Source organism: Rhinopithecus roxellana, chromosome 2 (assembly GCF_007565055.1).
Source record: "Rhinopithecus roxellana isolate Shanxi Qingling chromosome 2, ASM756505v1, whole genome shotgun sequence".
NCBI lineage: Eukaryota > Metazoa > Chordata > Mammalia > Primates > Cercopithecidae > Rhinopithecus > Rhinopithecus roxellana.
The window spans coordinates 181295416-181367399 of NC_044550.1; the positions used below are offsets into that span (position 1 = coordinate 181295416).

Below are 71984 nucleotides of genomic sequence, written 5' to 3' on the forward strand. Positions count from 1 at the left end.
CTGGCATTAGTGAGGTCCTTCAGACTTGCTGAGTCAATAGTTTTATCAGTGTGCTGAACCTGAAGGAATATCTCAGAAGGAAAGTTGATAATTGCATAATGTTTAAGTTATTATCTAGAGAAGATATAAGAGGAACTACAATCTCGTAACAAGGTCTGCATAATTCTAGGACAATAGCCAAATAACTATGAGGAAGTGAGTCAGAGAACAAGTTAACCTAATGATTAATGCTGAATGTACTACAAGCTTGATTTACCTTTCTCCTTTTCTCTCTTTATCTTTGATTACTTTCACAAAGTTTATAAAGATAGTGTCATCTTCACACTCTCAATATCTTACATGATGGTTGTAAGAATCAACATGTATATGCTATATCATAAGTGAACATTTAAAATATTATGTTACATAACAGAAGCCAGTCACAAAATACCACATATTGTATGATTGCATGTATTAAAAATCATCCAGAATAGGTAAATCTATAGAGATAGAAATTCAATTAGCAATTACCCAGTACAGTGGAAATGCAGAAACTAGAGGTGGAGAGGAAAAGGCTAAAGGCCAAAGGACTTATTTTGGGGAGATAAAAGTGCTGTCAAATAGATTGTTGTGGTAGATGCACAATTCTGTGAATATACTATGAAACAGTAAATTTTACACAATAATTGATAAATTGTATGATATTTAAATTATACAACAACAAAGGGTACAAAAATATATGTATCATATTTTGTCATTGTATCTTTAGTTTTGTGTCAAATGGGCTGGAGAAACGTGACCTTTCACTGCTACTATTCTGGACACTCTTCTAAAATACATTGCATAAGACAAATGGCATGTCCATACAACATCCTTGATATTAGCTGAAGGATAGCACTCAGAAACATAAACGGGAAATTAATCATATCTGTGTAAACAGGTCATTTACCTTCATTTGTCTCCTTGCCATCCACATGTTCGGAATGTTGATTTAATGATATTGCATGTACTTTGAAGTATAAGGGTTACATTTTAACTTCTTGGCTAATTTATCTTTGGATATAACCATGAGAAATGACAGAAAGGAACAGCAACTGGAAAACAAGCATTGCTTTGCAACAGGATGTCTGTGAAATGGACTTCAGTAATTCTGCTAATACAACTGAGCTTTTACTTTAGATCTGGGAGTTGTGGAAAGGTGCTGGTGTGGGCGGCAGAATATAGCCATTGGATGAATATGAAGACAATCCTGGAAGAGCTTGTCCAGAGAGGTCATGAGGTGACTGTACTGGCATCTTCAGCTTCCATTCTTTTTGATCCCAACAACTCATCCGCTCTTAAAATTGAAGTTTTTCCTACATCTTTGACTAAAACTGAGTTCGAGAATTTCTCCATGGAAGACGTTAAGAGATGGTCAGAACTTCCAAAAGATACATTTTGGTTATATTTTTCACAAATGCAAGAAATGATGTGGATGTTTGGTGACATAATTAGAAATTTCTGTAAAGATATGGTTTCAAATAAGAAATTAATGAAGAAATTACAAGAGTCAAGATTTGACGTCGTTTTTGCAGATCCTCTTTTTCCCGGTAGTGAGCTGCTGGCTGAGCTATTTAACATACCCCTTGTGTACAGTCTCCGCTTCACTCCTGGCTACATTTTTGAAAAGCATTGTGTAGGATTTATTTTCCCTCCCTCCTACGTACCTGTTGTTATGTCAGAATTAAGTGATCAAATGACTTTCATGGAGAGGGTAAAAAATATGATCTATATGCTTTCTTTTGACTTTTGTTTCCAAATGTATGACTTGAAGAAGTGGGATCAGTTTTATAGTGAAGTTCTAGGTAAGTATTTTTTTTCAATCTGTAACTTATTTGTGTCTTTGAGGCAGAGTTTATATAAAGCTATAAAGTCAGGTAAGTGAATTTATAAAACAAAAATACAAGATGATCTATCAATCTCACAAATATTATAGAAAAGCTTAAATTATAGGGTCAGTTAAAACCCTGTGGCTATCATTCACACAGAACACCCCAGGAAATCATAAACCTATGTATTAGTGCATCTAAGACTTTAAGCAATTACACATCTTTTTTTGGTATATTGTTTTTCATCTTAAATACAGTAAAACCCATCAAATAACATCTTACTGAATGCATAGATTTAGAATGAGTAGTTACACATTTTTCTACAACTATCTATATAACTGCAGAAATTATTTTTTCTGTAAAGCTTAGTTTTCTTACATAGAAATCAAAAGATATTCCCATGTTAACCGAAGGTTTCCTTCACAGTGGAGAGAGAGAATGTCTATATCTCCGATGCAAAAATCATTAAAGATAATTTGAAATTTGTAATGTTTCTATACTCTTTCATTAAAGAATTGGAAACCATTCATTTAAATTCCAATCACCTTATTGGAATGTGAAGGTTGTTATACCTACATAGTTGTTTTTCAAACTATGTCTCTTTATTAAAAAATATAAAAGACAGATTAAGGTTGAGTACAAATCTTTGTTTCAATAATTTCTCAAACATTTCTAGCTATAATTTACAAATATATTTACTTAAAGATAATATTATTAAGATCTTAGCTTGAATCTAAAAGAGTACAAAGTTTTCAGCCATACTCTCCACATAGTCCACAGTTCACTTGAAGAACCAAAGATAAAAGAATTAACTTAATGAGTTGTATAAACTAGACTATTTCTTAGAAAATTATTTTTATGGGTGAAGTAAAATTAATTGACTATGGAGCTCAAAGAGTTGTTTAAATGTCCATAGGATACTATTGAAGCTTTAAAAAGAAAAGAAATTGATGTTTAATTCTCTGTGGCTTATTTTAATAATTATTTATGATTGTGAGTATACTGATGTGACATTGGAGATGTAGCTTAACCTCATAATTCTCCTACTACTTTGCCTTTCTTATAAATATACATGGGCAAAATAAATAATACATAAAATTAAATTATGTCTATAAATGAACATATGTATATATTTTTCAAAGCACAGACACTTTGCCTATAGTTTTGCCTTCATTATTCTAACCCCTTTCAGAAAATTACTTAATGTAATTATCTTATGTCATCCACCTTTTCTTTTTTTTATTCTTGTCAGGAAGACCCACTACATTAACTGAGACAATGGGGAAAGCTGACATATGGCTTATTCGAAACTCCTGGAATTTTCAGTTTCCACATCCACTGTTACCAAATGTTGATTTTGTTGGAGGACTCCACTGCAAACCTGCCAAACCCCTACCTAAGGTAAACATACTGTCATTGGTTTTATTTTGTTGGCTTTGAATTTTCAGTAGAAATGATTCTACAATCTTCATTCAGAGTGTTTGACTTACACGGAAAGAAAAATGGGAGGTGGGTGGGGTAAAGCAGATACCACTTAGAATTCATGTACATAGTGATACTATCACACGTTATGTGAGTTTTATGAGTGCTACTAATAGAGAGGAATACTAAGGAGACTTCAAAAATAGAGTTGGTTAAATTAAAGTCTTCATTATTTAACACCTAAGAAGGTATTGATCATTCGTTCAAATAATATTTACAAAGGGATTAGCACAAAACACAGGTAAGTGAGGAATTTTCAGTGAAAAAAATGGACACAGTTTCTGTGCCCACATACCTTACATTCTACTTCAAAAGATAGAATATGTGCAAGTAATAAAAATTATATGAAATCTATTATCTCAAGGAAAAACCCAATGACAAGAAAGCATCAGTGGAGATAATAGAAAGTATCCTGGAGTCACTGATTACTAAGATGAGAGCTGAACAATAAACAGGAATAAGTAAAAGAATGACGAGGAGAGATAGACAAAAGAAGGAAAGCAGGTAAAGTCGTCAGGTTAGTTCTCAAGTCCTCAGGTTTAATTTGCAGGGAGAGATTAAGAATCAGATGATGCTGAGAGGCAAATTAGAACCAGATACATATTAGGAGTTGAAATATTTATAAAGCACATTAAAAAACTATGAAAAAGAGTTAAGACAGAAAGATATATGAAAATATTCTCTTCTTTAAGAAGAGCTTTCAAGATATTCAATGATTAAATTGCAGGAGGGTCAAAATAAAGAGTCAACCATTCAGGAAATTTTGCATGGATTCAGGTAACAGATGATGGAAAAGTGGACTAGTATGTTGATAGAAATAATGATACCTACATTTACAAAAATAGTGACAACTTTATGTTGTGTTGTGTGGAAAAATATTAACACAGACAAAACACTTGAAGTGTCTCTAGCCTGTAGTCAGTTACTCAGAAATATTATTTATTTTGCAGTTATTGTTATTTTGTTATTATTACTAATACTACTAATTACTTAACATGTGCAGGTCACTTGAGATATCATTCTTCATTTAATAGAGCCAGATTTTTCAGCACATCAAAATTATATTATCTTGCAAAGTCGTAGTTGACAGACACCCTATGGACTTGATTAAAAGTAGACTTATCAGTTTTGACAGTAAGATGAGCTATCAGGAGAACCTGCTTCTGATGGTTAACGTGGGTTCTTTTCTATTTCCTAAGTGTCTGGCTGGGTTGAGAAATAAAGAGAAAGAGCACAAGAGAGAGAAATTTAAAGCTGGGTGTCCGGGGGAGACATCACATGCCGTCAGGATCCGTGAAGTCCCCCGAGCTGTAAAACCAGCAAGTTTTTATTAGCAATTTTCAAAAGGGGAGTGAGTGTATGAATAGGGTGTGGGTCACATAGATCACATGCTTCACAAGGTAATAAAATATCACAAAGCAAATGGAGGCAAGGTGAGATCACAGGACCACAAATGAGGTAAAATTAAAATTCCTAATGAAGTTTCAGGCATTGTCATTGATAACATCTTATCAGGAAACAGGGTTTGAGAGCAGATAACCTGTCTGACCACAGTTTATTAGGTGGGAATTTTCCTCCACCTAATAAGTCTGGGAGCACTATAGGAGACTGGAGCTTATTTCATCCCTTAGGCTTCGACCATAAAACATGGGATGCCTTAAAAAGGGGCTGTCTATAGGCCTACCTTCAGGGCACATTCGTTTCTCAGGGATGTTCCTTGCTGAGAAAAAGAATTCAGTGATATTTCTCCTATTTGCTTATGAAAGAGGAGAAATATAGCTCTGTTCCGTCCGACTCACTGGTGGCCAGTTCAAAGTTACCTCTCTTGTTCCCTGAACATCACTGTTATCCTGTTCTTTTTTTAAGATGCCCAGATTTCATACTGTTCAAACACATAGGCTCTACAAACAATTTGTGCAGTTGACACAATCACAGGGTCCTAAGGCGACATTCATCCTCCTCAGTTTACAAAGAAGATGATGGGATTAAGAGATTAAAGTAAAGACAGGCATAGGAAATCACAAGGATATTCATTGGGGAAGTAATAAGTGTCCATGAAATCTTCACAATTTATGTTCAGAGATTACAGTAAAGACAGACATAAGAAATTATGAAAGTATTAATTTGGGGAACTAAAAAATGTCCGTGAAATCTTCACAATTTATGTTCTTCTGCCATAGCTTCAGCCGGTGCCTCCGTCTGGGGTCCCTGACTTCCCACAGCAATGAGCTAGTTGAAATTCTAAAATTCTCCCATAGGTAATGAGGATCTTCACCAGTATCACAGCTTAAAACACTTCCTCAATAAAATAAATGTGTTCCTTTAATATTTGCAGACAAACTCAGTTTCACTTGATCTTACTAAAGCATTTAAATCATTCTTCATTGAGACCCCAGGGGTTTACATATTACAGCATAAACATACCCTATGAAAGCAGATGATTTTTGACATATGACAAGCAACTCATTAAAACTCCCTGTGTCAACTTGTCTTAACATCATAGCTGCCTGACAGAGAAGCACAGAGATAATGAACAATGCATGTATAATAAAGACCAAATAATTTATACCTATTGTATCTGAATAGTGCCCTTAGTTTCAATACCAAAAAAATTCTGTCAGCATATAAGATTATATTCTTTATGAAATAACAAAATAAACCTGCATATTGTAAATTAATATCACACTTTTAAAACGTGTACAAAGCAAGCATTCTTTATCACATTATTAAGTAATCTCTTAAAAGATAATTTTTGTCCACATAAAACTGAGATTTTATTTCATTGTTAAAACTCAATATCTATGTTGAATGCAAATTGCATGGGCTTTATATGATAACTTTCTCAAGAGGCAAAAGCTGAGGTAAGACTAATGAAAAATCTATGCCACCCTGCCCTACTCTTGAAAGATTTCCCCACTCACACTAAGGGAAACCGATGGTGTCAGTAGGAAGGGGAACAGAGTAGGACTTGTAAAGAAGGACAAGAAAAAGGAGGGGTAGTAGTACAATAGTGATAATTACTACTATTAGCTGTTGTTACTAATTTGCAGAAAGATTTGAATGCAAGTCAGTGGTTGTGAAACCAGTTCTTTGTTTATTATGTAAAATAATTGCTAACCCAGGTTGCTTTCATTTCAATTAAATATTAGATTCTCAGATAATTTCTGTATAAGAGAATAAGACACGACAAAATGTATCAGGTGTTTAGAAATGAATATTGCTGTAAGTTTTATACTATATTCACATGAAATCATGCAGAGAAAAAAATTAATCAAGGTATACCTGTTCGACATTATGGAAATATGCATGAAATTAACATTGGAAGTAGTCCAACATCTTAAATGAAGGAATGATTAAAAACTTATACTATGTGCATACAATAGCATTACAATAATTTTATCAATGAAATATTCAATTACACTGTCAGCCGTAACACAAACAAAGGGAGTTAGAAAATGATAAATGTAACAAGATGACAAGTTTTTGCAGGAGGAAAATGCATACACAATAAGATTTACATTTTCTAAATAAGTGTCACATGCGTACATTGAGCTATATAAATAGGACAACAGCCATGATGAAAAAATATATTTTACATAAATAATATCACAACATAAAAATTTTAGAAAAATTTTACTTAAAAAAAATTTTCATGCTTTTATAAAATTTCTTACATTAATCTTATATTATTTTTATTACATTATCACAGAAGAAGAAACAACGAGTCCATATCAGTGATGAATCTGTAAGCAAAGGTTAGGTTCCTTCAACACTGCATGGGTAAACATGGCTCTTGGCGTCAAGCTAGTGAGGTGAAACACTGAACATCAGTTACAGGAAACGTGGCTAACAGTCAACTGCAGTCACGCACAATACCTACATGCCCCAAGTATTACCTAGAATAGCAGTACAATGACTCTTACATCAAGATTAAAATCACATTTTAAAAATGCTCTGTAATATGTGGTCTGCACAGTTAACATTTGGACATTTTTTCTTTGTTTTGTTAAGAACCAAAAGGAAAAGTTTTTCCACAGTGATTAAATCTGAAAGTATTTAAGTTTAAATATTGGCATACATTGGAGAACGCAAGTCAGAATAATTCGCAATCGATTGCAGCCAAGCACATCTTCACCAGGAGTGTAATGTGGTGTGAGTGAGCTGCTCAAAAGAGAGACAAGATCTCCCCTGCAAAAAGGTCTGGTGGCCTCTTCTATCCTGATGCAAGTGCTGCCTCTGAGACACAACAAAGTGATGATGAGAGTTCCTCACATGCAGTTATAAATAGCACATCAGTTTAACAGTGTGATTTCAGGTCAATAGGTGTTCCACCTAAACAATAACCTGAACACATGATCATTCAACTATGTAACTACATACTGTACAATTTTGTATTATAAATAAGACTCCTGGACTAATTCACAGAAATTCCAAATTACAATACCAAACTCCAGAATGTCAGTGGTTCTAACCATCAGATTTTATTTTTGTTTAGTTTTTCAAAAACTACCGGAAAACTCTGACAAACTTTAAGTGAAGTATAAAGCACTGTAGAGAAACATAAATGTAGATATAAAATTATCCCAACAGTGAGCAGCTTATCCTCAGAGCTCATAGTGAGGGAAGAAAACACTAATGGCTTCCTACTAAAAGAATCCTACAGAAAACCTGCCTGAAATAAACACAAGTGACTTAGTAGAACAACAGTATAGAATTAAAGCTGAGTGGTGCCACTTTCCAAGAACTTATATTAGTAATTTTAGTATTATAAGAGAAGAGTGTGTGTGTAATATTTTTAACATTATCTCCCTGACTACAGTGTAATAGCTCCATTTCTTTTCTCCCTTACACACATGCACACAAATACATACGCATACACACATAGTTACACAAATATCCTTAGCACCGTCCACCTATCTCACATTATGTATCTAATTGCAAAAAACCTGAGTGATTGAGTCAGTTAAAAAATATTATTTACTCCAATGATTACTCAAAATACCTGATTTTCTCTCTTTAGTAATTTGTCCCAATTCTTTCAGTAGTGCCTGCTGTACTGTTACCCTTTTGTGATGAAACAAATCCTTTTTTCACAGGAAATGGAAGAGTTTGTACAGAGCTCTGGAGAACACGGTGTTGTGGTGTTTTCTCTGGGGTCCATGGTCACTAACATGAAAGAAGAAAGGGCCAACGTAATTGCATCAGCCCTTGCCCAGATCCCACAAAAGGTAAGATGAAGTGTCTTACTGGTGTGGAAAACTACTGAAAGAGGCTGTTAAAGCTTGTAAGTAATCCAGTTGTAGAAACTTCTGACAAATGTGAAGTTGGCCAAAAGGTGAAAAATCAGAACAAGGATATTCCTGTAGAAACAGTGATAAGTTTGAAAATTGTGGTTGCATTTAAAAAAAAAAATTGTTGTTAAGTATGAACATTCCCCTATGTAAATATGCGGACATTAAATTGTGTGGAGAAAGGTACTTAAAAAGTGTTTGGAGACTTTTCACCTCCTGTCCCTCACCTCCTGTCCCATAAAATTTTGAATTGTGTATGTGATCTACATGGAAAGAATATTAAAGAGTAGATTGAACTCTTTATAGCCGAACATAGCCTTAAATATGCTTGTATAGCATTCACTGACAGAAGTCATAGTTGTGCCTCAGACTTAGAGGTTGCATGTGGCCCTGGGGGAGTTTCTACCCTTGGTATGCATGAGTGGTTCCCATTAGCATCAGTGGGAACTCACTACTCCATATGTATCCACCAAAGGCAATTGAGACCCAGAGTTATTTTTAATTTCTGATATTAACACTCGTACATATTGCTGAATTTAACTCAATATATTTCAGGTAAGTGAAAATGGTGCTTAATGTAGTCTTTAGAATGACTTTCAGGTGTTTTCATAAAAAATGTGTATCCAGAACTGCATCCTTGTAGAAATACAAGTAAGACTTATGATCATTTTTTTCAGAACAGTTTTCCTAATCTCAGCAGTATCCAATGAGTGAAGAACACTTGACTGATTTTTGGGCCACCTCTATTACTTATTGTACTCTGGAAACTCTTGGTGAATGTTTACAATTATGGAATGTAATATTTCTATTTGCACTTTAAGTCAGATGCTTATATAAAATACCTGACAAGAAATGGAGAAGATTGGCTCTGTTAGTAATTATGCGGTATATACTTTATTTAAAGATCTGTGGTAGTATAACATGATTGAATGTCGTTAATTTAGGAATAATAACTGCCACATGTGGGGAGCAGGGGAGTAAGGAAAATGAATTCCAATCCTGTGATTAAAAGTGTAAACTATAGGCCAGACATGGCACCTCACGCCAGTAATCCCAGCACTTTGGGAGACCAAGACAGGTGGATCACAAGGTCAGGAGTTCGAGACCAACTTGTCCAACATGGTGTAGCCCTATCTCTTCTAAAGATACAAAAAATTACCCAGGCATGTTGGCATGCACCTGTGATCGCAGTTACTTGGGAAGTTGGGGCAGGAGAATCACCTGAAGCCAGGAAGCAGAGGTTGCAGTGAGCCGAGATTACACCATTGCACTCCAGCCTGGTCAACAGGGTGAGACTCCATCTCAAAAAAAAAAAAAAAAAAAAAAAATTGTAAACTATAGACTCCACTGTAGTATGTTTCAGGATCTAGAAGTTTTATTTTTATAAAAATGGAGTTTGGAAGATATTGCTAATGTATTTTACTTCAACTTATGGAACAAACTTTTTAAGTGTATTAATAAATATCCTCATATAGTTACTTTTTTACATTTTTAAAATAAACTTTATGGATATGAAAAATTAAAAAAAGAAACATCCTGACTAAAAATTTAGCTGTTGAGTAAGCACTAATTATCTCAAGATATTAGTTCAAAATCAAAAATATACACGAACAATGTTAAAATAATACAGAAGGTGTTGTTCATTGATAATAAATTTGGCATTAATAGCATAATCAGGAATAAATTTATTCAAGAAATGTAGGTGAAGTTTTGGTATTACCATGATATTGGGGTCAGGTAAGAGATACCACCAAATTCTCCCCCTGTCATTTGACCCTTTTGTTTAAGAATTCCTGAGGACACTGTACACACTACTGGTGTTATCAGAAAAAGTTACATTTTAATGGGTAACTTCACTAGCACAATAACAATAGCAGATATTTCAAAAAGTCTGACATACATCATGCAGTTTAGGCTTGTCGTGTAATCCAGCCTCTTGTACTTCCTGTACATTTTTGAAGAGGTGTATCTGAGTAATGCTCAGGGTACTATTCAGAGAAAGAACAGCCTAGGCTGACAGACAACTTGTCCAAGTACCCACACAGCTTCAAAATTCGTAACTTAAACATAAAATGTCTTGGCTATAGCAGAACATATTAATCACTGCTGTCAAAGCTTTGTAGCACGTTTTCTCGGTGTTAATAATTAGTTGACCAAATTCAGCAAAATACAATTTTGAGTTTATTCAACAGCTGTATTTTTATTCATAATACCAACAGGTTCCTCATTTCTATGCCAAAAAGTATCCAAAGTTAGAAATACTGATAATACTCTGAATTTGTGTCAAAAATGGTCACTTGAAATTTATTTTGGAAGTAGAGCTTGATAATTTATAATTCCAATGAAGTTATACATACTACCTTTGCAGCATTAATCTCTTTCTTATAAGTAGCTAATTTATGTTCTTGCTATTTTGTCAATCAAGGGACAATGGGCTCTAACATTATAATCTACAGACAAGTAAGTACATGTGAACTACTTGTCAAATTACTCAAAAAGAAATGAATACATTCAAATTAAATTTGGAAGATGAAAACTAATATAAAATACATAAAAGAAAAGAAGCACGCAGGCCATTATGAAATTATTAGCTTTTTACACTAGAATTATAATGAATAGTTAAAAATTTTATACATTTCTTAGAATATTTTTATTTTTAAAAATTAATTTAACTTTTATTTTTAGCTTTTATTTTAAGTTCAAGGGTATGTGTACAGTTTTTCTACATAGGTAAACTTTGTAATGGGGGTTTATTGTACTGATCATTTCGTCACCCAGATACTCAGACTAATATCAGTTAATTATTTTTCCTGATCCTCGTTCCCCTCCCACCCTCCAACCTCCAATACACAGCAGTGTATGTTGTTCCTGTCTATGTGTCCACATGTTGTCATCTTTCACCTTCCACTTATAAGTGAGGATATGCCATATTTTTATTTCCATCCCTTTGCTAGTTTGCTAAGGATAATGGTCTCCAGCTCCATCTATATCCCTGCAAAATACAAAATTTTGTTCTTTTTTTATGGCTGCATAATACTCAGTAGTGTATATGTACCATATTTTCTTTATTCAGCCCATAATCAATGGGCATTTAGGGTGATTCCATGTCCTTGCTATTGTGAATGGTACTACAATTAATATATCTGTGCATGGGTCATTATAAAAGAACAATTTACGGTCCTTTTGTTACATATCCAGTAATGGGATTGCTGGGTTTCATGGTATTTTCCCCTCTTGGTTTTTGCAGAATTGCCACTGTCTTCCACAATGGATGAACTAACTTACATTCCAACCAACAGAGTATAAGCAAGCCTTTTCTGTACAACCTTACCCACATCATGATATTCTGACTGGTGTGAGATGCTATCTCATCATAGTTTTGATTCAAATTTCTCTAATGATCTCTGATGTTAGGCTTTTTTTTTTTTTTTTTTTCATATGATGGCTGGCCGCACGTAGGTTTTCTTTTAAAAAGTGTAACAATTTTTTAAATACTTGAACTTTTCATTGATAATCCAATTTTTTTCTAAGGTACTATTTTGGAAAATCATGATTTCCTTATGTGCCTAACTAATTATAAAAGTTGAGAAAATTAAATATGAGTATTCTATTTACATCAGTCTTTGAGTAGTTCTGATTTACTAACATCCCTTGATCTCATTCCTATCTTTTTACAGTTCTAACATTCTATAACTTTTGAATTCCACTCATGGAATAAGATATTTTCTTTACTGTAACAGGTTCTGTGGAGATTTGATGGGAAAAAACCGGATACCTTAGGCCTCAATACTCGACTCTATAAGTGGATACCCCAGAATGACCTTCTAGGTAAGACTCTGGTGAATAAATATTGGATATATTAGTAACAGCACATTAGAGTGTTAATAGTTAATCATGAAACAAGCTTTTTGAATATTTGTTAAGGAAAAAGAAAATGTAACTTCTTTATATTTATTTACCAGTCCTAGAGAAAAAAAAATACGCTATAATTATTGGCATTTTATGATATACACTCACATTCTTTATGGTCAGAATCAGCAAGAATCTTTATTTCAGGTGTTACTACATCTCACAGAACTTTTCAATAACTTCCTGAGCTACCTCTCTGTCTCCTATTTCTACAACTTTACACCTGTTGTTTCCTCTCCTGCAGGGTTATTTCAAGTGCCACCAAAAATAATAGCTCTTCTATCACCAGTGACTCTGTATTTTCTGAAGGATTAAATTGCTAATCTTAATCATAAAGTGATGACAGGTCATGATGAAGTGTGACCTGTCCTTCCTCAATCCTAGCACCACCACCAACCCACTGCCTGCTGCCTTGCACACCCCACCTATCACACTCTGTGACTGCACTTAAAACAGCAATTCACTTCATGCCCATCTCTTTGCTGTCTTCTTTATTGCACATTTTAAAACTCTAGATCACACTTTTTCATTAGTCCAACTGGAAATCTTGTATTATTTTGCAGTCTGAAGTCACACACACCATGCAGCCTTCACTTGCATACCCAGCACAAGTACGTGTTTTTTTCCTCTGAAGTCTGAAAAGCAATAGCAAATTAGTTCAATGTGTTATCTAGAAAACATTGACACTTTCAGAGCCTTTCATTGTGCATCTCATTTTATTTCTATGAATATTTTTTCTAAAATTCATGCAATCCTAGGTCATCCAAAAACCAGAGCTTTTTTAACTCACGGTGGAGCCAATGGCATCTACGAGGCAATCTACCATGGGGTCCCTATGGTGGGCATTCCATTGTTTGCCGATCAACCTGATAACATTGTTCACATGGAGACCAAAGGAGCAGCTGTTAGATTGGACTTCGACACAATGTCGAGTACAGACTTGGCGAATGCACTGAAGACAGTAATTAATGATCCTTTGTGAGTAGAACAATATTTTTCACTAGGTGGTATTTATAGATAGCTTCTCTTGTCAATAGTGAGTGTGAGTTTCATCCTTTTTATAAGAGAGTAATTCTGAAAGAATTGAAGTGATTTAACCAATCTGAAATCTGCTTTTATTTTTTATCAGTTATTTAAAAATTGTGTTTGAAACCCGTATGTCTAATGAATAGCCAGTTAGTGAAACAATTTTCTACACAAAAATACTTTTAAAATGATATAGATAATATAAAAAATACATTTCTTAAGATTTTAACATAATGAATCCATAATAGAAAGGAAGAACAAATGAAATAATATAATAAATATTCTAATTAAATATCTAAAATGCCTCAGAACATGATGATTTTCCTGCTGAAAAATTAACTTTTATTATCATTATTGTAATGGACTTGAAAATGAGATTTAATTTTGATACTGTAAAATCCTCCTCTTTGTGGTATAAACTCCAAATATATTTACTATGTTTACAAAGCCATGAAGCCATCATTATCCCGTAATTTTAGAACATTTTTACCAGCACAAAAGAAACTACAATGACACAGAAGTCACTTCCTATGACCACTCTGCCTTAGTCTAACACTAATTTGTTTTCTTTCTCTAGAGATTATTCTCTCTAGAAAAATTTCATATAAATGGAATTACACAGTTTAGGGTGCTGTGTAAATGACATTTCACCTAGCTTAATTTTTTGTGGTTTTTTTTTTATGGTATTTGTTTTATTCATGTTGTTGTGTGTTTTAATACTTCATTTCTTTTTATAGCAGTTTAATATTTTTTAGTAAGGATATGTCATATTTTAGTTGTTAACTTCTCAGTTCATTGGCCTTTCGATTGTTTCCAATTGTGGTTACTAGGGATATTGCTACACAAGTTTTTGCATAAACCTGTTTTCCTTCCTTTTGGATTGATACTACAAGTGGAATTGCTGGCTCATGTGGGAACTGTATGTTTATGAAGAACTGCTAAATTGTCTTCCAAAGTACTTGTTTCGTTCATCACTACCACCAGCAGTGCAACGTAATTACAATTCCTCCATACTTTTGCCAAACGTGTTATTATCTGTCTTTTTGTTAAAGCCTTCTTAGTGGGTGTAAAATGATCTCTCATCCCAGTCTCAGATTGCATTTTCATTACGGCTAAAGACTTTGAGAATCCCTATATGTGCTTACGGATCATTCGTGTATCTTCTTTGAAAACATGTGTACTACAGTACTTGGAACATTTTTAAACTTTGCTATTTGCCTTATTAAGTTTTAAGGACTATTTATATACTATGGGTCATGTCAGATATATAATTTTTAAAAATTTTGGCCTATTCTGGGTGCACTAAATTTTCCTTTTTGATGATGGTCTTTGAAACACAAAAAATACAATTTTAAGTTAAATTTTTAATAATTGATTTTTTCACACCCAAAGATATCAATGTGCAAAATTCCTTGCAGCATCCAGCTACCATCGATTCAGCATTTATAACTACTATCAATAACGCTTTTAAATAAGGAGGGTATCATCTAAAGGAAAACTTTAAAAATACTTTGTCACAAAAAAAGAAGGTTAATGAATGATAAAAACACCTTTGAAGAAGATAGGAAATAATTGAAAAGAAACACAAACCAACTTGGACAAATAGAAAAAATATATATAAAGCAAACTGGTAGATTTAAATGTGATTATACAAACACTTTCACTCAATCTAAACAGACTAAAAAAAAAGCAAATAATGGGTTAAGACATAAAACAATTGAAGAGCACAATTAATAAATGGAATCTTATAATGTAAAATGATACACACACATGCACATATGTACATATACAATACACATATATGTATTATATATATCAACTGGAAGAAACATTTTCTTAGAGGATGTCAAATAGTTATTTGAAGTGATATGTGGTGGGCAATAACTCAAGACTTAGTAAATATAATAAGATTCAATGTCATAGAAACTGTATGACGCAGTCATAGTGGAAGTAAGGGAGGTTATAAAAACTATAACTAGCATATCTTTAAATTTTAAAGATAAAAAATACACTTCAAAAAATGTTAAAGTCAAGAAGTGGATTATAATTATGCATCTACTTTTATCTCAGCAATTTCTACTCTCAATTATATACCCAAGAGATATGTATAAATATATAAATCTAATACCATCTAGAAGAATGTTTATGACAGAATTGTCAATAGTGTCTAAAAATTGTTAGCAACACAAATATGTATTAATCACAAAATGAAGAAATAATTTGTGCTTTCTAAATCAACAAAATACTACACAGCAATGGAATTACAGAAGAACTGCGACATTAATAAAAGACACTAATGAGTACATATTATATAATTCAATTACATAAACAAGCAAAAGTAATGTATGCTATTCAAAGTCAGGCTAATACTTAATTGGAGGACAAAAGTAGTGACTAAATGGATCAGAAAAAGAGAATGATTCTAGGCAGGCTGTGATATCCTATACCACAATCTGAACAGTAGGTAAGTAGATATCTTCACCTCAAAATAATGTTCAAGATGATCTTACATTTTTGAACTATTCACTTAGTGTACGTATATTTATCTTTTGTATTTAATATTTAAATGTTTATTTTATGAGATATATAATGCATTTTACAATTCTAGGAATCAAATAGCAAAATAAGCACAGAAAATAGAGAAAATCCTAGAGGTTCCATCATAGTGTGGTCAGTAAAAGCCTCTCTTAGAAGTAACAATAGAAGGAAGCCATAAAAAGGCAGAGAAGCATGCCTTGGATTGTAGCAAGAGAGAATACTCCAAGAGAAGGAGAGAGGGAAAAAATGTGTAAGGTGCTAAGATGAGAACACCTTTGGGAGCTTAAAGAAAAAAATAGAAGGCCAATCTAGAAGACAGTGTGCAGGGGAAAAGTGTTAGGAAAAGAGCTTGCCAGTGTCTTACAATGTAGGGTTCTGTAGACCAAATAACAGAGTTGGATTTTATTCTTTAAATAATGAGAAGCCAGACAAAAGTCTTAATCAGGGGAGTGCTATAAACTGACATTAATTGCAAAAAATCATTCTGGCTACAGGGTGGGAAACAGTAGGAGACAAAAGAGTAATGTAGAAGCAAAATGGCTAGCTATGAGGCATGTCACTCACCATGACACAATTACTGTTTAGGAACCTAGGGATGATAATTCTCATATTGCATTTTCACAGTCTTTCTTACAGCACTTAAAATGGTTCACGATGTGGAGCACGTTCTCCGTATGTCTGTTTGAGAACTAACAGTGCAATTGAATTGTTCATAATACAAAGGATAAATGCTTAAGGGATGAATATCTTATTTTTTTTCCATGATGTGAGAGTTTCACATTGTATCAAAACAACTCATATACCCCATAAATGTATACAATTAATATGTACCCACAAAAAGTATAAATTAAACAATTAAAAGCAAATTAAAATGCCTTATATTTTCTCTGCTTCAAAAAAATTAACTTTCTCACCTAATATTCAATTTCTACTTTAGAAAATGTTTGTCAATGAGAAAAGTCCAATTTAAAAGCCAAACTTTCTACAATGACTCAAATTAAAGTACACAAATTCTATGTCAATTCTTTGACATTTACTTTGAATTATTTGGCACTTTAAAAGCTTTTCATAAACTTGATATGCACAGGCAAGTTAACTTACTTTCAGTGTTAGCAAGGGAGGAGATCACTCCTCATATTGTCTTATGCCCAATTTCTGCCTCTAAAGAAAAAAGAAGTATATACTAAAAGGCAGAAATGAAATGCACAAGCAAACAGCCTGGTGCCACACTCTGGGCCTGGTAGTTAAAGAACGACCCCTAACCTAACTGGTTATCTTATCTATAGATTACAGGCATTTTATGGAAAAGCGTAGCAAAAATCCCTGTCCTCTTCTGTTCCGTTCTGATTACTGGTGCATGCAGCTCACAAGCACGTACCCACTGCTTGCTCAATGTGGACCCCTGTAGAGTTGTGAGCCCTTAAAAGGGACAGCTCACTTGGGGAGCTCAGCTCTTGAGACAGGAGCCTTGCTGATGCTTCCAAATGAATAAACCCCTTCCTTCTTTAACTCGGTGTCTGAGGGGTTTTGTAAATGTCTCTTCCTGCTACATTAGTATCTTTATTTTTATCCTTCAGATATAAAGAGAATGTTATGAAATTATCAAGAATTCAACATGATCAACCGGTGAAGCCCCTGGATCGAGCAGTCTTCTGGATTGAATTTGTCATGCGCCATAAAGGAGCTAAACACCTTCGGCCTGCAGCCCATGACCTCACCTGGTTCCAGTACCACTCTTTGGATGTGATTGGGTTCCTGCTGGCCTGTGTGGCAACTGTGATATTTATCATCATGAAATGTTGTCTGTTTTGTTTCTGGAAGTTTACTAGAAAAGGAAAGAAGGGAAAAAGTGATTAGTTATATCTGAGATTTGAAGCTGGAAAACCTGATAGATGAGACTACTTCAGTTTAATCCAGGAAGAAAGGTTATGATGCAAGATTTCTTTCTTCCTGTGACCAAAAAATAAAAATAAAAAAAAAAAATTTTTTCAAAATTTAGTTTGTCAAATAAAAATTTGTTTTTCAGAGATTTACCACCCAGTTAATGGTTAGAAATATTTTGTGGAAATGAAGAAAACAATTCAGAAAACACAAAATGATGTAAATCCATGTGAGCTTGTATTGAAATTTGTTGAACTTATATTGAAATTTGTTGTTCTAATTCATAGTTTATACAAAAAACATTTACTCAGCTTAACTATATTTCACACATTGTACATAAACACAAGAACATGAAGAAGTCCACTGACAGTATTCTGAGTGCTGTTTTGCACATACTCAGAATAATTTGGCTTCATTTTGAACAGGATTGTATTGTTTTAACTGCTACTAAAGAAACTATTACATAGTGAAATTGTATGGAAAGTCCCTCTTCCTTTTGATATTTTAAGATGAGTAGTATTGCCATCAATGGAACAAAGCTGGATGAAGAATGACTTTGATGAATTGAGAGAAGAAGGCTTCAGTCGATCAAACTTCTCAGAGCTAAAGGAGGAACTATGTTACCAGCGTAAAGAAAGTAAAAACCTTGAAAAAAGAATGGATGAATGGATAACTAGAAAAATCAATGCAGAGAAGACCTTAAAAGAACTGATACAGATGAAAACCATAACACGAGAACTATGTGACAAATGCACAAGCTTCAGTAACTGACTCAATCAACTGGAAGAAAGAGTACCAGCAATTGAAGAACAAATGAATGAAATGAAGTGAGAAGAGAAGTGTAGAGAAAAAAGAGTAAAAAGAAATGAACAAAGCCTCCAAGAAATGTGGTCCTTATGTGAAAAGACCAAATCTATGTCTGATTGGTGTGCCTGAAAGTGATGGGGAAAATGGAATCAAGTTGGAAAACACTCTGCAGGATATCATCCAGGAGAACTTCCCCAACCTAGTAAGGCAGGCCAACATTCAAACTGAGGAAATACAGAGAACACCACAAAGATGCTCCTCAAGAAGAGCAACTCCAAGACACATAATTGTCAGATTCACCGAAGTTGAAATGAAGGAAAAAATGTTAAGGGCAACCAGAGAGAAAGGTCGGTTTAAGCACAAAGGAAAGCCCATCAGACTAAGAGCAGAAATCTCGGCAGAAACTCTCCAAGCCAGAAGAGAGTGGGGGCCAATATTCAATATTTTTCAAGAAAATAATTTTCTTTTTTTTTATTTTTTAATTTTTATCATTATACTTTAAGTTCTAGGGTACGTGTGCATAACGTGCAGGTTTGTTACATATGTATACTTGTGCCATGTTGGTGTGCTGCACCCATCAACCGGTCAGCACCCATCAACTCGTCATTTACATCAGGTATAACTCCCAATGCAATCCCTCCCCCCGCCCCCCTCCCCGTGATAGGCCCCAGTGTGTGATGTTCCCCTTCCTGAGTCCAAGTGATCTCATTGTTCAGTTCCCACCTATGAGTGAGAACATGCGGTCTTTGGTTTTCTGTTCTTGCAATAGTTTGCTGAGAATGATGGTTTCCAGCTGCATCCATGTCCCTACAAAGGACAAGAACTCATCCTTTTTTATGGCTGCATAGTATTCCATGGTGTATGTGTGCCACATTTTCTTAATCCAGTCTATCACTGATGGACATTTCAGTTGACTCCAAGTCTTTGCTATTGTGAATAGTGCCACAATAAACATACGTGTGCATGTGTCTTTATAGCAGCATGATTTATAATCCCTTGGCTATATACCCAGTAATGGGATGGCTGGGTCATATGGTACTTCTAGTTCTAGATCCTTGAGGAATCGCCATACTGTTTTCCATAATGGTTGAACTAGTTTACAATCCCACTAACAGTATAAAAGTGTTCCTATTTCTCCACATCCTCTCTAGCACCTGTTGTTTTCTGACTTTTTAATGATTGCCATTGTAACTGGTGTGAGATGGTATCTCATTGTAGTTTTGATTTGCATTTCTCTGATGGCCAGTGATGATGAGCATTTTTTCATGTGTTTGTTGGCTGTATGAATGTCTTCTTTTGAGAAATGTCTGTTCATATCCTTTGCCCACTTTTTGATGGGGTTGTTTGTTTTTTCTTGTAAATTTGTTTGAGTTCTTTGTAGGTTCTGGATATTAGCCCTTTGTCAGATGGGTAGATTGCAAACATTTTCTTCCATTCTGTAGGTTGCCTGCTCACTCTGATGGTAGTTTCTTTTGCTGTGCAGAAGCTCTTTAGATTAATTAGATCCCATTTGTCAATTTTGGCTTTTGTTGCCATTGCTTTTGGTGTTTTAGACATGAAGTCCTTGTCCATGCCTATGCCCTGAATTGTATTACCTAGGTTTTTCTCTAGGGTTTTTACGGCTTTAGGTCTAACATTTAAGTCTCTAATTCATCTTGAATTAATTTTCATATAAGGAGTAAGGAAAGGATCCAGTTTCAGCTTTCTACTTATGGCTAGCCAATTTTCCCAACATCATTTATTAAATAGGGAATCCTTTCCCCATTTCTTGTTTTTCTCAGGTTTATCAAAGATCAGATGGCTGCAGATGTGTGGTGTTATTTCTGAGGACTCTGCTCTGTTCCATTGGTCTATATCTCTGTTTTGGTACCAGTACCATGCTGTTTTGGTTACTGTAGCATTGTAGTACAGTTTGAAGTCAGGTAGCATGATGCCTCCTGTTTTGTTCTTTTGACTTAGGATTGTCTTGGCAATGCGGGCTCTTTTTTGGTTCCATATGAACTTTAAAGCAGTTTTTTCCAATTCTGTGAAGAAACTCATTGGTAGCTTGATGGGGATGGCATTGAATCTACAAATTACCTTGGGCAGTATGGCCATTTTCACGATATTGATTCTTCCTCTCCATGAGCATGGTATGTTCTTCCATTTGTTTATGTCCTCTTTTATTTCACTGAGCAGTGGTTTGTACTCCTCCTTGAAGAGGTCCTTTACATCCCTTGTAAGTTGGATTCCTAGGTATTTTATTCTCTTTCAAGCAATTGTGAATGAAAGTTCATTCATGATTTGGCTCTCTGTTTGTCTGTTACTGGTGTATAAGAATGCTTCTGATTTTTGCACATTGATTTTGTATCCTGAGACTTTGCTGAAGCTGCTTATCAAATTAAGGAGATTTTGGGCAGAGAAAATGGGGTGTTCTAAATATACAATCATGTCATCTGCAAACAGGGACAATTGGACTTCTTCTTTTCCTAATTGAATAACTTTTATTTCTTTCCCTTGCCTGATTGTCCTAGCCAGAACTTCCAACACTATGTTGAATAGGAGTGGTGAGAGAGGGCATCCCTGTCTTTTGCCAGTTTTCAAAGGGAATTTTTCCAGTTTTTGCCCATTCAGTATGATATTGGCTGTGTGTTTGTCATAAATAGCTCTTATTATTTTGAGATATGTTCCATCAATACCGAATTTATTGAGCGTTTTTTGCATGAAGGGCTGTTGAATTTTGTCAAAAGCCTTTTCTGCATCTATTGAGATAATCATGTGGTTTTTGTCTTTGGCTCTGTTTATATGCCGGATTATGTTTATTGCTTTGCGTATGTTGAACCAGCCTTGCATCCCAGGGATGAAGCCCACTTGATCATGGTGGATAAGCTTTTTGATGTGCTGCTGGATCCGGTTTGCCAGTATTTTATTGAGGATTTTTGCATCGATGTGCATCAGGAATATTGGTCTAAAATTCTCTTTTTTTGTTGTGTCTCTGCCAGGCTTTGGTATCAGGATGATGTTGGCCTCATAAAATGAGTTAGGGAGGATTTAAGAATGTTGAATATTGGCCCCCACTCTCTTCTGGCTTGTAGAGTTTCTGCCGAGAGATCTGCTGTTAGTCTGATGGGCTTCCCTTTGTGGGTAACCCGACCTTTCTCTCTGGCTGCCCTTAACATTTTTTCCTTCATTTCAACTTTGGTGAATCTGGCAATTATGTCTTGGAGTTGTTCTTCTCGAGGATTATCTTTGTGGCATTCTCTGTATTTCCTGAATTTGAATGTTGGCCTGCCCTACTAGTTTGGGGAAGTTCTCCTGGACGATATCCTCCAGAGTGTTTTCCAACTTGGTTAAATTTTCCCCCTCACTTTCAGGCAACCCAATCAGACATAGATTTGGTCTTTTTACATAATCCCATATTTCTTGCAGGCTTTGCTCATTTCTTTTTCTTCTTTTTTCTTTTGATTTCTCTTCTTGCTTCATTTCATTCATTTGATCCTCAATCGCTGATACTCTCTTCCAGTTGATCAAGTCGGTTACTGAAGCTTGTGCATTTGTCATGTATTTCTCGTGTCATGGTTTTCATCTCTGTCAGTTCCTTTATGGCCTTCTCTGCATTTATTATTCTGGTTATCAATTCTTCCACTCTTTTTTCAAGATTTTTAGTTTTTTTTTCTGGGTATGTAATTCCTCCTTTAGCTCTGAGAAGTTTGATGGACTGAAGCCTTCTTCTCTGATCTCGTCAAAGTCATTCTCCATCTAGCTTTGATCCGTTCCTGGTGATGAGCTGCGTTCCTTTGGAGCGGGAGATGCGCTCTTATTTTTTGAATTTCCAGCTTTTCTGCCCTGCTTTCCCCCATCTTTGTGATTTTAATTGCCTCTGGTCTTTGATGATGGTGACGTACTGATGGGGTTTTGGTGTGGGTGTCCTTCCTGTTTGATAGTTTTCCTTCTAACAGTCAGGACCCTCAGCTGTAGGTCTGTTGGAGATTGCTTGAGGTCCACTCCAGACCCTGTTTGCTTAAGGGTCAGCAGCAGAGGCTGCAGAAGATAGAATACTGCTGAACAGCAAGTGTAACTATCTGATTCTTGCCTTGGAAGCTTCCTCTCGGGGGTGTACGCCACCCTGTGAGGTGTGGGGTGTTGGTCTGCCCCTAGTGGAGGATGTCTCCCAGTTAGGCTACTCAGGGGTCAGGGACCCACTTGAGCAGGCAGTCTGTCCGTTCTCAGATCCCAATCTCTGTGTTGGGAGATCCACCGCTCTCTTCAAAGCTGTCAGACAAAGTTGCTTGCATCTGTAGCAGTTTCTGCTGCTCTATTTTGTTGTTGTTTTTGTTGTTGTTGTTTAGCTGTGCCCTTTCCCCAGAGGTGGAGTCTACAGAGACTGGCAGGCCTCCTTGAGCTGCTGTGAGCTCCACCCAGTTCGATATTCCCAGGGCTTTGTTTACCTACTTAAGCCTCAGCAATGGCGCGCGCCCCTCCCCCAGACTCGCTGCTGCCTTGTGGTTAGATCGCAGACTGCTGTGCTAGCAATGAGGAAGGCTCCATGGGCGTGGGACCCTCCCGGCCAGGTGTGGGATATAATCTCCTGGTGTGTCCGTTTGCTTAAAGCACAGTATTGGGGTGGGAGTTACCCGATTTTCCAGGTGTTGTGTGTCTCAGTTCCCCTGGCTAGGAAAAGGGATTCCCTTCCCCCTTGTATTTCCCAGGTGAGGCAATGCCTCGCCCTGCTTCAGCTCTCGCTGCTCGGGCTGCAACAGCTGACCAGCACCGATTGTCCGGCACTCCCCAGTGAGAGGAACCCAGTACCTCAGTTGAAAATGCAGAAATCACCTGTCTTCTGTGTCGCTCACGCTGGGAGCTGGAGACTGGAGCTGTTCCTATTCGGCCATCTTAAGAAAAGAATTTTCAACCCAGAATTTCATATCCAGCCAAACTACGTTTCAGAAGTGAAGGAGAAATAAAAATCCTTTACAGGCAAGCAAATGCTTAGAGATTTTGTCACCACCAGGCCTGCCCTACAAGAGAGCCTGAGGGAAGCACTGAACATGGAAAGAAGGAATAACAGGTATCAGCCATTGCAAAAACATGCCAAAATGTAAAGTCCATTTATGCTAGGAAGAAACTGCATCAACTAATGAGCAAAATAACCAGCTAATATCATAATGTCAGAATCCAGTTCACACATAACAATATTAACCGTAAATGTAAATGGACTAAATAGTCCAATTAAAAGACACAGCCTGGCAAATTGGATAAAGAGTCAAGACCCATCAGTTTGCTGTATTCAGGAGACCCATCTCACATGCAGAGACACACATAGGCTCAAAATAAAGGAATGGAGGAAGATCTACCAAGCAAACAGAAAACAAAAAAAGGCAAGGGTTGCAATCCTAGTCTCTGATAAAACAGACTTTAAACCATCAAAGATCAAAAGAGACAAAGAAGGCCATTACATAATGGTAAAGAGATCAATTCAACAGGAAGATCTAACAATCTTAAATATATATGCACTCAATACAACAGCACCCAGATTCATAAAGCAAGTCCTTAGAGACTTACAAAGAGACTTAGACTCCCATACAATAATAATGGGAGACTTCAACTCCCCACTGTCAACATTAGACAGATCAATGAGACACAAAGTTATCCAGGAATTGAACTCATCTCTGCAGCAAGCAGACCTAATAGACATCTACAGAACTCTCCACCCCAAATCAACAGAATATACATTCTTCTCAGCACCACATCACACTTATTCCAAAATTGACTACATAACTAGAAGTAAAGCACTCCTCAGCAAATGTACAAGAACATAAATTATAACAAACTGTCTCCCAGACCACAGTGCAATCAAACTAGAACTCAGGACTATGAAACTCAATCAAAACCGCTCAACTACATGGAAACTGAATAACCTGCTCCTGAATGATTACTGGGTACATAACGAAATGAAGGTAGAACTAAAGATGCTCTTCAAAACCAATGAGAACATACAAAAACTAGCCGGGCGAGGTGGCGGGCGCCTGTAGTCCCAGCTACTCGGGAGACTGAGGCAGGAGAATGGCGTAAACCCGGGAGGCGGAGCTTGCAGTGAGCTGAGATCGGGCCACTGCACTCCAGCCCGGGCGACAGAGCGAGACTCCGCCTCAAAAAAAAAAAAAAAAAAAAAAAAAAAAAACCAATGAGAACAAAGATACAACATACCAGAATCTCTGGGACACATTTAAAGCAGCTCATAGAGGGAAATTTATAGCACTGAATGCCCACAAGAGAAAGCTGGAAAGATCTAAAATTGACACTCTAACATCACAATTAAAAGAACTAGAGAGGCAAGAGCAAACACATTCAAAAGCTAGCAGAAGGCAAGAAATAACTAAGATCAGAGCAGAACTGAAGGAGATAGAGACACAAAAAACCCTACAAAAAATCAATGAATCCAGGAGTTGGTTTTTCGAAAAGATCAACAAAATTGATAGACCACTAGCAAGATTAATAAAGAAGAGAGAAGAATCAAATAGATGCAATAAAAAATGATAATGAGGATATCACCACCGACCCCACAGAAATACAAACTATCATCAGAGAATACTATAAACACCTCTACGCAAATCAACTAGAAAATCTAGAAGAAATGGATAATTTCCCAGACACTTACACTCTCCCAAGACTAAACCAGGAAGAAGTTGAATCCCTCAATAGACCAATAACAGGCTCTGAAATTGAGGCAATAATTAATAGCCTACCAACGAAAAAAAGTCCAGGACCAGATGGATTCACAGCTGAATTCTACCAGAGATACAAGGAGGAGCTGGTACCATTCTTTCTGAAACTATTCCAATCAATAGAAAAAGAGGGAATACTCCCTAACTCATTTTATGAGGCCAACATCATCCTGATACCAAAGCCTGGCAGAGACACAACAAAAAAAGAGAATTTTAGACCAATATCCCTGATGAACATTGATGCAAAAATCCTCAATAAAATACTGGCAAACCGGATTCAGCAGCACATCAAAAAGCTTATCCACCATGATCAAGTGGGCTTCATCCCTGGGATGCAAGGCTGGTTCAACATACGAAAATCAATAAACGTAATCCAGCATCTAAACAGAACCAAAGACAAAAACCACATGATTATCTCAATAGATGCAAGAAAGGCCTTTGACAACATTCAACAGCCCTTCATGCTAAAAACGCTCAATAAATTCGGTATTGATGGAACATATCTCAAAGTAATAAGAGCTATTTATGACAAACACACAGCCAATATCATACTGAATGGGCAAAAACTGGAAAAATTCCCTTTGAAAACTGGCACAAGACAGGGATGCCCTCTCTCACCACTCCTATTCAACATAGTGTTGGAAGTTCTGGCTAGGACAATCAGGCAAGGGAAAGAAATAAAAGTTAATCATTTAGGAAAAGAAGAAGTCCAATTGTCCCTGTTTGCAGATGATATGATTGTATATTTAGAACACCCCATTTTCTCTGCCCGAAATCTCCTTAAGTTGATAAGCAGCTTCAGCAACGTCTCAGGATACAAAATCAATGTGCAAAAATCAGAAGCATTCTTATACACCAGTAACAGACAAACAGAGAGCCAAATCATGAATGAACTTCCATTCACAATTCACAATTGCAGAGAAATGCAAATCAAAACCACAATGAGATACCATCTCACACCAGTTAGAATAGCAATCCTTAAAAAGTCAGGAAACATTAGGTGCTGGAGAGGATGTGGAGAAATAGGAACACTTTTACACTGCTGGTGGGACAGTAAACTAGTTCAACCATTGTGGAAAACAGTGTGGCGATTTCTCAAGGATCTAGAACTAGAAATACCATTTGACCCAGCCATCCCATTACTGTGGATATACCCAAAGCATTATAAGTCATGCTGCTATAAAGTCATATGCACATGTATATTTATTGCGGCACTATTCACAATAGCAATGACTTGGAATCAACCAAAATGTCCATCAGTGACAGACTGGATTAAGAAAATGTGGCACATATACACCATGGAATACTATGCAGCCATAAAAAAAAAGAAGATGAGTTCATGTCCTCTGTAGGGACATGGGTGCTGCTGGAGACCATCATTCTCAGCAAACTATCGCAAGAACAGAAAACCAAATACCGCATGTTCTCACTCATAGTTGGGAACTGAACAATGAGATCACTTGGAAACAGGAAGGAGAACATCACACACCGGGTCCTATTGTGGGGAGGTGGGGGAAGGGATGGCATAAGGAGATATACCTAACGTAAATGATGAGTTAATGGGTGCAGCACACCAACATGGCACATGTATACATATGTAACAAACTGGCCCATTGTGTACATGTACCCTAGTACTTAAAGTATAATTTAAAAAAAAAAATTAAAAAAAAAAAAGAATGCTGAATATTGGCCGCCGATCTCTGTTGGCTTCTAGGATTTTGGCTCAGAAGTCCATTGTTAGTCTGATGAGCTTCCCATTGTATGTAATTTTGCCTTTCTCTCTCACTGTCCCTTAAATTTCTTTTTATTTTGACTTTAAAGAATCTGGTAATTGTTTGTCTGGGGGATGATCTTCTCATGGATTATCTCATTGGGGTTTTCTGCATTTCTAAATTTGAATATTGGCCTCTCTAGCTAGATTGGAAAAGTTCTCATGGATGATATCCTGAAGCATGCTTTCCAAGTTGATTTCATTGTCCTCATCTGTTTTAGATACAACAATTACTCATCGACTCATTGTTTTCACATAATCCCATATATCTTGAGGTTTTGTTCACTCATTTTTATTTTTTTCTCTGTTATTGCCCACCTGTTTTATTGCAGAAAGCCTGTCTTAAAGCTCTGATACTCATTTTTCAGTTGGTTTATTTTGCTATTAATACTTGTGATTGCATTGTAAAAGTCTTGTGGTGTTGTTTTCAACTCTATCAGGTAGGTTACATTTTCTCTTTACAGGCTACTTTATCTGTTAGCTCCTCCAGTGTTTTATTATTATTTTTAGCTTTCTTGCATTGGGTTACAATATACTCCTTCAGCTCAGCAACTTTGTTTATATCCCTATTTTGAGTTTTACTTCTGTCATTTCAGTTTTCTTAGCCTCAGCCCAGTTCCAAACCCTTGCTGGAGAGGTGATGCTGTAATCTGGATGAAATAATGCACTCTGTCTTTTTGAGTTTTCACTGTTCTTGCATTGATTCTTTCTTATTTTTGTGGGCTTATCTGCCTTCAGTTTTTGAGGTTGCTGGTCTTTGTTTTTTTGTTTGTTTGTTTGTTTTGTTTTGTTTTTTGTTTTTAATTCTATTTGATTGCCTTGCGGCTTTGTTTGTGATATAAGGTGGATTCAGCCAACTGACTTTGTTTGTAGAGGGGGCAGTCTTCATTTTCCAGTTCCTGGACTGTATGCTTTAACTCTGGTGGACTTTCATTGAGCCCCACCTTTGTTTTCTGGCTTTTCAAGGCTTTAAGCCTACTGCACTGGGGTGATCAAGGTGTGGCAACTGCAGCAGACTGCTAGTGAGTGCAGGAGTGTCTGCCTCTTTCTGAGTGTTCACCACAGTGGCAGAAGCAAAGCAGTTGTAAGGGAAGTGGAAGGCCCATGCTGTAGACTGTGTTATGTCACACCGGAGGTGGTGTTTGTTTAGAGTGGGGTGATTGCCAGCACAAGTCTGGGTGCCTTCTCTGTGCCCTGCAAGCAGAAGTGATCATTCAAGGTATGGGAGGATCCCTTGTCCTCTATGCAACATCAGTAAAAAGGTGGCACTGGCCAGACAGAGATTTCTGGTTCTGTGCTCATCAAGACTCTGTCTGCAATGCTGCAAAGACTATCAGGGTGATTTGAGTGAATGTGGTGGGGGGGCCATGGAGGGATGCACTGCACTCCTGTGTGCTGCTGGGTCAGGTCAGCAAATCCCACCTATGCAGACATACACTCAGCAAAGTGGTGTGAGGAGTTTCTGTAGGCTCAGTGGAAGCTGCAGTATGGGAGGGAACATGCAGACTGGTGCACAGTTGTACGGGCTGCCTCAGTGGAACTCTCTATCAGTCAGGCCTGGTCCTCTGTTGCAGAAACTATGGTGTTGGACCCCAGGGCACCCAAGATTGCCCTGTAAGTAGGCATGGAAAGACTAGGGCTCCAGGAGAGGGTAGAAGATCAAGGAGTGCTCAAATCAGACCAGCCTCATCTGATGTACAGGATCACCATGCAGAGATCGGGTCGGACTCTTACCCAAGGGCTAGGGTCTCTTATTCATGAAAGTTGAACTTACAGGGATGGCCACACTTTGCTACAGAGTCTCCTGCACCCACCCCTCTGGGCTCCACATCAGTTGGCTTGCTGCTTTGCTACTTTGTTTGTTCCTGTGTCTTCATCTCAGAGAGACACAAGTCAGCAGTAGCTCAGTGTGTTTGCTCCTTTGTTGGTCCAAAGGAGGCAAGGAAACTTCCATTTCAGAGGCAGTGGTTGAGAGGCTTTCTGTTGCCCCAGGGGCTCTCTCTAAGGAGTTGCAAGTTGCTACTAGCTAGATAGATTGGGCAGGTGTTGGCTAGAGACCCAGTCCTGGAAGATCTGCCTGATGAGGACATACAAGAGCAGGCAACCACATTACACTCTCGTCATTTTTCTGTAGGGCTGATGTGGTACGCTAGGGGCCCAATCCCGTCACTAGTCACTTCAGATTTTCTAGTACCTGGAGGTATCACCAATGAAGGCTGAGAAACAGGAAAGATGGAAGCCTGCCCTTTTCTCTGGTAGCTCCATCCCTGGGAGATCTGGCACAAAACAACCTCTAAGAGGTGGCTGGAGACCCCAGTTGGGAGATCAGACTCCTAGTCAGAAGGAATGGTGTCAGGGACCTGCTTAAGGTAGTCTAGCCACATTTTTGTAAAGCAGCTGTGCTGCGCTGGGGGTATACTTCAGCCCCTCTTGCCTTGGACACTCCAAAGATAGCTGGAATGTTGCCCAAACAGCAAAGATGTCAGCCTGCCCTGTCCCCTGGGGTCTCTTTACTAGGGATGCCTGGAAACTCTGCCAGCTGGTGAATACCAGTGGTCGTAGCCAAAAATCCCAGTTGGGAGACTCTTCCCAGTAATGAGGACTAGGGTCAGGAACTCAATTAAAAAAGAAGTCTGGCCCCATTTTTATGTGCTTGCTGTGTTCTTCTGGTGTATCATTTTCACCCCAGTCAGCTTGGGCTCTTCCAAGCTTACAGACTGGAATTGATAAGTCAATCAAACAGCAAAGATGCCGGCCCATACCTCTTTCTGGGAGCTCTGCTATAGGAAGTTTTCAAATCTCTGTAGACCCAAGAACACTGATGGGAGTGGCTGGAGTCCCCTGTTGGGAAGTCCCACCCAGTGAAGAGGAACAAAATCTGGTAGCTACTAAAAGAAGCAATCTGGCAATGTTTTTGTAGAGCAGATGTGCAGCAACTGGTGGATTCCTTCCACCACCAGTACATTTGGACTCTCCAAAGCTTGAAGGGCAGAACAGCTAAGTTGCCCAAACAGCAAAAATGGCAGCCCACTCTGCACACCACGCCTCAGCTGAAGGTGCTGTATATAAATTATATGTAAACAAAGTATATAAAAAGCATCTGAACCATGTTTCATTATTTTATCTTTAGTTCTGTGTCAAATAAAATGCAGAAACATGAACCTCTCATGGTTACATTTCTGGAAACTCTTCTAAAATAAATTACATAAGACAAGTGATGTGTCCATACAAGAACATTGATATTAGCTCAACGATGGCACTTATAAACATAAAAGGAACATTAACACACTTGGGTAAACAGGTCATCTACCTTCGTTTATCTTCTTGCCACATACATGCTCAGACTGTTAATCTAATGATAATATATTTACTTTGAAGTGTAAAAGTTACATTTGAACTTTGTGATTGATTTATTCATGTGTATAACCATAAGAAATGACAGACAGAAACAACAAATGGGAAAAAGTGATTTATCCGTGGATATAACCATAAGAAATGACGGAAAGAAACAGCAAATGCGAAAAAGCATTGCATTGCATCAGGAAGTGTATGAAGTATACTTCAGTTTTTTTTGCTGATACAGCTGACCTGTTACATTAGCTCTGGGAGTTGTGGAAATGTACTGGTGTGGTCCACAGATTTCAGTCATTGGATGAATATAAAGACAATCCTGGATGAGCTTATCCAGAGGGGTCATGAGGTGACTGTATTGGCATCTTCAGCTTTCATTTTTTTTTTTTTTTTATCCCAACAGGCCATCTACTCTTAAACTTGAAGTTTATCCTGCATCTTTAACTAAAACTGACTTTGAGAATATCATCATGGTGAGATCTTCTAAAAGACACATTTTGGTCATATTTTTCTCAAGTACAAGAAATCATGTGTACATTTCGTGACATAATCAGAAAGTTCTGTAAGGATAGAGTTTCAAATAAGAAACTTATGAAGAAACTTCAAGAGTCAAAATTTGATGCTGTTCTTGCAGATGCTACTGTTCCCTGTAGGGAGCTGCTGGTTGAGCTATTTAACATACCCTTTGTGTACAGTCTCCCCTTCTCTACTGGCTACATACTTGAAAGGCATAGTGGAGGATTTCTATTTCTATCTTCCTACATACCTGTTGTTATGTCAGAATTAAATGATCAAATGACTTTCATGGAGAGGGTAAAAAAAATATGATCTATGCGGTTTATTTTCAATTTTGATTCCAAATGTATAAAGAAGTGGGATCAGTTTTCCAGTGAAGTTCTAGGTAAGTAATTTTTTCAACTGGTAACGGAGATCTAACTTTCCTGTGCTGTTAAAGCTGAGCTTATATAAAGCAATAGTCAGGGTACTCGGTTTTTTAAATTCCTTTTGTTTTGTTTGTTTGTTTGTTTTTAGTGGAGTCTTTCTCTATCTTCTAGGCTGGAGTGCAGTGGTGCGATCTCAGCTCACTGCTGGAATTACAGGCACATTTCAGCATGCTTGGCTAATTTTTTGTATTTTTAGTAGATACAGTGTTTTACCATGTTGGCCAGGCTGTTCTCAAACTCCTGACCTCAAGTGATATGCCAGCCTCGGCCTCCCAAAGTGCTGGGATTATAGGCATGAGCCACCACACCCGGCTGGTAGTGGAGTTTTTTTGGTTAAGTGAATTTATGAAATGAAAACACAAGATGATCTATCAATTGCACAAATATAGAAAAGTGTAAATTATAAAGTCAGTTAAAACCCTGTGGCCATTGTTCACACAGTTCATTCTTGGAAGTCATAAACCTGTAAATTAGTGCACCTAATATGTCTTTAAACAATCACACATCTGTTGTACTATTAATTTTCTTCATTTTAAAAAAAGACCCATCCACAAACATCTTACTGAATGCATACATGTAGATTGAGTAGTTACTCAATTTTCTACAACTATCTATGTAACATTGCAGAAATTGTTTTTCCTTGTATACCTCAGTTTCCTTATTCTGAAATTAAAATATGTCCCCATGTCACCGGAACGTTTCCTTCACAGTTGAGAGAAATAGTGCCTCTATCTCAAATGAAAAAACCACTAAGGGTGATTTGTTGTTTCTAATGTCTCTACGTTCCTTCACTAAAAGATTGGAAATTATTTATTTTAAGATCAATCATCTTGTTGAAGTCTGAATATTGTTATATCTATATAGATTTTTTTGAAATTATGTCTGCGTATTACAAAATATGAGCCATATTAAGGTTGGGTACAAATATCTATTTGATAATTTCTCAAAATTTTCTATCTGTAATTTGCAAATATATTTACTTAAAAGCTAATATGATTAATAGCGTAGCATGAATCAAAAGCAGTAGTGGGTACAAGGATTTCAGCCACACTCTCAAAATAGCCCACAGTTCACTTGAATAACCAAAGATAAAGGGGTTAGCTTAATGAACTGTGGAAATTAGACGATTTCTTAGAAAATTATTTTGATGAGTACAGCAGAATTTGTTGATCATGGAGCTCAAAGAGTTGTTTAAAGGTTCATATGCTACTATTGAAGCTTTAAAGGGTAAAGAAATGAATGTTTACTTCTCTATAGATTATTTTAATAACGGTTTATGATTGTAAGTATTCTGATGTGACATTGGCGATGATGTAGTTTACCCTCAGAATTCTCTTATTACTTTACTTTTCTTATATATACACATGGACAAAATATACACTTCATAAAAATTAAATTATGCCTATATTTGAATACATGTTTATGTATTTCAAAGTACAGACACTTTGCCTACATTTTTGTCTACATTATTCTAATCCCTTTCAGAAAATTACCTAATGTAATTATCTTTTGTCATCCATCTTTTCTTTCCTTTTTCTTCTCAGGAAGACCCACTACCTTATCTGAGATAATGGGAAAAGCTGACATATGGCTTAATAAGATCTCCTGGGATTTTCAATTTCCTCATCTACTCTTACCAAATGTTGATTTTGTTGGAGGACTGCACTGTACACCTGCCAAATCCCTACCTACAGTAAAGATAATTTTGTTGGTTTTGTTTTGTTGGCTTTGAAATTTTAATAGGAATAATTCTACAGTCTTCATGCAGAGTGTTTGACTTACACAGAAAGAAAGATGGGCAGTGGGCAGGGTAAAGCAGATACCAATCAGGAACTCGTGTACATGTTGACTTGTTGATACCATCACAAGTATGTGAGTTTCATCATTATTATAGAGAGAGAGGGATACTAAGAAGACTTTGAAAATAGGGTTGGTTAAATTTAAGCCTTGATTATGCAACACATAAGAAGGTGTTGGTCATTCATTAAAAGAATGTTTATAAAAACAAACCACAGGCAAGAGAAAAACAAATAGACACAGTTTCTGTTCCCACACACATTACATTCTATTTCAAAAGACAGAATATATGCAAGTAATAAAAAGTATGCAAAAGTTTTTATCTCAAGGCAAAACCCAATGCCAAGATAGCATCCGTGGAGATAATAGAAAGTATCCTGGACTCACTGATAATGAAGCTGAGAGCTGAACAATGTGCAGAAATTGGTGAAATAATGAGGGGACAGGAAAACACAAAAAAGAAAAGAAGGTAAAGTATTGAAGAAAGTTCTCAAGACTCTAAGTTGAGTTTTCTGGGAAAGGCTGAATGAGAATCAGATGATGCTGAGAGGAAAGTTAGAGCCAGATACTTATTAGGAATTAACTTATTTATTAAGCACCTTTGAGAACTACTAAAAAGAGTTAGGAAATGAAGACATATGATAAGGCTATTTTCAAAAAAGAAACAAAGAAAGAAAGAGCAGATCATTTGGGAAATTTTGCATGGAATCTGGTAGCAGATGATGGAAAAGTGAACTAGAATGTTGATATAAATAATTATGCCTACATTTACTCATTTACTGTAATAGTACCCACTTCATATTGTGTTTTGTGGAAAAAAAGTTAATACAGACAAAACATTTATAATTTCTCTGTTTTATATTCAGTGATTCAGAAATATTAATTTTGCAATTATGGTTATTTCGTTATGATTACTAACACTACTAATTACCCAACATGTGCAAGTCACTTGAGATATCATTCTTCATTTAACAGAACCAGATTGTTCAGCACATCAAGATTACATTCTCTTGAAGAGTCGTGGATGACAGATATATTGTAGACTTGAATAAAATTAGACATACCAGCTTTGCCAGTAAGATGGCAAGTTGCACATATGCCCTAGAATTTAAAGTATAATAATAATAATAAATGGAAGCAATTCTAAAATTCTACTGTAAGTTATGCAGATCTTAAGTATTCTAACTTAAAAGAATAACTCAGTGATATAAATGTGTACCCTAATAATATTTGCAGCCAAACCCAGTGTTCACTTGATTTTACTCAAGAATGTAACTCATTCTATGCTGAGACACCAGAGTTTTACATTTTAGAACAGAAACTTGCCCTATTAGAGAAGGTGTTTTCAGTCTTATGATGAGCAACTCAGTACAGTTTCCTGGTGGAACTTGTGTCTAGACACCAAAGTTCCCTACAGAAAAGCATGAAGAAAATGAACGATGCATGTATTATAAATAACAAATAATTTCTATCACTCGTATCTGTATAGTAGTAAACTTAGCTTACAATAATGAAAGAATCCTACTTAGAAGATGATATTCTTTATAAAGGAATACAAGACCCTCATATATTTTAAATTGAAATCATACTTTTAAGACATATGTAGAAAGTAAGCATTCTTTAATACATTACTAAGTAATCTCTTAAGATTTTTGTCTACATAAAACTGAGAATTTATTCCATGGTTTAAATACAATATCTATGTTGAATGCAAATTGTATGTGCTTTATAACTTTTGAAAGAGACAAAAGCTGAGGTAAGACTAATGAAAATTGTGTGCCACCCTACCCTAGTATTGAAAGATTTCCCTATTTATATTAAGGGAAAGTGATAGTGCCAATAGGAGGCGGAAGACAGGAGGAGGTGTAGAAAGACAAGGAAAAGGATGACCTGTAGTAAATAGTGATAATTACTAATAGTAGCTGTTGTTATTAACTTGCAGAAAGATTTGAATGCAAATCAATGGTTGTAAAATTGTTTCTCTAATTGTTTATTATGTGGAATAATTGTTAATCAAAGTTGTTTTCTTTTCAATTAAATATTACATTCTCAGAATATATGTGTATATTTTAAGAGAAAAAGACACTTGGCAAAATGTTTCTAGTGATTTAAAAATGCACGTAACCATTGGTTTCATAATATAGTCTCATGTAATTATACTGAGATAAAATAAGTCAAGATGTGAATATTTAATATTTATGGAAAATATTCATAAAATTAGCATTGGAAGTAATCCAACATCTTAAATGAAGGAATGATTAAACACTTATACTATATGCATACTATGGCCTTACAATAATTTTATCAATCAAATATTCAATTACACTGTGAGCCAAAATGCAAGTAAAGGGAGGTAGAAAATGGTAAATATAACAAGATGACAAGCTTTTTGCAGGAGGAAAATGTATACACAATAAGGTTAAAACTTTCTAAATAAATGGTATGTGTGTACATGTGTAAATAGAATAAAAGCCATGATGAGAACATACATATTTTACATTGGTAATATCTCTAGAGAGAAATTTTAGAAATATTTCCTTTTCTTTTTTAAACTTTTCATACTTTTATTAAATTAATTACATTGATTTTGTGTTATTTTTATGAAGTTGTCACAGAGTGGGAAACAACCAGTTCCACATCGGTGATGAATCAGTAAACAGAGGTTAGATTACTTCCACACTGGTGGATGAAGAAGGCTCCGGGCATCAAGCCAGTGAGAGTAAACACTGAACACGCATGACATTAAATGTGGCAACAGGTAACTGCAATCACACAAAATGCCTAGATGCCCCATGTGTCATCTGGAATAGTAGTACAATGACTCTCACATGAACATTGATGTCTTAAGATTAAAAATCATATTTGAAAAAATATACAGCAATATATGGTCTTCACAGTCAATATTTGGATTTTTTTTCTTTGTTTTATAAACAACAGTTTAAAAAAGTTTTACCCTAATGATTAAATCTGAAAAATTTATAAATGTAAATATTGGCATAGATTGGAGAAAGCAAATCAGAATAAATATCAATCAATTTTAGCCAAGCACATCTTCACTAGAAAGTGTAGTGTGAGTGAGCTACTCATGAGGGTGACAGATCTCCCCTGCGGAAAGCCCTGGTGGCCTCTCCCATTATGGTACAAGTGCTGCTGCCTCCAAGACACAGCAAAGAGATGATGGGAGTTCCTCACATGCAGTTATAAATAGCACATCAATTTAACAGTGTGATTTCGGGAAAAAGTTCTTCCACCCAAACAATAACCTGAAAAATATGATCATTCAACCATCTAACTATATACTGTACAATTCTGTATTACAAATGAGACTCTCAGGACTAATTCATAGAAATTCCAGACCACAACCAGACTCCAGAATGTCGGTGATTCTTCACCACCTTTTACAGTTACTTTTTTTCTTTGTTGAAAAAAGACTGGAAACCTCTGACAAAATTTAAGTGAAGTGTAAAGGATTATAGAAGAAGATACATGTAGACATAAAATCATCCAAAATGTGAGTAACTTTTCCTCGGGGCTAACAGTTAGGGAAGCAAAACATTGATGGCTTTAAACCAAAACAATTCTATAGAAAACCTGCCTGAAATAAAGATATGTGATTTAGCAGAATGACTATATAGAATTAAAGCCAAGTAGTGCCACTTTCCAAGAACTTATATTAGTAACTCTAGTATTATAAGTAAAGAGTCTGGGTATAATATTTTCTAACATTATCTCTCTGACTACTATGAAATAGCTCCATTTCATTTCTCCCATACATGCACACACACACACAAACATGCACACACACATATTTACATCAATACCCTTAGTAGAAGCCAGCTGTCTCATATTATAAATCTTCTTGATAAGAAACTGAGTGATTGAGTCAGTTAAAATACATAATTTCTGTCAATCATTCCTGATAATACTTAATTTTCTCTCTTTAGTAATTTGTACCAATTATTTCAGTAGTGCCTGCTATGTTGTTACCCCTTTGTGATGGAAAAAATTCTTTGTCACAGGAAATGGAAGAGTTTATCCAGAGCTCTGGAGAAAATGGTGTTGTGGTGTTTTCTCTGGGGTCAATGGTCTTTAACGTGACAGAAGATAGGGCCAATGTAATCGCCTCAGCCCTTGCCAAGATCCCACAGAAGGATAGATAAAATTCCTTACTGGTATTGAAAACTACTAAAAGAGGCTGTGAAAGTCTATAAATAATTCAGTTATAGAAATTTCCTGCCTGGAAATGTAGCTCTTGGGAACGCACTAATTATCAGATAGTAATTCAAAATCAGAAATATACATGGAAGAGGCTAAAATAGTACAAAAGGTATACTCATGGATAATAAATTTGGCACTAATATTGTGATCAGGAATAAATATATTAAGAGGTGTAGGTAAAGTTTTAATATTATCATGATATTGGGATCACGTAAGAGATATCACTAAATTCTTTCCCTGTCATTTGATCCTTATGTTTAAGGATTTCTGAGGGCATTGTACACACTACAGATGTTATCAGAAGAAGTTACATTTTAATGGGTAACTTCACTAGCACAATAACAATAGCAGGTATTTCAAAATGTCTAATACGCATCATGCAGTTTAAGCTTGCCATGTAATCCAGCCTCATATACAGCCTCTACATTTTGGAATAGGCCTATCTGAGTGATGTTCAGGGTACTATTTAGAGAAAGAACGGCCTAAGCTGACAGACTTAGTCCAAGTTCCCACCGCCAGGTAGATTTAGAGATAGGGTAAAAGCAGCCTCCCTTGCTGGACTGGGCCCAGCCAATGTCTGAAGCAGGGAGATGAAAGAGAAAGGATGGAGATAGATCCTGACCTGAAAGTGGATCCTGTTGCTGTATAAAAAATGTGGTCCCACAAAGACTCAACACTATCAGATTAACAACTCCTCCCAATGGAGGCAGCAGAAGGAAATATAAGAAGTAGTCAAACAGAAGGAAGCCAGGTGGAGGAATAGGTTCAGATGCTCCCTCCATAGAACATAGTAGGAAACATATTTTCTTCTGTATAGAATAAAATAGTGACATTTCTGTATTTGTCAATTACTTTTTAGTTCCCAATCTGATATAGTCTTCTTGTAATGACCTATACTAACTTCTTTGGCTGAAAACTCAGTTATTTTAATATTGATATAACAAGTAAAAGTTAAACATGTAAATTGTTCAGTTTATGAGAATTGCTTGGGAGTTCCATAATTAGTCACTTAAACATAAAAATGTCTTGGCTATAGTAGAACATATAAATCACTGTTGTCAAACTTTGTAACACATTGTCTAAGTGTTAACAATCAGTTGACGAAATTCAGAAAAATACAATTTGAATTTATTCAGCAGCTCTATCTTTATTTATGACACCAAAAGCATCCTCATTTCAATGCTGAAAAAAGCAACCAAAATTAGCAATACTGATAATACTCTGAATTTGTCTCAGAAATTGTCCCTTGAAATTTCTCCTTGAAGTAGTGCTTGATAATTTGCAATTTGAAAGAAGTTATACATACTCCCTTTGTAGCATTATTTCTTACAATTAGCTTATTTTATCAACTTGCTTTTGTGTCAATCAAAGAACACAAAACTCTAATATAATAACTTATAGACAAGCAGAATTACATTAAATACTTCCTATGTCACTTAAAAAATGAATACATTAATATTCAATGTGGAAGATGAAAATTAGTATAAAATACATAAAACAAAATAAACATATAGGTCATTACTAAATTGTTACTGCTTATTCTCACTAGAATTATAATGACTATTTTAATTTTTTTATGCATATAATTTTTTAGAATTTTTACGTGTTTAAAATTAAATTTATTTTATTTTTTAACTTTCATTTTAAGTTCAGGCCTACAGGAGCAGGTTTCTTACATAGATAAATCTGTGTCATGGGGATTTGTTTTACAGACTGTTTAATCATCCAGGCATTATGACCAGAACCCATTAGTTATTTTACCCGATCTTCTCTCTCCTTCTGCCCTCCACCCTCCAATGCACCCCAGTGTATGTTGTTCCCTGCTGTGTTTCCTTGTGTTCTCATCTTTTAGCTTCCACTTAATAGTGAGAACATGCGATATTTGGATTTCTGTTTCTATGCTAGTTTGCTAAAGATAACAGCCTCCAGCTCCATATATGTCCCTGTAAAATACAAAGTCTTGTTTTTTTATGGCTGCATAATATTGTATATTATGTACAATGATGTATATGTACTCCATTCCATTTTCTTTATTCAGTCAATCATTGATGGACATTAAGGTTGGTTCCATATCTTTACTATTGTGAATACTACTGCTATTAATAAACATGTGTATGTGCCTTTATAAGGGAATCATTCTTCATCCTTTGCTTATATGCCCACTAATGAGATTGGTGAGTTGAATTGTATTTTAGCCTCTAGGTTTTTGAGGAAGTGCCACACTGTCTTCCACAATGGTTGAACCAACTTACACTCTCACTGAGTATAAGCGTTCCTTTTTCTACACAATCTCACTAGCATGTACTACCTTTTGAGTTTATAATAGCCGTTATGACTGGTGCAAAATAGTATCTATTGTGATTTTGATTTGCATTTCTCCAATGAGCAATGATGTTAAGCTTTTTTCATATGATGGTTGGCCATACATGGGTCTTCCTTTGAAAAGCCTAACAATTTTTTTAACACTTGAACTTTTCATTTATAATCTCATTTTTTCCAAGCTATTGTTTGAAAAATTCTGATTTCCTTACACACTTAACTAATTACAGAAGTTAAGAAAATGAAATGTTGGCATTCTATTTACATCAGTCTTTGAGTAGTTTTATTACCTAACATCCCCTGAGCTCATTCTTAATATATTTAGAGTTCTAACATTCTATAACTTTGGAGTTCTACTCATGGAATAAGATATTTTCTTTACTGTAACAGGTTCTTTGGAGATTTGATGGGAATAGACCATCTCTAATCCATCTTCAATAGTAAGTATGAGTTTCATCCTTTTTTTAAGAGACTAATTTTGAAAGAATTTACATAATATAACCAATCTGAAATCTTCTTTTATTTTAGAGCAGTTATTTAAAAATTGTGTTTTGAACTCCAGACATGTAATGGGTATCCAATAGTGAAAAAATGTTCAACACAAAAATAATTTTAAAGTAATATAGCTAATATAAAAAAGACACGTTATGTTTTATTTATTCTTTTTCTTTTTTATACTTTAAGTTCTAGGGTACATGTGCACAACGTGCTGGTTTGTTACATATGTATACATGTGCCATGTTGGTGTGCTGCACCCATTAACTTGGTATTTTCATTAGGTATATCTCCTAATGCTATGCCTCCCCCGTACCCCCTCCCCCTCCCCCTCCCCACAATAGACCCCAGTGTGTGATGTTCCCCTTCCTGTGTCCAAGTGATCTCATTCTTCAATTCCCACCTATGAGTGAGAACATGTGGTGTTTGGTTTTCTGTTCTTGAGATAGTTTGCTGAGAATGATGGTTTCCAGCTGCATCCATGTCCCTACAAAGGATGCAAAATCATCCTTTTTTATGTCTGCATAGTATTCAATGGTGTATATGTGCCACATTTTCTTAATCCAGTTTGTCACTGATGGACATTTGAGTTGATTCCAAGTCTTTGCTATTGTGAATACTGCTGCAATAAACATACGTGTGCATGTGTCTTTATAGCAGCATGATTTATAATCCTTTGGGCATATACCCAGTAATGTGATAGCTGGATCAAATGGTATTTCTAGTTGTAGATCCTTGAGGAATTGCCATACTGTTTTCCATAATGGTTGAACTAGTTTACAATCCCACCAACAGTGTAAAAGTGTTCCTATTTCTCCACATCCTCTCAAGCATCTATTGTTTCCTGAATTTTTAATGATTGCCATTCTAACTAGTGTGAGATGGTATCTCATTGTGGTTTTGATTTGCATTTCTCTGATGGCGAGTGATGATGAGCATTTTTTCATGTGTCTGTTGGCTGCATAAATGTCTTCTTTTGAGAAGTGTCTGTTCATATCCTTTGCCCATTTTTTGAATGGGTTGTTTTTTTCTTGTAAATTTGTTTGAGTTCTTTGTAGGTTCTGGATATTAACCCTTTGTCAGATGAGTAGGTTGCAAAAATTTTCTCCCATTCTGTAGGTTGCCTGTTCACTCTGATGGTAGTTTCTTTTGCTGTGCAGAAGCTCTTTAGTTTAATTAGATCCCATTTGTCAATTTTGGCTTTTGTTGTCTTTGCTTTTGGTGTTTTAGACATGAAGTCCTTGCCATGCCTATGTCCTCAATGGTATTACCTAAGTTTTCTTCTAGAGTTTTTATGGTTTTAGGTATAACATTTAAGTCTCTAATCCATCTTGAATTAATTTTCATATAAAGAGTAAGGAAAGGATCCAGTTTCAGCTTTCTACTTATGGCTAGCCAATTTTCCCAGCACCATTTGTTAAATAGGGAATCCTGTCCCCATTTTTCGTTTTTGTCAGGTTTGTCAAAGACCAGATGGCTATAGACGTGTGGTACTATTTCTGAGGGCTCTGTTCTGTTCCATTGGTCTATATATCTGTTTTGGGACCAGTACCATGCTGGTTTGGTTTCTGCAGCCTTGCAGTATAGTTTGAAGTCAGGTATCGTGATGCCTCCAGCTTTGTTCTTTTGGCTTAGGATTGTCTTGGCAATGAGGGCTCTTTTTTGGTTCCATATGAACTTTAAAGCAGTTTTTTTTTCTGATTCTGTGAAGAAAGTCATTGGTAGCGTAGTGGGGATGGCATTGAATCTATAAATTACCTTAGGCACTATGGCCATTTTCACAATATCGATTCTTCCTATCCATGAGCATGGTATGTTCTTCTATTTGTTTCTGTCCTCTTTTATTTCACTGAGCAGTTGTTTGTTGTTCTCCTTGAAGAGGTCCTTTATATCCCTTGTAAGCTGGATTCCTAGGTATTGTATTCTCTTTGAAGCAATTGTGAATGGAAGTTCATTCCTGACTTGGCTCTCTGCTTGTCTGTTACTGGTGTATAAGAATGCTTGTGATTTTTGCACATTGATTTTATATCCTGAGACTTTGCTGAAGTTGCTTATCAGCTTAAGGAGATTTTGGGCTGAGATGATGGGGTTTTCTAAATATATAATCATGTCATCTGCAAACAGGGACAATTTGACTTCTTCTTTTCCTAAAAAGACAGTTTTTTAAAAAATCATATGATCAATCCACAGTAGAAAGGAAGGATAAACTAAAAGAAATATGATAAAACATTTTAATTAAATATCTAAAATCTCTAAAAACATAACTATTTTCTTGATGAAAAATTCATTTTTATTGTTTCCATTATTGTAACAGGCTTGGTAATTACATGTAATTTCCATGACTTAAAAGCCACCAATTTAAGGTGTAAAATCCCAATATATTTAGAATGCTTACAAGTCATGAATCCATCTGGAATCATACAATTTAGGGTGTTGTATAAGTAGCTTCTTTCACTGAGCATAATTTTTTGGTTTTTTTTTTTTAATAGTTTTTAGATTCATTCACGTTGTAGTATGTATTTTCATTTCTTCTTACAGCAGTATGATATTTTGTAGTATGCATATGCCATAAAATCTTTGTTCACTTATCAGTTTATTGGTCTTCTGATTGTTTCCAATTGTGGCTTCTAGGAACATTGCTACACAAGTTTTGACATAAACATGTTTTTCTTTGGGATTGATACTATAAGTGGAATTTCTGGCTCATGCGGGAAGTCTGTTTATGAAGAACTACTAAACTGTTTTCCAAAGTACTTGTTCCATTTGTCATTACCACCAACAATGCAAGAGGGTTCCAATTCCTCCACACAGGAAACAGGAAAATACTGGGTAGAAGTAGTTGATTCCCCTGCAGAGGTCCCACCCTCAAGCCTGAAAACTCTTGGCCCTAAATGAGAAGAGACGTTCTGTTTTTGAGGCCTAAAGTTGCCGTTTGGCCCACCATACACCCCTATTCTGTACCCATATAAATCCCAACCCCCCATCACGAACAGAAGAGCAGAAGAGTGGCAGAATGGTGCATCAGGAGAAGAGAAGAAATTTCTGAATGCCGAGAGTAGTTCAGCTGAAGACGGTTGGAGAGGAGAGGAAATTGGATGTTGGATGACCAAACTCCAAAGGAAGATCATCTTCCCACTCCATCACCATTCCAGCTCCCCATTCATCCCACTGAGAGCCACCTCCACCATTCGGTAAAACCCCTGCATTTGTCCTCCAAGTCCATGTGCAACCTGATTCTTCCTGGATGCTGGACAAGGACCTGAGTACTAACAGGACACTGAACTGGTTAACACTTAAGCCATCAGTACATGGCAAGGCTAAAAGAGTACACTAACACATACCTATTTGGGCTTCAGGAGTTGCAGACACCCACCCCTGTATGCTGCCGTGGCGCCACAGCCCAGGGGCACTCACCCAGGCTCCTGCACTTGCCTGTCTGTGTGCTCCCTCTCCCGTAAGGGGCTTGAACGTTCATGGCAACTGAACAGATGAGCCACACAGCTGTCGCACATCTTGTGAGTGGGGGCAAAGAACTCTTGCATTTCATATACAAGAATGTGTATGACAGAATTATTAATATTGTCCAAAAATCGTTAGTAACCCAAATGTCTATTGCTCATAAAATGATGACACAATCTGTGGTTTAGCCATCAACAAAATACTACACAGCAATGGTATTTACCAACAACTGCTACACAAAAGGTTTAAAAAATAGACTCTAATGAGTATATGTTGTATAATTCAGTTACATGAACAAAGAAAACTAATGTATGATATTTGAAGTCAGGCTAGTATTTAACTGGAGGACAAAAGTGGTGACTAAATGGTTCAGGACAAGAGAGTTATTCTAGGCAGGTTGTGACATCTTACACCATGATCTGAAGAGTAGGTAAATTGGTATCTTCTCTTCAAGATAATGTTCAAGATGATCTTACACTTTTGACCTATTCACTTAGTGTATGTATATTTATCTTTTGGCTTTAATATGTAAAGGTTTATTTTATAAGATATATAATGTGCTTAAAATTATAGGAATCAAATATCAAAATAAACATTAAAAAACAGAGAAAATCCTAGAGGTTCCATCATAGTGTGACCAAGAAAAGCCTCTCTTAGAGGTAACACTTAGAGGGAAGCCTCAAAAAGAGATAGAAGCATGCCTTGGGTTGTTGCAAGAAAGAATGTTCCAGGAGTATGAGAGGGGGGCAAAATGTGTAAAGATGCTATGGTGAGAACACTTTTGGCACCCTAAAGAAAAACAGAAGGTCAATGTCTCTAGAAGACCTAGTGTGTATGGAAAAATTGTTAGGAGAAGAACTTGCCAGTGTTTGACATTGCAGGGTCCTGTAGGCCAAATAACAGAGTTGGATTTTATTCTTAATATGATGAGATTTCAGGCAAAAATCTTAATTAGGGGAGTGGCAAAATCTTACTTTTATTTCAAAAATATCATTTTGGCTACTGAGTAAGAAACAGTAGGAGACAAAAGGTAGTATAGAAGCAGAGTGACTAGCTATGAGGCATTTCACTCAGCCTGACACAATTCCTTTTTGGAACTTAAACATGATAATTCTCAAATTGTATTTTCACTATCTTTCCTAAAGCACTTAAAGTTGCTCATGATGTTGCCCATGTTCTCATAGGCCTGTGTGAGAACTAAAAGAGTATAATTGGATTGTTCACAGCACAAAGGATAAATGTTTAAGGGAAGGATACCTTATTCTCCATGATGTGATCATTTCACATTGCCGCCTGTATCAAAACATCTCATGCAACCCATAAATATATACACCGGGTAAATATCCACAAAAACTAAAAATTAACAAACTAAAAAATAATAATAAAATGACTTATATTTGTTTTGCCTGTAAGAAATTAACTTTCCTGACTTTCCATTTTACTTTAAAAAATTTGTCAGTGATAAAATTCCAATGTAAAAGCCAAAGTCTCTATGATGACTGAAACTAAATTGCACAAATTCTATGTCAATTATATGCCATTTACTTTGAATCATTTAGCACTTTAAAAACCTTTCATATGCTGGGCGCAGTGGCCCATGCCTGTAATCCCAGCGCTTTGGGAGGCCGAGGCGGGTGGATCACCTGAGGTCAGGAGTTCGAGACCAGCCTGGCCAACATGGAAAAACCCTGTTTGTCTCTACTAAAAATCCAAAAAGTAGCCAGGCATGGTGTCTTGTCCCTGTAATCCCGGCTACTCTGGACACTGAGGCAGAAAAACCTCTTGACACCACGGGAGGTGGAGGTTGCAGTGAGCCGAGACTGTACCACTGCACTCTAGCCTGAGCAACACAGCAAGACTCTGTTTCAATAAATGAATGAATGAATGAATGAAAATAAAAACCTTACATGGACTTGATATGCTCAAGAAAATAAACTTACTTTCAATTTTGGTATCTCCATGTTTATCCTTCAGATATAAAGAGAACACTATGAAGTTATCAAGAATTGGTCATGATCAACCAGTAAAGGTTGAGCAGTCTTCTGGATTGAATTTGTCAGGCACCATAAAGGAGCCAAGCACTCTCGGGTTGCATACCACAACCTCACCTGGTTCCAGTACCACTCTTTGGATGTGATTGGGTTCCTGCTGACCTGTGTGGCAACTGTGACATTTACCATCATACAATGTTTTATGTTTTATTTCTGGAAATTTGCTAGAACTGGAAAGAAGGGATAAAGAGATTAGCTGTATTTGAGGCTTGAAGCTGGGAAACCAGAGAGATGGGACTTCTTCAGTTTATTCCAACAAGAAAGATTATGATGCAAGATTCCTTTCTTTCTGTGACAGAAAATCTGTTTAAAACTTAATTACCTTGTCAAATAAAAATTTGTTTTTCAGAGATTTAATACCTGTTTAATGGTTAGAAACACTTTTCATCAAGAGGGAAAATACTGGCAAAACTATTAAATAGTATAAAGTCATACAAGCTGATATTTAAACTTGTAGCGCTTATATTGAAATTTGTTGCTCCCATTCATAGGTTACATGAAAAACTTTTACTGAGCTTAAGTACATTTCACATATTTTACTTAAACGCAAGAATATTAAGAAGTCCACCGACAGTATTGGCACTGCTTTGCAAATACTCAGATTACTATGGCTCCATTTTGAGCAAGATTTTCGTATTTTAACTGTTGTTAAAGGAATTATTAAACCATTGGATTGTATTTTTAAAAACTCTCTCTTCCTTTTAATATTTTGAGATGAGTAGTGCTGCTTGGCCTTTACGGTGTATACTGCTTCAGTGTCAGTTTTTTCCCAAAACTTGTGGCGAAATGTTTATTATTTTAGTGCTTTATTCATTTCCCCAGTAGAATGTATGTGTAATTAGAAATATAGCTACTGCTACCTGCTTCCTACAATAATATTGAACTATTTTACCAAGTCTTTGGTTCTATGGGCCAATTCAGGCTTTCCATGTGATATCAACAAAATCAAGACATCTTTGTCCAAAAATAAATAAATTAGAAATGTAGAAATGAGTGAGTGAGTGGTGGAGAGAACACTGGACTAAAAGTCAGGAGAGCTGGGGTCCAGTCCCATGCTTCTGCTGAGCCAATCTTTCACCCTGAGCCTCAGTGTACCCATTTTTTCTAGTCATTTAAAAATATTCATCTGGTTGATTTTATTCTCATATTTTAAATTATTTCAATAGATTTTAGGGAACAGGTGGTGTTTGATTAGATGGATAACTTATTTAGTTATGATTTCTGAAATGTTGGCACATCCATCACCCAAGCAGTGTACACAGCACCCAAAGTGTAATCTTTTATCCCTCTTCCCATTCTGACCTTTCCCAGAGTTCTGAGAGTCCATTATATTACTTTTATGTCTTGGCGTTTTCATAGCTTAGTTCCCACTTACAAGTGAGAACATCCAATGTTTGACTACCTAATCCTGAATTACTTCACTTAGAATAATGGTCTCCAACTCCATCCAGGTTGCCGTTAGTGGCATTATTTTGTTCTTTTTATAGCTGAGTAGTATTCCAAGTTGTATGCCTGTGTGTGTGTGTGTATGTGTGTGTATCACATTTTCTTTATCCACCCATTGGTTGTTGGACATTTAGGTTTGTTCCATATTTTTACAGTTGGGAGTTGTGCTGCTGTGAAGATGTGAGTGCACGAGTCTTTGCATATAATGACTTCTTTTTTTCTGTATAGGTAACCAGTAGTAGGATAGCTGGGTAAAAATGTAGATCTACTTTTAGTTCTTTAAGGAATCGCCATACTCTTTTCTATAGTGGTTGTACTAGTTTACATTCCCACCAGCAGTGTAAAAGTGTTCCCTTTTATCACATCCATGTCAATATCGTATTATTTGAGGGCTTTTTTTTTTTTTTTTTTTTGAGACGGAGTTTCGCTCTGTCGCCCAGGCTGGAGTGCAGTGGCCGGATCTCAGCTCACTGCAAGCTCCGCCTCCCGGGTTTACGCCATTCTCCTGCCTCAGCCTCCCGAGTGGCTGGGACTACAGGCGCCCGCCACCTCGCCCGGCTAGTTTTCTGTATTTTTTAGTAGAGACGGGGTTTCACCGTGTTAGCCAGGATGGTCTCGATCTCCTGACCCCGTGATCCGCCCGTCTCGGCCTCCCAAAGTGCTGGGATTACAGGCTTGAGCCACCGCGCCCGGCCTTATTGTACCATACATACTATAGGTACCTGGGCACAAGATAGGTCAGGGGGTACTGCACCCTTATTTACAAGCTTAATCGCATCGTAAGATTGCAGGCAGTACTTGAAATCATTAATAATGAGACAGCAAATATGTTAGACTTGCTGGCCCAGCACACCACAGAAATAAGGAACACCATCTATTAGAATAGACTGGCTTCAGACTACCTCCTAGCCCAGAAAGAAGGAGTATGTGGAAAGTTGAGCCTGATGAATTGCTGTCTAGAAATTAATGATAACAGGAAAGCCATCATAGAAATAACTGCAAGGATGTGGAAGATAGCTCATGTCCCAGTTCAGATCTGGAACTCGGATGGTCTCCAGATTCCCTCTTAGGAGGTTGGTTTTCATCCTTTGGTGGTTTTAAAACATTAGGGGTAGTGTTGGCTATATTAAAAGGTTGCTTAATGCTCCCTTGCCTCTTACCCCTCCTCATCAGAAGCATCCAATCAACCATAGAATCCATAATTAACAGAACCACCTCCACTCAACTGACGGTTCTAACTAAGTATCAACCCGTACCAGAGAAGAACTGACTTGTAATGCAGATCCAAATGATAGTGATGCCTTCTATTAAACTTCATTTACAGGAGGCATCAAAGGGGAAGATGAGGTGGGAAATTAAAGAAGGAAAGAAAAATAAAATTAAAAAGGAGAAATAAGCTTTCCTGTATTAGGCTAACTTGTCCCAAAGGCAGCAACGGGTGCAGCCCAGACCCAGGGAATGTCTTGATAATACTATCTAAAAAGCCAGAACACACACACAAAAAATGTGGTCCGGAGACTCTCCCAGCACTCCTTCAACAGAGAGAGAAGAAAAACAAATTTTCCTTTGTTTTGTGGTATGAGTTTATAGATTCTTGTTCTCTGTTATAGTTATAGATTCTGTAACTAGTAACTTCAAGTATTCTGTTTTGTCTAAAAAGTACAGTGAAAGTCATAAGAAGCCTGAGCAGGCCTGAACTACAGCTGTCTGGGCACCATAGTGAAGGTTATAAGGTAAGCCAGTGCAAGGCTCTTTTGAGCAGAACCTAGACAGGAGACATCTAGGTTGCATAGCAATGGTCATGTGTAATCTTGAGTTATGAACTGTCACAATTTGATTAATTGTTCTGCCTCTGTATCCCTACTTTCACGCCACTGTAAGCCTGCATCAAGTTAGCCCACCCCTTTTGGAAAGTGTGTATGAAAGTCAAGTGCTGTCTTTGTTGCGGGACCAATCTTTGGATGTTAAGTCTGCTGAGTCTGAGTGCACTCAATAAAGATATCCTCCTGTATATAACCCAAAGTCTCTCTCTGCTCCTACTGATTCCTGCAAAAAGATGTCAGTTTAAAAACAATATACATAATAGATGATAAAATAGCACAAAGACAGTTGTTGATTAATAATACTTTGCCATTAATATTATGATTAGCAAAAAATTCATAATTAGGAGGTCCAGTGTGGCATTTTGGTATTATTACGATAGTGGAGGCAGGTAACAGATGTCACCAAATTCTGCCCTGCCATTCGATCATATTATTTTTAGAATTTCTAAGTACACTGTACTCACTACAAATGTCATCAGAAAGGAGTTATACTTTATGGGTTACTTCACTAGCACAATAACAATAAGTAGGTATTGGAAAAAAAAATTGAAATGTATCATGGAGTTTAGGCTTTCCATGTAATCTGGGCCTCTTTACTTAACCAAATTTTAAAATAGGTCTATTCAGTGCATTGTTCACAGAGCTATTCAGAAGAAAGGAAGCCCAAACTCACCAACCCTGAGTCTAGGTGCCCACTTAGCCACGTAGATTTAGAGATACAGAAAAAACAAACTACCTTGGTGGACTGGACTTGGCCAATATCTCATAGGAAGATGCAATAGAAAAGAGGGAGATCAAATCCTGCCCTTAAGGTAGGCAGAATCTGTCAATGCTTTTAGAGTGTACCATCAAAGAGTTAACAGTCAGCAGAACAAAATTTAGCATCATCACAATTTAAGTTTTTCAACAGCCCTATTATTTATAAACTGCCAATCAGCATTTTTATATGTAAATAATTTGCAGTGGGAGTAAATGTCATAATATTCTCGATATATGTGAAAAATATCACTTAAAATTTTTTCTTGGAAGAAGTGCTTAATAATTTGTAATCAGAAACAAATTATATGTACTTTCTAAGTAGATTAATCTATTTCTCATACATAGGTGATGGCGTAGATTTGCTTTTCTAGTAAATTATCAGATATCAGACTCTAACTTATGGAATGAGTGAATGTAAGTAAACTCCCTCCCATTTCATTTTTTTATAAATGAAAAGCTTAATATTAAATTTGTAAGACAAATATGTATGTAGTAAATACATTAGTAACATAGGTATAGACCATTAGTAACTTTTTATTCTTCTTTACACTAGAATTATGTCTGCCTAAAATTTACTTAAATATTTAAATTTTTAATTTATTATCAAAATTCTCTAAGTCACTATATGTGAAACATCATGATTGCATTTAACATGACAATATAAAGATTAGTCAAGATAATATCGTTGTTCTATTTACTTCAGTGTTCTAATAGTTATCATTACTTAACTTGTCCTCATTTCCTTATTAGCCATATGGAAGGCATTTGACTAGGTGATCTCAATCTTTTTAGAATTCTAACAGAAATGTTATAATTTATATTTTACTCATAGAGCAAGGTACATTCTTTTTTAAAACTTTTAAGTTCAGGGGTACATGTTCCAGTTTGTTATATATGTAAACTTGTGTCATGGGGGTTTGTTTGACAGATTATTTCATCACACAGGCATTAAGCCTAGTACCCATTAGTGATTTTTTCCGCTCCTCTCCCTTGTCTCACCCTCCACCCTCTGAAAGGCCCTGTGTATTGTTGCCCTCTATGTGTCCATGTGATCTCATCAGTACACTCCCTTATCTACATAGTTCTATAGAAATTTGATGACAGGAAATCAGATACCTTAGTACCAATACTCAACTATATAGTGGGTAGTCCAGAATCACCTTCCCGGTAAGACTCTGAGGATCAAATATTGAAAACTTGGGTAACAGCATACACAGATGAAAATGGTTCAACAGAAAACACACTGTTGATGTAATAAATGATTCACCATTTATCATTTAAAAAGTCAAAAATAAAATCTAACTTCTTTACATTTATCTTCCAGTCCTATGGAAAATATAATAAACTAAAAGGGGTTGATATTTTATTATACTCGGTCACATTCTTTATGGCCAAAAACAAACTATCTTTATTTCAAGTGTAGTTACCTTTCACAAAGTTTTTTTTCAACAATTTTCTGGGTTGTCTGTCTCCTAATTCAATCATTACACCTACTCTTTCTCCTAATGTATAGATGTTGCAAATGCAACTGAAAAATGACAGCTTTTCTTTCATTACAAGCTGCTGCATTTTCTATAGGAGTAAATACCCGGTCTTTATCCTGGAGTGTTGATAACACATTTCATGATGGAGTGTGGCCTGTCCTTTCTCTATTCAAGCACCACCTCCACCCCACTCCCTGCTGCACTGGATACTGTGCCCTATCATACTCAGTGACTTCATCATTTCTCTAAGAGAAGAAGTCTGAGCATGCATCCTGCTTCTTTTTTGGGGGAGGGTGGTAATGGGAAATGGTTGATACACAATTATCTTTATCCACAGTGTTCTCTATTTGTCCGTGTGACAATCTTGTATTAATTCTTCAAGTCTCAAGTCCCATACCATGTCTTAATGTGTAGCCTTCACTTACTGCCCCAGGGGACTTGGTGCTTCTTCCTTTGTGATCTGAAACCGATTTTAACACAGTTTTTACTGTTATAATAATTTGTGATCTAGAGAACACTGCCTGTTTCATTGACTCATATTGTGCATTGCTCATTTTAGTTCTAAGATTTATAATGTATACTTTTTCAAAAAATCATCTAATCTTAGGTTATCCACAAACTAAAGCTTTTATAACTCATGATGGATCCAACAGAATGTATGAGAGAATCTACCATGGAATCCCTATGGTAGGCCTTCCTTTATTGCAGATCAACCTGACAACTTTGCTGACATGAAGGCTAAGGGGGAAGCTGTTAGATTGGACTCAAAAACAATGCAAATTACACATTTCCTCGATGCATTAAAGGCAGTCATTAATGACCCTGCATGAATGTAAATTTTTTAAGCTCATAGCATGTATCCATACTTTCTCACATGAAGGCCAAGGGAGTAGCAGTGATTCTGAACATGAACACAGTGCTGAGTACGTATATTTTTTGTTACACTTAAAGGCCATGATCAATACATCATTGTATCACAATATGTTTTTTTGTTTGTTTGATTTAGTGAAAACATTTTTTCAGAGGTTATAGGATAGTGCATAAGTTCTAAAATAGTCAAAAAGTGAAATAAGAGGAATTGCTAAAGATGGTAACAGAAGGATTATAAGGAAGATTGAGGACAAAATTGAAGCAGAAAACTATAAATATTATTACAGTACTGACTAATTTTCAGCACACTTATGTTGTCTTTCAGCATGAGAACTCATCAAATGTTCATGTTTAAATACTTTTTGTGTATATTGAAGGTATATAAAATGATATTATGGAATACAAACACATATTTATAAAAGTTTCCATAATAAAGCAAATAAACATATTCATGATCTCATATTAGTTATACATTTCTTTTGTTTTTAAAGCATTCCTAAGATGATTTCTTTTCAGTAATCAGCATGACATAATCAATCTCTAATTTCCATTATATTCAATATTTTACAAATTTTCACACTACATTTTGATCCCATCATTGATAATTTGTAAACAACTAGAGCTTTCAAATTTTCCTTTTAAAAATTATTGAAGAGAGGAGATATTAGTATAAATGTAGCCATTTCTTTGTTTTTACAGTGGTGGTTGATTTGCTTATTTAGAAGAATTATAAAATCAAAAAATAGTTGACTTGAAAGAGGTAAGTTGGAATATTTTTGTTTAATAGCCAAAATGTATGAAACCAGAAATATGTGGTTTAAAAATTATTTCAGCACATACATTAATTTCAGTTATGCTATTACTATTATATTAGTAATAGCAATAATTTTTAATAAACATAGCTCTGGTATTGAAAAATGACAATTTTTAATTAGTTGATACATATTGAATGTGTGTGACACACATTGTATTGGTTCTTTGTATTATGTAACCCAATTGTATAAAAAAAAATATCAGAATTAGTGGCCTCTTCTGAAAAACTCAGTCCACCACGTGTTTTTTTAAGTAGCAAGGAGAGAAGTTACCTCCATTGCTATTGCTACAGTGCCATGCTTTAGCACTTCTTGGTTTTGACTTGGTAAGCAATATACTTATATGCATCCTTGTTCTTTGTCTATTAGTCCATAATTATTTCAACACTAGAAACAAACGGAACTGCAACACCACAAAGTAAAATATTGAAAGCCACTTAGATTCTAAAATCCCAATACAAGAAAAAGAGTAATGACAGTGAATATTTACTGACAATCACTTTATGATGAGAATAATTCTACCAAGTATTCCAAGAATCATTACATGATGACTCATAATAATCAGGCAAGAAAGATACAATTCTTATTCATTCAATTTAACAATAAAAAAAATTGGAATGGATACATCTTTTAAAAAAGGACCAGTAGATATCAGGTTAGGATTCAAACTAAGGCCATCCACTTTCATACTTTTAACCATTAATCCACTGATGTAATGTTAATTCCAACTCTTGGTCAGTGCCAACTTCTTATGAGCTTTGCCCTGACATGTACCTGACCTCGTCAGATTTGTCTGCTATCTCTAGACTTTGATATTATTTTGAAACTTGTACACCAGTTCCATTAATTTTTTTTTTACTGGATAATTCAATTTCTGTACCCTCAAATGATTTTTTTTAACCCTTTGGACTTATCTGATTTCAATTTTTAGGCTACAAATACTTGTTCTCTCTAAATTATCTCTTTACATCTTGAAATCTTATGCATGAAACAAATTCTAGCCCATAATCTCTATAACCACCATGAAATAAAATATTTTATTTTTCATCTACTTTTATGGGGCACTCATTTTTAACATCTACATAAAAATTTCACATATTTGTCTTTTCTGGTTCATTATATAAGTTGATGTCTATGTGATTTTCCATTAGCTGTAAAAAGGATGTGATGTAGTTATCAATCATTTATTATGATCAGTCTCTGAAGCCCTTGGACCAAAAACTCTTCTGGGTTGAGTTTGTCATGCACCACAATGGAGCCAAGTACCTGCTGCCACCTACCCACAACCTCACCTGCTTGCAGTACTGCTCCATGGATGTGCTGGCCTGCATGGCAATTGTTACTCTCTTTGTCATAATATGTGGCTTGATTATCAACTGTTTGTTAAGGTAAGAAAGAAAGAAAAGAGAGTAGATCTGTTTGAGATCTAAGGCAGGCAGGCATGATACAGAAAATCATGCCATTTAATGCCACCACTATGTATCAAGGTATGGACTAAATTCTTTACTACATTTTACAAGACCTGTGCCTTCTTGATTTGTTTGAAATTTTTAATCTTTGTTAAACATTAAGTAATGTACAATTTTAATTTCAGAAAACCTGTAATAATTCACTCTTAAAGCTAATCTATGTATATTTTTAAACTGAAAATAAAAAGAGATTCACTAGAAACTCAGTCTGTTTCCTTGAGAAGGCCAGAAAGAGTAGATATACTTTGCATTTTAAGAAATCTCTTCTTTTATATATATATTTATATAATATATAATAAATTCATATATTATGCATTCATATAACATATAAAATAAATATATTTATATATTGTATTTTTTTTTCAACTTTTATTTCAAGTTCAGAAGTATATGTGCAGGATGTTCATGTTTATTACATATGTAATCTCTTCTGTATAAACAGATACAATTATATGGAATATATGTGTGCCTGTCAGAAAAAAAGAAAAGAAAAGAAAAGAAAAACTGAGCAAGATCCTTGTTAAAAATTTCAAGACAAATTTTATTTTGACTACTGAAGTAGGGGATAGAGACTACAGTATGAACTGAACTCAACTCCAACTAAGACAAAGGTTAACTGAGACTTTTAAAGAAAATATGTTTGTGAATAAAATGGGAATATGAGGAAATAAAAATAAGGAAACCAAAAAGAGAGTAGTTGGCTATATGGAAATAGAAAATTACATAGAAATTACATGTAAATGATTGATTATTAGATAAGATGAGTTAGACAGGGTAATTTTGCAATTTGGCAGGATCACATTTTATTGCGCAAAGCCTCAGTATGAAGGCTAGGGTCACCTTCCAGGACAAACCCATGACATATTGCACATATAAGCTGGACTAAACTTAGCCAACTCTCTTAGTATGGTGTTTAGGCAAGTTCTTTGTGTTAAATGGGTATTTCCAATTCATATCTTTCATGAAATACAACACATTTTCTCATGAAAATTTTCTTTATTTCAAAACTCTAGATGGTCATAACTGGCTTCCTAGGTAAAACTCTGCAACCTGGTAAAATGTTTGTTTAGAAAGACTGAAGATATTTTCCACATGAGACCTTGAATACCCTTGAGTTATTATTTTTGCTTTAGTAATGACAATTTGTAATTGGATAGTAATACATAAAAGAAAAGAAAAGGCTAGTTCCCTTTAGTTAGGAATTATAGACATGGACCAGCAGGTTTAGTCCAGTCCCTCTAGATTATAATGTTACATGATTTCTCTCCTGCAATAAGATCTCACATTTCTTGTCCTTACCTTGTCAAGTATGATATCTCCACCTACTTTAATGCCTGGAATACTGAGGATATACAAATCAGAAAGGTATATAACTATTTTACTTATTCTCTTCTCATAACATATTAAAAACTAAATTATAGGTGGAATAAAGAGCCAAATATCACGTGCAACAATTTTTAAAGTCTATGCTGGAGAAAACGTAGTAAATGGCAAAAAGCTCTCCGATACTTACATTCAACTGTTGTTCATTACAGCCTTTGGACTCAGAACAAGGTTTGAAAAGCAAATAACAAAAAAGAAGGGAACCAACATAAGAGCAGTTCTTCTGTCTGACAAGAGTTGTGTCTAAAACAGTTGAAAGAAGGAGAGGCATAATGATTATTTCTGACACATGAAATAGATTTTTATAGTACTCCTCTTTAGGAGAAAATGTTGTAGCAATAATTGGTAATAAAATGAATTATTATAATGTCTAGAAAAGAAATATACACCAAATATTTTATTTTACTAAACTTTGAACATATAGTCATGCCACTAGAAAGAAAAAAAATAGCAAAGTACAAGAAAAAAAAGTGTAATGTATTTGTGCTGTTATAGAAATGTCTACTTTATAAAAGGGGAAACTGTATAGATAAATATTAGCCTGGGGAAATAATGTAACTCAATATGTACTACACAAACTAAATTTTAGTCTATTTATTTTTTTTAATGAAACAACTTCTGAAAATGCATCAAGGACCTTGCCAAAATAGATCTTCTTTGCAATTCGTAGACCATATAGCCAGATACAAAAATCTATGTCTATTCATGAGTTATCAATGAATACTTTCATTTGTTTTAATATTGAGACATCTTTTCACATAAAATACTATGTACACATACAGTTAGGAAAGTATGTGAATATGAAGGTTGACTTGATAGAGACTCATAAAAGCACATAGTATATGAAATTCCAAAATTTCCAATATTTTCCATGTGTCTGTTTCTTTGAGATTGATTCTAAAAGCTTTTAAATATCTCAGGAGTTAACAAAATTTAAACACAGAAACTCTAATCACTTGGAATCATTGAATTGAAATAACATTCTTCATCCTCATGATCATCTTTTTCTATAAAATTTTGAATATGCTGCTTAAAGACTGGAATATGAAGCACCACAGAAGTTGAAGACAAAAATAAAATAATGGTGAATTTAATGGTGAAAGTAACATATGAAGCTGAATCTGTTTATGTCAAGGACAAATGGTTTATGTAGTTTTCTGAATTAATATCTATGCAGAATGCAATGTTTCTTAAAAGATAAAACAAATGTGCTAATTAGAAATTTCCTTCTTATATTCTTTAAGTATATTCTTTAATAGTCTTAAATATATTCTTTAACCTACAAATTCTTAAACCCCAATAATAATTGTAAAAATTACTGAATGACAGTAAAGAGTAGGGTCTTTGAAGGGATGTGTCTTCCATCATCTAACACCTCACAACTACCCCAGTGTTCTCTATTGATGAAGCTTAATATTCAACTAGCTGGTGAAGGAGGAATGTTTACAGGATACTGATTCAGTATCATAAAGTTATATTTGTACCCAGGGGATAAGAAACTGAAAACTTGTAAAGCATAAATTTTCAAATTTTTCATTTACTATCATTCTAAAAGTTGTGTTCCTTTGGACACTGAATCTTGGAAAAATTTGGTTGAGTAGGAGGCATGGTTTTCTTTTGAAAACAACATTTTTGAAAGTGGGGGCATGTAGAGGTTCTGAGAAAGATGCGTTTAGAGTTGGCCCACTGATTCACCACCCCGCTGGTGGTCACTTCCCTAATGTCCAAATGTATAATAGGAATTGATGTACTAGCAGATTGGATTTTTTATTTCAGTAGTAGCTAGCTCAGACTTGGTTAGAGGAAGTTTTGTCATGCTGGACTCATGCATACCCTTAGCCTATCGCCACTCTATTCATAGTCCCAACAAATCAACACTGGAGTAGCCAGGTATTTGGTGCTTTACCTATAATGGATATTAACTGTTACCAATTCAAAGCATATCAAGCTGTCTCACTGATTTCATTGCAAGTTCCTAATTATTAGTCTCCTTAATCACTTTTTGGATTTATGATCCAGTGAGAATTTCATTCATGTACTGCACTGATTTTTTTCAAGTGACATTTTTCTATAGATTCTTCTTTGGTATAGAGACTTTATTTAAAGTTGAATTTGTTCTTCATAGAAGATCTAGAATCCTGACTCATCATGACAGTGGCTCAGAGTGATTGTCAAAAGCAAGATTGATAAAGGTCAGAAAAACAAGTAAAAATTAATGAATAATCCTCAGTCAGACAAGGTGAACTTTGCAGTTGGATTAATCTGTCATAATGAGGACATGCAGGTTGCAAGAGTTAAGACAGAATGAAATACAACTTGAGACAAACACATTGAATCAGGTTATAAATGTTTGAACAAAGCATGTAATGAGTAGTTAAGACCAAGAAAACAACTAGAAACAAGACAGCTTTGGAAAAAAACAGGTAATCAGGAAATTTCTAACGTAAGATGTTAACAAGCAATGCTTTTAGGTTTTAATCTGTTTACTGACAATTTCTAGAGCATTAGGTGATTCCTTCGGGGGGCTCTGTCAGTCAAGCATTTGGTTTCATTTTATTTCATGTACTCAACCATCATTTTGTATGTAATTAGGGAGCCCATTTCTGATTTCAAAAATATCTGATTTATTTTTTATTCAACCTTCTCACCTTATCCCGTGACTCTTGCATTTCTGAACATTTGAATCATGCTTATTTAAAAATTTCCTTTTGTCCAGGCATGGTGGTTCACATCGGTAATCCCAAGACTTTGGGATGTTGAAATAGGAGGATTGACCCCAGGAGTTTGAGATCAGTCTGGATAACATAATGAGAGCTCATCACTACAAAAATTTAAAATACTCGTTGAGTGTGGTCTCATGCATCTGTGGTCCCAGCCATTTGGGAGACAGGTGAAAGAATCACTTGAGCTTCGGAGGTTGAGTCTGAAGTGAGCTGTGATCACACCACTGCAGTCCAGCCTGGACAGCAAAGTGAGAGTCACTTGAGCTTGGTAGGTTGAGGTTGCAGTGAGCCCTGAACACACCACTGCATTTCATTCAGCCTGGACGATGAAATACCACCTTATCTTAAAATATATATATAATATATATATATGTATATATAAAAATTAAAAATCAAAGCCTCATTCTGATTGTGTCTTCTATCTACTATCCTTGGATGAAAATCTTCCAACTGCGTTATCACTGGTTATTTCCTCGTATGGTTTTCTTGAGGAAATCTTCAACATGTGTTGATTTCTGCAACATCCCTCATATTCTCTATTGTAAGAGAATCCCTTCACAATATTTAAAATTGCCTCTGCTGCAGTCTAGGGAGATCTCCAGTTACACACAAGTTTAATTTTATTTTTTAACGAAAGTCACAACACTCTGTAAATTTTTGTTCATTGCTTCAAGGTACTATTTTTCATTTGGTTTCCTCCCAAAAGTCATTTTTTCATAGTTTTCACAAGCATCTATTCATAGAATTTCCTCCAATTTTAACAATTGGTGGACATTCTTCCTTCATTTTTTACTAGGCTATATATGTCTTTTGAAATCATTTTTTAATTCATGTATATGTGTCTGGAGCAGAATAAGTTGGAAAAAGTTGAGTCACTTATGATCACCTCAGTATACTATGTCGTTTAATTTATTTGAGTCTAGCTTTTAGGACACCTATTTCATATATAAAAGTCTATGAGTAAATATTTTAAAATGCTTAATGAATGATTCAGTAGTTGTAAAAATATAAATTCACACAATTTTTAGGATTTTTTGTGTTTCTAATGTCCATATGTAATGAATTTCATAGTTGCTTAGAGGCTTCTGTTGACCAAATCAATAGCTTAAATTTGTGGAATTTTGAGAGATCACTGCAAATATTTTGACATTCTTATTAAACTGTGGTCCCTCCCCTTGAAATGTGGCAAGGCTCGTGACTTGCTCTGCAAATAAATTATAGTGAAAGGGACAGCATAATTTTGAAGACTGTTAGAAAAGACAGTACATTATCTCTGTCTTTCTGTCTCTGTTTGTCTGTCTCTGTCTTCTACTTATACCTTTTTCGCTCTTTCTTTCTCCTTCTTCCTGTTTCTCTTTTTCTCCCTGTATACACTTTGGAGCCCAGTGTCACACACAAAGTCCTGATGATAAAGGACAATTTCAAGGAGAAATGCAAAGAGGAGACTAAGAAGTCATGATTATTCATTCTCACAGGAATTCGAGTCTTCTGACATCAATCATCACGTAAGTGAATGAATGACCTTCAGATGATTACATCCCCAGCCACCATATGAAAGTAATGACCTGAGAAATACTGTGTATGAACCACCTGACTGAGGCTACCCAACACTCATGCTATGGGAGTTGTAATAAAATGCTTGCTGCTTTTCCAAATGCCCACAATTGAGGGTAGTTTATTATAAAGTGATAAATACCTGCAAGGATATTTCTTTACTATATTATACTTATTATACTTTAAGTTCTGGGGTACATGTGCAAACATCCAGGATTGCTACATAGGTATACATGTGCCATGGTTGTTTGGCGCACCCATCAACTCGTTACCTATATTAGGTATTTCTCCTAATATTATTCCTCCCCTAGCCCCCCACCTCATGACAGGCCCCATTGTGTGATGTTCCCCTCCCTGTGTCCACGTGTTCTTATTGTTCAACTCCCACTTATGAGTGAGAACATGCGGTGTTAGGTTTTCTGTTCTTGTGATAGTTTGCTGAGAATGATGGTTTCCAGCTTCATCCATATCCCTGCAAAGGACATGTACTCATCCTTTTTTATGTGTGTATAGTATTCCATAGTATATATGTGCAACATTTTCTTTATCCAGTCTATCACTGATGGACATTGGGTTTGTTCCAAGTCTTTGCTCTTGTGAACAGTGCCACAATAAACATATGCATGCATATGTCTTTATAATAAAATGATGTATAATCCTTTGGGTATATGCCAAGTAATGGGATTGCTGGGTCAAATGGTATTTCTAGTTCTAGATCCTTGAGGAATCACCACACTGTCTTCTACAACGGCTGAACAAATTTACACTCCCACCAACAGCGTAAAAGCATTCCTATTTCTCCACATCCTCCCCAGCATCAGCTGCTTCATGACTTTTTAATGATCACTATTCTAACTGGTGTGAGATGGTATTTCATTGTGGTTTTGATTTGTATTCCTCTAATGACGAGGGATAATGAGCTTTTTTCCACATGTTTGTTGGCTATATAAATGTCTTCTTTTGAGAAGTGTCTGTTCATATCCTTCACCCACTTCTTGATAGTTTTTTTTTTTTTTTTCTGGTAAATTTTTTTAACTTCTTTGTGGATTCTGGATATTAGCGCTTTGTCAGATGGACAGATTACAAAAATTTTTCACATTCTGTAGGTTGCCTGTTCACTCTGATGATAGTTTATTTTGCTGCGCAGAAGTTCTTTAGTTTAATTGGATTCCATTTGTCTATTTTGGCTTTCGTTGCCATTGCTTTTGGTGTTTTAATCATGAATCCTTTCCCATGCCTATGTCCTAAATAGTATTGCCTAAGTTTTCTTCTAGGATTTTTATGATTTTAGGTCTTATGTTTAAGTCTTTAGTCCATCTTGAGTTAATTTTGTATAAGGTGTACAGAAGGGTTCCAATTTCAGTTTTCTACATATGGCTAGCCAGTTTTCCCAGCACCATTTATTAAATAGGGAATGCTTTCCCCATTGCTTGTTTTTGTCAGGTTTGTCAAAGATCAGATGGTTGTATAAGTGTGGTGTTATTTATGATGCCTCTGCTCTGTTCCATTGCTCTGTATATCCGTTTTGGTACCAGTACCACGCTGTTTTGGTTACTGTACCATTGTAATATTGTTTGAAGTCAGGTAGCATGATACCTCCAGCTTTGTTCCTTTTGCTTAGGTTTGTCTTGGCTCTGCAGGCTCTTTTTTGGTTCCATATGAAGTTTAAAGTAGTGTTTCTTTTTTCCAATTCTGGGAAGAAAGTCAAGATAGCTTGATGACAATAGCATTGAATTTATAAATAACTTTCGGCAGTATGGCCATTTTCATGATACTGACTCTTCCTATCCATGAGTATGGAATGTCTTTCCATTTATTTGTGTCCTGTCTTATTTTCTTAAGCAGTGGTTTGTAGTTCTCTTTAAAGAGGTTGTTCACATCCTTTGCAAGTTGTATTCATAGATATTTTATTCTCCTTGTATCAATTGTGAAGGGGAGTTCACTCGTGATTTGGCTCTCTGGTTTTTAAATTATTATTATTATTGGTGTATAGGAATGCTTGTGATTTTTACACATTGACTTTGTATCCTGAGACTTTGCAGAAGTTGCTTATCAGCTTAAGGAGATTTGGGGCTGAGACAGTGGGGTTTTCTTAACATATAATCATGTCATCTACAGAGACAATTTGACTTCCTCTTTTCCTATTTCAATAACCTTTATTTCTTTATCTTGCCTGATTTTCCTGTCCAGAACTTCCAATACTACGTTGAATAGAAGTGATGAGAGAGGGCATCCTTGTCTTGCACCGATGTTCAAAGGGAATGCCTCCAGCTTTTGCCCATTAAATATAATATGACCTGTGGGTTTGTCGTAAGTAGCTCTTATTATTTTGAGATATGTTCCATCAATACCTAGTTTATTGAGAGTTGTTAGCATGAACTGGTGCTGAATTTTGTCAATGGCCTTTTCTGCATCTATTGAGATAATCATTTTTTTTTCATTGGTTCTGTTTATGTCATGGATTACGTTTTTTGATATTCGTATGTTGAACCAGACTTGCAACCCAAGTATGAAGCCGACTTGATTATGGTGCATAAGCTTTTTGATGTGCTGCTGAATTTGTGTTGCCAGTATTTTATTTAGGATTTTCACATCGATCTTTATCAGGGATATTCACCCAAAATTTCCTTTTATTGTTGTGGTTCTGCCAGGTTTTGGTATCAGGATGATGCTAACCTCATAAAATGAGTTAGTGGGGATTCCTTCTTTTTCTATGTTTGGGATAGTTTCAGAAGGAATGGTATCATCTCCTCTTTGTACCTCTGGTAGAATTCAGCTGTGAATCCATCTGGTCCTGGACTTTTTTTGGTTGGTAGGCTATTAATTACTGCCTCAATTTCAGAACCTGTTTTTTCTTTCTCCTTTCTTGATGCTCTTAGGGATTTAATTATGAAATAAGATGAATTCAGTTGACTATCTTTGATTCTAGTCCACTCCTGGGTCTTAGAGGAGCCCCTTCTGATTATTTTCTCCATGCCTGTGTGTCTTTTGTTAAATGTTCTGGCTATGTGTCCTCCTCCGGAAGGGGCCATAGTTGGCACACAAAACCATAACTTTGACCTGTCAGACCTAATCTGCTGTCTTTGTGCTTCCTGAAGTTCAGATGAAAGTGGAAATACTAGGTGGGTTGGAATCTCTTGCAGTTGTGGCCCGTCTGGCTATGAAAGGTGAGGACAAGTGAAGTTATTTGCCATGCTGTCTCTGTGTTACTGGGGCAATAGGAGTCTGCACCACTTAGTGACAAGTGACAGTGGTGGTTGGAATGTCACACATCCTGCCATACAAATGTTTCCTGGGGTAACAGGAGGCTGTACACTTTACCTGAACTCACACAAAGCAAGATTACTGAGCTGGAAGCTATATCAGGTATTAACTGCCTGGTTACCAGTGACAGGTTCAGGTGGAGCATGCTCTGCTGTTCAGGTGTTTCCTGGTACAATAGGAAGCTGAGCCCTCCAGTTGAGTTCACATAAAAAGGAGGCCACTTGGCTGGAAGCTCTAGCAACCATTGCCCATCTGGCTAACAGCAGCAGAATGGGTGAGGTTGTGTGCCATGCCATCTGGCTGTTTTCTGGGACAACAGGAAGCTGCATTCTTCTGCTGCGTTCAAACAGAAGTGAGACTGCTGGGCCGGAAGCTCTAGCAAGGATGATAGTAATACAAGTTGATTCTTAATTAATTAAAGCACATGGAGGAGCCAATCCAAAAAGACAAACACCATTAAATCTCTCAGACTTTAAAAATATAGACATATTCATTTTTCACAACATAGCACATTGTGACAGGTCTTTCCTGATTTACTACATTTACTTATTATCCTCTGAAGTATATTTTTATGCCTGAATTTTACCTAAGCTTCAGTCTTCCATTAACTTTGCATTCATTCTTAATTTTTGTAAACCACCATATTTTCTAGAAATTGGTGATTATATTCTAAAATCATTATAGTCACCAAATCATATGAACACCTGCTTGGCCTCTCTGGATAGGGTCAAGTTTCTCACATAAGCAAAATTTACTTTTATTTGGCATTTACAATGTGAACATAATCTTAAAATCTGACTTTGGCTTTGGTGTTATTAATAAGGTTTTTAATCCAATTTGTGTTTTTTTTAGAAGTGATACAGCCATACTGTAATCCTAGCATGCCTGAGTTTTGTATATAGCTTGGGAATAATATTTATTGTCAAATATTTTTAAAATATTTAACTTTCTTCTAAGATATTTATTAATCTCAGCATCTTTTTATTTTTTTTGCATATTTTCCCTGTGAAGTGCCATTCACTCTATCGATTACTACCAGAAAATCTGTTGTCACCTTGCCTATTTATACAAAGTGAATCATTGTCCAACTGTTGACTCTAATCCTTCCTCGCAAATAGGTTCTACTAAATAAATTACCGTGAATCTCTGAGACATTGGTTGTATCAAAGCACAACAACATTAACAGTAAAACAAAAATATTGGGAAATATAAAATATCTGATCCTTTCTGCCTCTCTCAAAAATTCTGTCAGCCAGGTGTGGTGGCTCACACCTGTAATCCCATTACTCTGGGATGACGAGAAGGTTGCATCACCTGAGGTGAGGAGTTTGAGACCAGGCTGGACAACGTGGTAAAACCCCATCCCTACTAAAAATACAAAAATTACCCAGGCGTGGTAGCACATGCCTGTAATCCCAGCTATTCGGGAGACTGAGGCACAAGAATTGCTTGAACCCAGGAGGCAGAGGTTGCAGTGAGCTGAGATCACACCACTGCACTTTGGCCTGGGCAACAGAGGAAGACTCCATCTCAAAAAAAATAAAATAAAAATAAAAATAAAATAAAAATAATCGTCAATGACTACCCTTTCAAATTTGCTTGTGGTTATCTTCTTAGCAAAATGAGGCTACTAAAGGTGATTGGCGTTTTAAATAACATTCCTTTGACTTTCTGAGCACCTATTGAAAAGTCTCAGCTGAAGCATAACTTCAACTGAAAAAAATTAAATGCATTTGACTTTCTGTACTAAACATTCTTCTCTACACACTCCTTGCCATGGACTATCTCTAATGGAGCCCTTTCTTTAATATAGAAATAAATTCCATTCAAATTCTTTAAATATAAACACGTGAGTTACTTGACAAGGCACAGGAACTATATCACCTTCTCTTTTATTCTCTATATACCATTAATGAGTGGATTACGTAAGTGCTATAAATTGTGCATTAAATGTGTAACATGAAAAAAAAAACAGAAGCATAGATAACTGAGGAGATAGATAAATTATTATCTAATTCATATCATGAAACTCTATCACTTTACCGAACAATCAGTCTCCTAGGAAATTATAATTATTTACATAGAAAAGTATTATTACTAAATTAATCACTGAAGAAAAATCAGTTGCAGAAAGATCATATTTTTCCCAAACATAGCACTCATTTTTTATATATATATATTTTACCTAATGGCATTATCAATGTTTTGACCATTCAGGTAGAAACCATATCAGTGTCTTTGTTGATACAATATTTTCACCCTCAGATGTAGTTGGTCGGTAATAACAAATTCAAATTATATTCCTCACATTTACTCTCATCAATGCAAGCCACAGCCCTATAGTCTCATACTTTCCTAATAAATACTTTTAATTATTTTCCCTAAATTTACACTCTTCTGTTTATTTGCCAATCTTTGTTCGGCTGCCAGACTGGTTTGTTAAAGAAACAAAACAAAACAAAACAGCAATGACTTTTTGACTGGTTTCCCTTAATGCTAGATTAAATTTTTTTGCCTGTAAATTAAAATAGAAACCCGTATACCTCACATAAAGCTACACAAGGCCTCCAATTTCAACCAAAAGTTTTCTTTTATAATCTCTGGTATATGATTTACTCTAAAATTCATACTTGTGGGAATAGTTTCCAAATATCAGGATTTTATCTCATTTTCTGATTTGTTTCCTTTAGCCATTCTCTGTCTAGAGCCTACCAAAGCTTTCATCTGACCGTATATGTGATCTGTCACATCAGCTTTTTCTGATTGCTCCACAGATGGCTAATGGTTTTCTCTGGGTTTCTGATCATATTGCACCATTTATATCACACATCACAATATTCTTCAGAGTACAAGCATACCTTACTTTATTGCACTTTGTTTTATTATGGTTTGCCCATGTTTAGTTTCTTTTTTCTTTCTTTTTTTTTTTTTTTTTTTTTTTACAAATTGAATGGTTTTCGCAATTGCACATCACACAAATCTATTGACATCATTTTTTAAACTGCAAGTAACTAATTTATATCTCTGTGAGCCATTTTGCTAATTTTCAAAAGTTCAAGCTTTTGTCTATTATTATATCTGTCATGGTGATCTGTGATTGGTGATTTTTCATATTACTATTGTAATTGGTTTTGAGCATCACAAATTATGCCCACAAAAGATGTTCAACTTAATAAATGGGTGTCTACTGAGTGCCTCACATATCAGTTGTTTCCTTGTCTCTCTCCCACCCCTCAGGCCTATTTCCTGAGACACAAGGGCATTGAAATTAAGCCAAAGGTCTTACAATTAATAAACTTACAAAGGTCTCTAAGTAGAAGGGAGAGTACCACATCTTTCACTTTAAATCAAAAGCTAGAAATAATTAAGAAACATGAGGAACGCATGTTAAAAGCTTAGAAAGACTTAAAGCTAGGCCTCTTGCATCAAATAGTCAAGTTGTTAATTAAAAAAACAAACAAACAAAAAGATAAAACAAAATTCATGAAGGATATTAGAAGTGATACTCCAGTGAATGCCCAAATGGTAAAAAATTAAAAGCCCATTATCATTGATTTGAAGAAGTTTTAATCTGGATGTATCAAACCAGCGATAATCATAACTTAAGTGTAACCCTAATCCAGCACAAGACCCTACCTCTTTTTAAACTATGAAGGCTGAAATAGGTGAGGGAGCCACAGAGAAAAATTTGGAAAGCTAGCAGACATTGGTCCATGAGGCTGAGGGGAAAAAAAAAAAAAAATCTATCTCTATAACAAAGAAGTGCAAAGTAAAGTAGCAAGTGCCAACGTAGAAGCTATAGAAAATTATCCAGAGAACCTAGCTAAGATCATTGATGATGGTGATTACACTAAACAACAGAATTTGAATGTTGACAAAACAGTCCTTTATTGAAAAAATATGTCATCTGAGACTTTAATAGCTAAAGAGGGGAAGTCAATGCCTGACTTTAAAGCATTAAAAGACAGGCTGACTCTTTTGTTAGTGGCTAATTCAGCTAGTGACTTTAAGTTGAAGACAATGTTCATTTATTATTTTGAAAGTTCTAGAGTCCTTGAGAATCATGCATTGAGAGCCCTTGAGAATCTACTTTGCCCGTGTACTATAAAAGAAAAACAATGCCTAGATGACAGCACATCCGTTTAAAGCATGACTCACTGAATATTTTAAGCTGACTCTTGAGATCTACTCCTCAGAAAATAAAATTTATTTCAAAATATTACTGCTCTTTGACAATGCACATGGACACCCAAAAGTTCTGATGAAAATTTACAAAGAGATTAATGTTGTTTTCATGCCTACCAACATTACATCTATTCTGTGGCCCACTAATAAAGGTGATTTACTTTCAAGTTTTATCATTTAAGAAATACATTTTGTAATGGTATTTCTGTCTTAGATTGTGATTTCTGTGATTAATATGAACAAAATAAATTGTAAGCCTTCTGTAAATAATTTACCATATTAGAAACTAAAACATTTATGATTCATAGGAGCAGGTCAGCATATCAACATTAACAGGAGTTTGGAAGAACTTGATTCTAATCTTCATGGATGACTTGAGGAGTTCAAGACTTTGTAACTACAGATGTGTTTTCTTCCATTTCTTTCATCAATGTTTCATCATTTTATAATATCTTATATCTTCATGGCTGTATCTATTCCTACATATTTCATTTTTGTAGCTTTATAAATGTGATTTCTTTTTTTAACTCTTTGTTTTTCATTTAGATATTGGAATACAGACACACAACTGATTTGCTGGATGATAATTTAGTGTCTTCTGCCTTTACCGGATTTGTTGATCAATTTTAAGAGCGTCTGGCGGAGTCTTGAGGATTTTCTGTGTATAAAATCATGTCATATGCAGAGAGGGATAATTTGATTTTCTCCTTTCCAGTGGGTGCCCTTTATGTCTTTCTCTTTGCTAATTGCTCTGGCTAGAAACTGTAATGTTTTATTGAATAAGAGTGGTCAACGTGGACATATTTGTCTTGTTCCAGATCTTAGAGACAAAGCTTTCCAACTTTCTTTTTCTAGTGTGATGTTACCTGTGCATTTGTCGTATATGGCCTTTATAAGTTTGAAGTGTTTTTTAATATACTTTATTTGTTGAAAGTTTAACGTTTTCTTCATGAAGAAATGTAAATTGTATCAAATCCTTTTTGTGCATCTACTGATAAAATTATATGTTTTTTTCTTAATTCTCTTGATGTAATGTATCACATTTATTGGTTTACATATGTGTAACCTTCTCTGCATCCCTGGGATAAATACCAGTTCATCATTGTGTATAATCTCTTTGATGTGCTCTTGGATTTGGTTGGCTAGCAGTTGTTGAGTATTTTTGCATCTATGTTCTTCAGGATTATGGGTCTATAAATTCTCTCTCTCTCTCTCTCTCTCTCTCTCTCTCTCTCTCTCTCTCTCTGGCTCCTTCTTTCTGGTTTTAGTATCAACGTAATCACACTTTTGAAAAATTATTTTTAAAGCATTTACTTAATGTTTTGGAAAAAACATTGGAGAAAAAAATTGATTAATTTTTTAAATTACACTTTAAGTTCTGGGATACATGTGCAGATCATGCAGGTTTGATACATAGGTATACACGTCCCATGGTGGTTTGCTGCACCCATCAACCAGTCACCTAGGTTTTAAGCCCCACATGCATTAGGTATTTGTCCTAATGCACTCCCTCCCCTTGCCACCCACCACGACAGGCCCCAGTGTGTTATGTACCCCTCCATGTGTCCATGTGTTCTCATTGTTCAACTTTCACTTAGCAGTGAGAACATGAAGTGTTTGGTTTTCTGTTCCTGTGTTAGTTTGCTAAGAATGATGGTTTCCAGCTTGGTCTATGTTCCCACAAATGACACGAACTCATTCTTTTTTATAGCTGCATAGTATTCCATGGGGTATATTGCCACATTTTCTTTATCCAGTCTATCATTGAGGGCCATGTGGGTTGTTTCTAAGTCCCTGCTATTGTGAATAGTGCTGCAATAAACATATTTGTGCATGTGTCTTTATAGTAGTATGATTTATAATCCTTTGGGTAGATGCCCAGTAATGGGATTCCTGGATCAAATGGTATTTCTAGTTCAAGATCCTTGAGGAATCACCACACTGTCTTCCACAATGGTTGAACTAATTTACACTCCCACCAACAGTGTAAAAGCATTCCTATTTCTCCACATCCTCTCCAGCATCAGTTGTTTCCTGACTTCAATGATTGCCATTCTGAGTGATGTGAGACGGTATCTCCTTGTGGTTTTAATTTGCATTTCTCTGATGAGTAGTGATGATGAGCATTTTTTCATATGTTTGTTGGCTGCATAAATGTCTTCTTTTGAGAAGTGTCTGTTCATATCCTTTACCCAGTTTTTTATGGGGTTGTTTGTTTTTGTCTTGTAAATTTGTTTAAGTTCTTTGTAGATTCTGGATATCAGCCCTTTGTCACATGGATAGATTGCAAAAATTTTCTCCCTGTCTGTAGCTTTCCTGTTCACTCTGCTGATAGTTTATTTTGCTGTGCAAGAGCTCTTCAGTTTAATTAGATCCCATTTGTCAATTCTGGCTTTTTTTGCAATTGCTTTTGGTGCTTTGGTCATGAAGTATTTGCCCATGCCTACATCCTGAATGGCATTGCCTAGGTTTTCTCCTAGGGTTTTTATGATTTTAGGTTTTATGTTTAAGTCTTTAATCCATCTTGAGTTAGTACTGAAGCCATCAGTTCATGGTTTTTAGTTTTTGCTTTTTGATGTGAGTTCTTACTACTGTTTCAGCCTTTTTACTCATTATTTCCCTGTTCATGTTTCTATTTCTTTCAAATTCAATCCTGGTTGGGTGCATGTGTCCAAAAATTTTTCTATATCCTTTAGATTTTTTAGTTGTTGGCATGAACTTGTTTATAATAGTATCTGATTATCCTTTGTATTTCTGTGTATCAGTTGTTATGTATCTTTTTTATCTCTCATTTTATTTATTTGAGTCATCACGTTTTGTAGTTAATCTAGCTGAAGATTTTTCAATTTTATGTGTTCAATAAACCAACTTTTGTCTTGTTGATTTTTAAATACTTTCAAAACCTCTGTTTTATTTATTTCCACTATAATCTTTGTTATATCCCTTTTCTATTATTTTTAGTTTAGTTTCTGTTTTCATGTTTCTTGAGGTGGTATAGGTTGTTTATTTAAGACATTTCTGCATTCTTAATGAAGACATTTATTGGTATATATTTGTTGTTTTAGAACTTATTTTTTCTATATCTTCAAGGTTTTGTTATATTGTCTTTCCATTTTTATTTTTCTCATATATTTTAAAATAATTTATCTATATACCTAATGGTTGTTTATGAGCACAGTTAATTTCCGTATAGGTGTACATGTTCCCATATTCTTTCTTTTATTGATTTCTAGTTTTATTCCATTGTGGAAAAAAATTGACCTAATTTTGATTTAAAAACATTTTAAGACCTGTTTTGACCTAAAATATGATCTATTCTAGAAAATGTTTCACGTACTGTTGAGAAGTTTACATATTTCTGCACCTGTTTGATGGAATGTTCTGTAAATGTCCATGTTAGGTTTATCTTACCTAGAGTGCAGTTTAACTCTGAGGTTTCGTCTTTGATTTTCTGTCTGAATTATATTTTTATTATTGAAAGTAAAGTGCTGAAGTCTTCTACTATTATCATATCGCAATAAAACTCTCTCTTCAGCTCTATAAATTTTGCTTTATATATTTGGATGTTCCAGTGTTATGATCATATATATTTACAATTTTATTTTGTTGCTCTATTTTGCTCTTGATTATTATATAATGGCCAACTTGTTATCAATCCTGACTTAAAATATATTTTAACTAAGTATGGCTCCTACTGTATTTTTTTTTTTATTTTTTACAATGACAAGAAACAAAATTTTATATTTCTTTCCTTTTAGTCTGTGTATGCCTTCACAGGGGAAGTGAGTTTCCTGTGTGGACAATAGAGTTGAGTTTTAATTATTCATCCATTCAGTCACTCTATGTCTTTTACCTGGATCATTCAATCAATTTCATTCTGCAATATTATTAACAGATAAAGATTTACTACCTCCATTTATTTTAACTGTTTTCTGGGTTATTTTTGTACATCCTTTTTCTCTGTGTAGGTGTCTTTATAGTAGTAGATTTATAATCCTTTGGGTAGATGCCCAGTAATGGGATTGCTAGATCAAATGGTATTTCTATGCTCTGTCTCTCTTTTGCTCTCTCTCTCTCTCTCTCTCTCTATTTATGTCTCTCTCTCTCTCTCTATCTATCTCTATCTCTTTGTGTCTTCCTTTATGTTAAGTAATTTTCTCCAGTAGTATGTTTTGATTTCATGCCACTTTTGTTTGTTGTGTCTATGTTTGGCTTCTTAGTTAATGAAAGATTTACAAGAATATTTTATTGTTATATATTTTAAACTGATGATAACCTTGAGCACAGAGAAAAATAAACAAAACTGTATTTTGACATAATTT

At 35.5% G+C, this 71984-nt stretch overlaps 1 protein-coding gene and 1 pseudogene across 1 annotated transcript; both read left to right on the forward strand.

Annotated features, from left to right (window-relative positions):
* Nucleotides 1-1081: 1081 nt before the first annotated feature.
* LOC104664129 (UDP-glucuronosyltransferase 2B9) lies at nt 1082-18050 on the forward strand. Its single transcript, XM_010365561.2, has 6 exons — nt 1082-1823; nt 3100-3248; nt 8426-8557; nt 12361-12448; nt 13288-13507; nt 17671-18050. Exons 1-6 carry the CDS (start codon nt 1103-1105, stop codon nt 17948-17950), a joined length of 1590 nt encoding a protein of 529 aa, XP_010363863.2. The 5' UTR covers nt 1082-1102; the 3' UTR covers nt 17951-18050.
* A 12459-nt stretch (nt 18051-30509) lies between these two features.
* Nucleotides 30510-54749, forward strand: LOC104664131 (annotated as a pseudogene).
* Nucleotides 54750-71984: the final 17235 nt, after the last annotated feature.

Excerpts from the sequence above, each read along its gene's own strand:
- LOC104664129 (XM_010365561.2), top strand. The coding sequence starts at position 1,103 with ATGTCTGTGAAATGGACTTCAGTAATTCTGCTAATACAACTGAGCTTT. Across the intron at positions 8,558-12,360 it reads TTGCCCAGATCCCACAAAAG|GTTCTGTGGAGATTTGATGG; the intron begins GTAAGATGAAGT and ends TTACTGTAACAG. Across the intron at positions 12,449-13,287 it reads ACCCCAGAATGACCTTCTAG|GTCATCCAAAAACCAGAGCT; the intron begins GTAAGACTCTGG and ends ATGCAATCCTAG.